Source organism: Rhinoraja longicauda, chromosome 5 (assembly GCF_053455715.1).
Source record: "Rhinoraja longicauda isolate Sanriku21f chromosome 5, sRhiLon1.1, whole genome shotgun sequence".
NCBI classification, from domain to species: Eukaryota; Metazoa; Chordata; class Chondrichthyes; order Rajiformes; family Arhynchobatidae; genus Rhinoraja; species Rhinoraja longicauda.
The window spans coordinates 10601404-10673492 of NC_135957.1; the positions used below are offsets into that span (position 1 = coordinate 10601404).

Genomic DNA, 72089 nt, shown 5'->3' on the forward strand with positions numbered 1-72089 from the left:
TCATATATTGAAAGACTGGAGCGACTAGGCTTGTATACACTGGAATTTAGAAGGATGTGAGGGAATCTTATCGAAACGTATAAGATTATTAAGGGGTTGGACACATTAGAGGCAGGAAACATGTTCCCAATGTTGGGGGAGTCCAGAACAAGGGGCCACAGTTTAAGAATAAGGGGTAGGCCATTTAGAACGGAGATGAGGAAAAACTTTTTCAGTCAGAGAGTTGTGAATCTGTGGAATTCTCTGCCTCAGAAGGCAGTGGAGGCAAATTCTCTGAATGCATTCAAGAGAGAGCTAGATAGAGCTCTTAAGGATAGCAGAGTCAGGGGGTATGGGGAGAAGGCAGGAACGGGGTACTGATTGAGAATGATCAGCCATGATCACATTGAATGGCGGTGCTGGCTCGAAGGGCCAAATGGCCTACTCCTGCACCTATTGTCTATTGTCTTTTGTCTATCTCACAAGGATGTGGGTTGAAATCACACACATCACAAATGTTGCGGCACAGAAGCATTGCAAGAATGCAGTTTTACAAAATGGGATCAATTGCAAAACTGAAGCCTCACATTTCCTTAGAGGCAAGTGGAAATATATATATATATATATATTTAAAAAAAAATTTTTTTAAAGCATATGTACAAATAATAATAAATGACAAACTGGTTATAGAATTCTTACATAGCTTCAGTTTTTAAATTTTTAAAGAAAAAATAAAGATGAAAAGAAACTGAAAAAAAGACTAAACTAATAGAGAGCAAGCAAAGAAAAAAGAGAATTACAAATATAAAGATTATGGGGATAGATCCGGGAGTTAATGAATATAGTTGTACATCCAACCCTAAACTCAAGTTTTAACTTTAGTTTTAAATTTTAGTTTTGTGACAAACCCATTTACTTTTTTAAAAATTCAATAAATGGAGACCATATTTAAAAAAAATAGATCTGGTTTGCAAATTAAGGCAAACCTTATTTTTTCCAAATGCAAGGTCTCGGTTATTTCCGTAATCCACATTTTAATTGTGGGGTTACTGTTTTTTCCCAAAATTTAAGTATTAATTTTTTCGCAGTTATTAAACTGTAGTCAAGAAAGCGTCTCTGACTTAGCGTAAAGTTTGTAATGTGTTCTGATTATCCTAAAATTATTAATTTTGGATCTAAATCCAGTTGGTTATCGATAACTTTGGAAATGATTTTTAAAATATCGATCCAAAAATCTTGCATATTTGTACAAATCACAAAAGTGTGAGTTAAATTGGCTTCTTGAAATTGACATTTATCACAAATAGGGGAGATACTTGGGAAGATCCTGTTTAATTTTGTCTTCGAATAATGTAGTCTGTGTAATATTTTAAATTGTATTAATGAGTGTCTAGTGTTTAACGAGCATTGATGTATGTGTTGTAAACTTTCGTCCCATATGTCTTGCGTTGTGGGTTGAGCCAATTCGTCCTCCCATGCTATATGATTCTGATGACGGAATGTCGGTATCTAAGAGTATTATAAATATAAGATATTAATTTATTTCTATTGTAGTGACGGTTCAAGCATTCATCAAGAATTCCTGGGCCTCTAAATCTATATTCTTGTGTATGTGATTTTACATAATCTCTGAGTTGTAAATATCTAAAAAAATTATTAGCATGTAATCCATACTTCTGTTGTAATTCCTGAAAAGAGAGAAAAGTTCCCTTATGATAGAGGTCTCCCACCATTTTAATTCCATAACTTTTCCATTGAATGAATCCTCTATCTGAGACAGACGGTTTGAAAGAAGGGTTATTTGCAATGGGTAGGAAGAAAGATAAATGACTCAATTTTAAAGTGAGTTTTAATTGTTTCCAAATACGGATAACACTATGTATAATCGGGTTTCCTCCATATGTTTTTTTATTCAAAGTTATTGGGGCGAATAAGATCGCACCAATGTCAAATGGTAAGCAATGCTCCTTCTCCAACTTTAACCAATCTGGTTGCCGATCAATGTCGTCCAGCCAGAAGGTTATATTTTTAATATTAACCGCCCAGTAATAAAATAGGAAGTTTGGTAAAGCGGAAATATTTTGACGATTCTATTTGAGAATCGGAGAACTTTATTGCAATGTGTGGGCAAAAAATTATTCTGCAGCCAGCTACAAACCAGATTGTTTTTTCTGGGTCTGCAAATTGGTTATCACGCTTCTTGCATTAGAACGACGATTCCAAAAAAATTCTCATTAATAGTAAAATAGTTTGGGACAACCTCCGAAAGGGATTGGAAAAACTCAAGCCTTTTAGACTTCCTCAAATTAATTCGACCATCTGCCTGAACGTTGGTGAGGAAGATTGTCTGAGGCGCCACCTTGTGGACGAAGTGTTAAACTCCTGCTGAAGATAGACACAAAGTGCTGGAGTAACTTGACGGGTCTGGCAGCATCTTTGGAGAAATAGGATGGGTGACATTTAGGGACTGAACCCTTCTGTGGACTGAAAGTAGAAGGGAGGGAACTAGAGATAGAAAAAGGCCAGAACAAATCAGGGCCTGCCACTGATGGCCAAGGAAGTGTGGAGCCCATAATGGCCCAATGTTGGCTGGGGAAGAGGCGATAACGAAGGGATACAAGGATATGAACAGTGGAACTAGTAGGATAACTAAGGTGGGGGGAGAAGGAATGCAGGGATTACTTGAAAATAGAGAAATCAAAATTTCATACCACTGGGTTGTAAGCTGCCCAAGCGAAACATGAGATACTGTTCCTCCAATTTACATGTGGCCTCACTCAGTCAGTGGAGGCGGCCCAGGACAGAAAGGTCAGTATGGGAATGGGAAGGGGAGTGAGAATTGTAATCGAGAGATCACATTGGCCTGGGAAGACTGAGTGCAAATGTTCAGCGAAACAATCGCCCAGTCTGCACTTGGTCTCGCCAACATATCGTAGCCTACACTGAGAACAACGGTTACAGTAGATGAGGTTGGAGGAGGTGCAAGTGAACCTGAATTTTATCCAGAGATCTTTTTAGTCAGAGGTTTCTGAAGTTACCTCAGGGCATGAACGGCCAAGACTGTCTAATCAGCCTGGAAAAGTGTTTTTAATACCAAGAGATGGACCTGATAAGTTTGAGAAAGAACATCCATTGCTTGCCTTGGAATCAACTCTCTGGAAAACTAGCAGTATTTAGATAAGAAGTAAAAAGAGTGAGTTCCCAAAACGAGGAGGCTGATGTGTGATTGTAGCCTTTCCTTTAGACTTTAGAGATAGTGTGGAAACAGGTCCTTTGGCCCACCGAGTCCACACCGACCTGCGTTCCCCATACACTAGCACTATCCTAAACACTAGGGACAATTTACAATTTTACTGAAGCCAATTAACCAACAAACCTGTATGCCTTTTGAGTGTGGGAGGAAACCGGAGCATCCATAGAAAACCCATGTCGTCACAGGGAAACATGCAAACTCCGTACAGACAGCACGTGTAGTCAGGATCGAACCCGGGTTTCTGGTGCTGTAAAGCAGCATCTCTACCATTGTTCCGCTCCGCTGCCTCTGTGCTGTAATTCAGCAACAAAGAAATAGGTGGATGTAATAAATGAAATGAAACTTAAGAGTTTTCCAACCTCTTGTGCACACCCAAAGAACTTGTGGGCAGCACAGTGACACAGATGGTAGAGCTGTTGTCTCACAGCGCCAGAGATCCCAGTTCAAACATGACGTTGGGTATTGTCTGCGTGGTTATCACATTCTTCCTGCGACCACATGCGTTTCATCCGTGAGCTCCGGTTTCCCCCCACATCCCAAGACACGTCGGCTTGTAGGTGAATTGGCCCCTGAAAATTGTCTCTAGTTTATAGGGAAATGGATGAGAAAGTGGGATAACATAGAGCTAGTGTGGACAAGTGATCAATGGTGGGCATGGAATCATTGGGCCAAAGGGCCTATTTCCATGCTGTATCTTTCATTCAATCAACACGGACATATGAGGCCCAAGTTCCACGTCAGTACGGAGTTTGTACGCTCTCCCTGTGACCGCGTGGGTTTTCTCCGGGTGTCCTCCCGCACTCCAAAGACATACAGGTCTGTAGGCTAATTTGCTTCTGTAAATTGTCCTTAGCATGTAGGATAGTGTTTGTGCACGGGGTGATCGCTTGTCAGCGTGGACTCAGTGAGCCAAACGGCCTGTTTCCAATACTGTGTCTCTAAGGTCTAAAGTAAAAGTGTGAATGCCTGAGGCTTTTTGCCAGCTACCAGGGCAGTGAAATGGATACAAATCTTTTATAATACATTCACTACAATGACAGGCTAACAATTATTTTGCTTCAACATGACAGACTTACTTTTCATTTGAAATTCAACACTAACAGGAATTGTCTTCATAGCCCAATTCTTAATTATGTGGTAATACAAAACCCTGCAATAGAAGGAAACACATCTAAAAATAACAGGTGAAGAAAGGGAGTAGCTATTCTCTGTACCTCAGCTTATTTTTCAAACAGCATAAACCTATAATTATGGCCAGATAATTAAATTGCAACAGCTTTCTCATCTCAGTGCAAATTGGTCATGGTATTTTTTTTTACCTGCCACACATGTAGATATTTATTTGTAAATTCACCTCAAAAAAAGCATTCCATTGGTTGTAGACTTGGGAAGGGCGGCACAATGACACAGCATTGCTGCCTCACGGCGCCAGAGACCCAGGTTCGATCCAGAGCTCGGGTGCCATCCGTGTGGAGTTTGCATGTTCTCTGAGTGCTCACGTGGGTTTCGCCCGGGTGCTCCGGTTTCCTCCCACATCCCAACGGCATGTGGGTTTGCAGGTTAATTAGCCTCTGAAAATTATCCCTAGTGGGTGAGAGAGTGGGATAACGTACAAATGATGCAAATGGGTGATTGACGGCATGGACTGACTCGTTGAACAGAAGGGCCTGTTTCCATACTGCATCTTTCAATCAAAACAAATCAGTACTATACAAATAAGTATCTCACATTTCTCTCCATCAAGAGAAACGTAGTTCATGGAATATTGCATTGGGTCTAGCTCAAAACTAAAACAGAAACTCCATAACACTGCCATAAAAAAGCACTGCTCATCACTTAGGAAAGAAGACGATTATAATAGGTATTCAATAAAAACACAGCTGTAGACACTTAACATTTTAAAAAGATCCCTGAGTGCAATGAGAGTATGACTTTGAGATTATGGCATGAGATTTAGTTCAGTTTAGAGATACAGCATAGAAACTGGCCTCTGGTCCCAGACTCCCACTAGTGAAAATAATCAATCACTACATGACTTAATAGCACTGATGAGCCTAATGCAAGGCAATGATTTGCAAGGTTATTTCAGAAGGTGGAGATTTTTGGATATTAGGGTGATATGGTGAATGCTTAATTACCAAGTCAAACTATTCGGCAGCCACTAAATATGTCCAGGAATAACACTCCTGGTTTTATCAATTTAGAGACAAAAAGAATGTGATGACCTCCCAAAATCCAACATCTTGAATTACCTTGATCCCAAATAGTTTCCACTTGTTCCCATTCCTCCCCCACTCCATGTCTCATGAACCCCCCAGGTCTCTCCCCCCCCCCCCCCCCCTCCCCCCCCAAGAAATGAATGGACAAGGGAAAAGGCACTACCCTTTTTTGATGAATCAAGTTTGCAGTCTGTTCATCATTATAAATACCTCGAAGAACTAGAAGGATACTTTAAGGTGAATCTGAACAAGGGTACAAAAGGACACAAAGTGCTGTAGTGCTGAGTTTAGAAGTTGGGAGGTCATGTTGCAGTTATACAAAATGTTGGTGAGGTCCCATTTAGAGTAGTGTACTTTGTTCTGGGCACCATGTCAGAGGAAAGATGTTGTCAAGCTGGAAAGGGTACAGAGAAGATTTATGAGGATGCTGCCAGGACTCGGAGGGCCTAAGCAAGAGGGAGCCTAGGACTCTATTGCTTGGAGTGTGGGCGGATGAAGGTGATCTTATAGAGGTGTACAAAATCGTAAGAGGATTAGATCTGGAAGACATAGAGTCTCTTGCTCAGAGGAGGGGAATCAAGAACCAAATGACATGGGTTTAAGGTGATGGGAGAAAGATTTAACAGGAACATGAGGGGTAACTTTTTCACACAAAGGATGGAGGGTGTATGGAACGAGCAGCCATACGACGTAGTTGAGGCAGGTACCATCACAACGATTAAGAAATATTTAAGATGAGGTGCTGTCTGTGCGGAGTTTGTATGTTCTCCCCATGGGTTTTCTCCAGGTGCTCTGGTTTCCTCCAACAAAAATGACGTGCGGGTTTGTAGGTTAATTGGCTTCTGTAAATTGTCCCGGGGTGGGGAGTGGGAAAGTGAGGTAACATGGAACTTACGTGAACAGGTAATCGATGGTCAGCATTGACTTAATGGGCCAAAGGGCCTGTTTCCAAGCTGTATCTCTAAACTAAACGTTTAAGAAATATTTAGACTCGTACATGGATAGGACAGGGTTAGAGGAATATGGGCCAAATGCAGGCAGGTGGGACTAGTGCAGATGGAACATGTTGGTCAGTGTGGGCAAGTTGGGCTGAAGGGCCTGTTTCCACACTGTGTGACTCAGTGGGTCAGGCAGAATCTCTGAAGATGGAGGGTATAGTCATCCAATGATTAAATAAAGATTAGAGCAGGACGTCATTTGCCTATTGGGGGAAGTCTTGATCAACATAAAGTATTGTATGCTGCAGAAAGCTAGATCTCCTCCACTGAAAACCAAAACTCAACTGAAAACTACTTCTGACATAACCTCAAAGAACTTTGTTCATTAATAAGTCATTAATAAGTTGCACTCACATTCACGTTCTTCCTTTTGCATTCATTGATTGTATTTGCTACTTCAATTAAATTGCATTTCTCTTCGTGGGAACAATTCATCCTCAATCCTGAAGGACTGCCTTGGAAGAAGAAAAAGTTTCTTTATACAACCCAATTAAAAACAAGTTCAACTGACAGTAATTTCAAGCTGGATGCAATACACTAAGGCAAAATTATTTTTTATGAAAGCATATTTTAATCAGAAATAACAGTAATCCTAGCTTGTGGCAATAGGAATGTAACTGTAAAGGCTTGGAGATGTTGAGCTGGTCAAATCTCCATCGAAGGAGGGAAGATGGGTTAAGATTCGGCTGTAGAAGGTCCAGACGTGTACATGGGGTGGTGAGCATTCTTGCTACGTCATTGAAAGAAGAGGCCAATAATGCCTTGAATACTGCACAGCTTAGAATGCAGAAACAAAGAACTGCAGATGCTGAGTTACACAGACCTCCCATCATTTGATTTTACAAATACACAATTTTGTATTCCAAAATTCAGAATTTTACATCAAAATTCATAATATGGCGCGTAATGCAACTTTTCAGCAAAAAAAAGTATGCACGCCAAATGCGCATACGCGTTGCGCTACATTCATGTGTGAAAAACGACTATTATTTCCAACAGTCTGCAGTTCTTGGACAACATGTACAATGTCAGGCGAATCATGGGTATATTCTGCTATTTATAGAAAGGTTATTGAACAGAGATACTTTTTGCAACACAAAGAAAATATTGTTTTGTTTTTGTTTTTTCTAGTTTGCTTTTTCCTCGCGAAACCCCTAGCGGCCTCGAGCAGCCTAATTGACAAATTGCAATTGCCGACTGTTTTGCGGAAAAATGTGAGGCGAAATTGGAATGGCGGAAATGAAGTAAGAAAGTGGAAACTTTTCGCCAAATTCGGTAGGGTTGGGAGGAGTGTTTACACCAAAGATAGGCACAAAGTGCTAGTTACTCCAGCCTGACCCAGTCCAGACCCAAAACACCACCCGTCCTTTTTCTCTAGAGATGCTGCCTGAACCGGAGTTACTCCAGCACTTTGTGTGTCTTTAGAGGAACAAAAAATTATTATAAAAAGACTGTAATGCCACATGCATAATATCTAATAAGCGACTAGTGTTTTTAAACAATGTTACACTAATGCGTAGGAATGAATTGCAGACGCTGCTTTACACCGTAGACACAAAATGCTAGAGCAACTCGTCGGTCAGGCAGCATCTCTGGAGAAAAGGATTAAGTGACATTTCGGGTTGAGACCCTACTTCAGACCGAGTGCCCAGGGAGATGGAAACTGGCCTGACTCCCTCCCTGACACACACGCACAGATGCTGAAGTTTTTATGGGGTTGAGGCAGCTGTATTACCTGCTGTGCCGTTTACAGAGATATTTCACATCAGTTCATTGCCTTGGCAGTCAAGGTCATAAAGACATAAGTGATAGGAGCAAAATTGGGCCATTCAGCCCATCAAATCTACACCATTCAATCATGGCTGATCTATCTCTTCCTCCTAACCCCATGCTCCCATCTTCTCCCCATGACCCCTGACACCCGCACTAATCAATTCACTTTGCATTGTGAATTGTCATGAGGTCAATTTGAATGTTTTGGGGCTGGAGAAAAGAGACACATGGGCGCAGAAAAAGTGAAAATTGTGAAAACAGGAGGTTGGAAAGTAAGACAAACTGGTACAATATAGGTGAAAAACAGGTGGGCAGGTACAAAGAGGGGAAAGTGAGAGTGCGAACAAGCAGAAGATGGGGAGTCTATATTCAGATAGAGACAAGCTGGGTGAGAAATAATACCTACAATGCAAAGGAATGAAACAGGAAAGGAATGAAATCATGTCATGGCAGATTTGGTAAGCCATTCCCAATGAAACGGAAATAACATCTCAGCCATGTTATACATCTGCTCAGACAGATTTCACTTTGCGCTCTGAAACATTATATATTCTCAGAATCATTATTTTTATGTCAAAACATGATGCTTAGGATCATGCCTTCCCTGCAGGGCTGATAATCGATTACAAAGAGAACATTGTTTCATTCAAGAAATGTAGCACAATGTCACCAAGTGTCATACCGAATGAAAATAGGCCCTTTGGCCCAACGTTCATGCTAAAGAAGGTGCCCCATCCAAGCTCGTCCCATCTGCTTCCGTTCGGAACATATCACTCCCAACCTTTACTATCCATGTTCCTGTCCACCAATCTTTAAAACTCAAGACAGATTTCAGGATTTGAATGGGTTAATTTAATAACATAAATTATATTATGTGTTTCCAAATATTTCATAATCTTTTTAAACTGATTAGTCCAACCTGCAGTTTGTGGCATCGTGGTCTTCAGTTGTGGGGAAGAAATATATTTTACAAGTAATAAAAATATGACGTACTCCATGAAAACAAAATGACGGGAACTGTTAAAATCATGTGTTTATTTTTGATTATTTGTACATTCACTTTGATCATCATGCAATTCACAAATGTAAAATTCACATTCAAATTTCACATTCAGGGAGTTGTTTACCTGCAACAACAGAGAGCAATTCTTCCCAGATCAAAAGTTATCAATCTGACTAATTTATATTAGATATATTCTCCCTACTGTTCCACTTCCTACCCACCTATAGCTGTTAAGTGTCTGTTTTACACCTTTCCATTCAATCTTCCATGAACAATGTGATTTTGAATTATAATACATTATAATCCCACATTTACAAAATTGTTAAAACATTTCCCCCTTCCACCTATAAAAGCTCAGTCTCTACTTCCTGTACGAGGCGCGGAGGAAGAGCGTAGAACAAAGCTGACGATGCGGATGGAAGCCACAAAGAGGATGATCAAGGGGCAAATGATGCTTAACATAGACAAATGCTGGAGGAACTCAGCGGGTCAGGCGGTATCTCTGAAGAGAAGGAATAGGTGACGTTTCTGGTCAGAGCCCTTCTTCAGAAGTCTGAAGAAGGAGTTCAACCCAAAACATCACCTATTCTTTTTCTCCAGAGATGCTGCCTGACCCGCTGAGTTACTCCGGCATTTTGTGTCTATCTTCGGTGTAAATCAGCATCTGCAGTTCCTTCCTACACGGCAAACGATGCTTGGCAGATATGGATGAAGGATACAATTTAAATGTATTGCTATTACACTACAATAACGAGCAAATAATACCAAAATTCTGTTTTTTTAAAAAAAGAATTCAAACTGGCTTGAAAGTTTTAACAAAATACATTGTGCATTGCCTCTTGGTATCTCTGATGGAGAAGGAATGTGTTGAACCACAGAGGTGACATGTACCCAAATACTTCACAGGGATCTCTGTTGGAAGGTGTTTAGTTAAGCACCAGGCCAAGTGGTTTGCATTTCACTGAGCTGGCCTTTCGAGAAAAGTTACATTTTATGAGAGTAACTCAGTGGGTCGGGCAGCATCCACGGAGAACATGGATAGGTACTGTTATCCAGTGATGCTGTCTGACCCTGCTGAGTTACTCCAGAACTCTGTTAGTTACTTGTAAACCAGCGTCTGCAGTTTTTTTCCCCACTAAATTTTACTTTTTTTTGTCAAGTTCATAGGATGGTTGCAGCACAGGCAAGTCTATCCTTAATAACTCCTGCAATGATTAGCTTGCCTGACTATTTCAGAGAACAGTCAAATATTAAGTGCATTGGTAGATCTGGTTATAAACAGGTCAGATGAAACAAGGATAGCAAATCTCATGTGAACACAAGGAACTGCAGATGCTGATTTACCGTCAAATTTAATTCTCTGAAGGACATTAGCGATCAAGAAGAGTTTTTACACCACAACATTGGCTTAATGTCCATCTTTCCTGGTGCTCGTTTTTTTTGTTCTAGCATATTGAATTACGTGGCATTCGGCTTTCTCAGCTGCCAAGATGGAACTTAAATTTGTCCTCCGATCAATGATTCAGGCATCAGGATAGCAGTCAAGTTAATCACAATGTTAGCATTAAGTGTTGTAAAATCCCTGAACAGAATTAATCAACATCAACAAAAGAGCACAGAAAAAGGCAAAAGACTTCTCAGCAGAAAAAAAAGGTGAAAACAATTATGGTTGAGGTAGGAACTGAGAAAATTCCGATACTGCCACCCTAAGCATGTCTGACTAAATAAGCTGTCAAGCTTGTTTTATGCTTAGCTCCGTAGTGTTGCACCAGAGCATTGAGCTAATTTTCAATTGCTTTCCTCATCGGAAGGAAACTTTCAATTTTGGATTCCTGTTGAGAATTCTGGAGTATTCCACAAATCATTTTCACTGCTAAAGATATCTCTAAATATAAAACAAACACTTAAAATATTGAATGGCAACTCTTTTTTAAAATTTTGGTCCTGGAATTTAAAAATGTCACATATTGGAACTTTTCTAGCTCAAGACATTGTGCAGCAAAAACAAAAGGTGATGGAAGAACTCTGGAGGAAAGTGGACAGGCGACATTTTTTGTGTCAGGCCCTTTACCTGGACTGAGAGGGTAGAGGGAAGGTGACACACATGCTGCCTGACCAGCTGAGTTCCTCCAGTAGTTTGTTCTTCGCTTCAGATTCCAGCATCTGCAGTCTCTTGTTTACATTATATAGATAATTCCCTCGCTGCCCCACCCCCTCCTCCCAAAGCAATCCTATGATCAGACTGTTATCGTCCAGTTCAAACAATCCCCCCAGCTTGGTAACAGATTTAACTCTTAATGGGATAAAGAATCATCTTTATTGCCTTGAGAGAAGTAGAATCAAACCAGATCACATACTTTGGCTGGGTCCACTCTGAGGGTAGCCATCCAATCCCTGTCAACGTTTTGCAATTTTAAGATGTCTTTGTCCAAATTGTCCTCTTGATGGCACTCCACTTCTCCTTTCTCGTTCTCTCTCTCATTTGTTTGATTGCTGGGTAAAAGCACGGAAATTGCAGAAAAGGCTTGCGTTTCATGGTGTAAAGTTGGTGGTTTTAAGCCAGAGTGTTTAGGAAGGCAAGTCACAGTAGAGTTACCCAGAAGCAAGTCCGGACTTTTCTCTTCACGATGTTGGCACAGCTCTTTTCTCTCAGGAACGTCGTTTGCAAGTGCACCCGATACATCAAGAAAATATTTAAATAGTTCTTTTATGTGAGATTTCCTCCTCTTTTGAGCTTCAGCAGCACCTGGCTGTAGTGCTACATTTTCGCCAGTCAATGGAGCTGCATTCACATGTTGGCTACAAGAACCAGCTTGCTCTTCAAAACTGACATTTGTCGCACTTCTCGCCTTTTTAGTTCTACCTGCAGAATTTTGTGGATTGGTTTCTTGCAATTTTCTCTTCCGCTTACCACTCCCAAAAATAATGCCGGGAGGACTCGGCGATTTTGGTGGAAGCACGCCAAATGAACATCTTGGATTGTTTTTGCCATTCAGGTTAACTGGAGAAAAGTAGTCCTCGTACACCAGCAGGTCCTCTTTGAAGGGGCAAGCATCCTTTTCATCAGGGATGGTGTTCGCTTCTGATGGATTGTTTCTCGGTGATTTAAAACAAATAAAATCGTCCTTCCATAACTTAACTTTTTTTTTTGAGCTCAACTGATTCTTGGCTCCAGTGGAAACATTTGATTTCAGGGGTGAAGCATAATTTTTGTAACTTTCGTTAGATGCAACATCACTTTGCCTGAGATTGTGGTCCTCTTCAGAGGCTGCTGACTCGATCGGGAGAGGTAACTGTATGATCTTGTTGTTTTGCGTACCACAAAGCCTCAGATCCGCTGCTGCACAGTTCAAAGCTTCCACATTTCCCTCAAAATAACTGCAGCTCACTTTCTTACTACATGAGCCGACTGACGTTTCATCGCCATGGAGTGCAGTTTGGGCAATTAGCCTCTTCGAAAACGGAGGTTTTGCTTTAGAAATAGACTTCCTCACTCTTCGCAGTAAGATTTTTCCGTTTTCATCCTGTGTTGATTTCACCAAATGCATTCCCTGTGTAAAAGACTCTTGCTTGGAATGGTGACCCGTTTGCCCTTCATGAGCTTCTGCTGAAAGTGGAGCCTTGCTTTCATGAGTATGTTTGCCGGAGGTTTTATTGATTGATGCACCTCCGGAATCAATTTCATATTCTTCTGTAACAAAATAAAGAACTTAATTCTTACATGCACTATAAAGCCATAAAAATACAATAGGATTAGGAAAATGGAAAACAATTACACTAACAAAATAAAAGCCAAAACCAAAGGAAATCAGGCGAAATAGAACTACTAGAATGCAAAGTGGTGTCCTTTGTCATTCATCCAGTGAAATACCACCATAAATAGTTTTGAACAACTATCACTGAAAATAGTTTAACCATTGAACAGAGAACAATGCAACACGAGAACAGGCTCTTTGGCAGACAATGTCTGAGCCAAACATTATGCCAAGTTAGATCACCGGCATGTGATGCATATGCCTCCATTCCACGCATATCCATGTGTTTATTTCAAATGCCATAAGTATATCTGCCTCCATCACCACCCCGGCAGTGCGTTCCAGGCATCCACTACCTTTTGCATAAAAAACTTGCCCCACTCATCTCCTTTAAACTTTGCCCCTCTCACCTTAAAGCTATGCCCTCTAGTCCAGGACATTTCCACCCTGGAAATGAATGCCCATCTGTGCCTCTCATAATGTAATACACTCCATCAGGTCTGCCCTCAGCCTCTGAAATTCCAGAGAAAACGATACATGTTTGTCCAACCTCCCGAAGTGGAGCTTCCGAAGTTGACACGAAAGAATGAAGTTAGCGACTTGGTCCATACAAAAGGTAAACAAGAGACAGTGTGTTGCCAAACTGGATTGGCTCAGTTTCTTAATTTTGATGACCGATTTATGCCCCAATAATTGTTTTTTATTGACTTTAAAAAGTCAGAAAATTTATCATAAATGGTCGTTGTGTTTTTGACACCAATGTTTTTGATATATTAAAATTGAATATAAGAAAAAATAATTAACACCCCAAAATCACTACTACCATAGGATTCCTCGTTGGGGTTTGTGAAAAGCAGTAGAGGTTTGGAGCCTCCGTGGTTCAACTTACGGAGGTACCGACCCCGATAATGTGGCAGAGTTTTCATGTCACATTTTTGGTGTTCAAAATGGTGGTAAAACGATGAAAATTTGTCTGTCATGAAAAAAGTTTTTGACTTTCGGTCTTGACGTTATCTAATTTGTATCTGTTATTTATAAGGTTTCACATGATGGGTAGACTTTTGTTAAGAACAGTGTATTGGTGTAAAAACCTGAATAATAATGTTCCTCAAAATCTCTCCAGTATTGTAAAAATACACATATAGTCTCTAATCCAGGCAGCATTCTGTTAAATCTCTTCTGCACCCCACCACATCTTCCTGTGTATGCGTGGGGCAAATGAGAACCGTCATAATGGTCCGAATGCAGCCTAACCAAAGTCCTATAAAGCTGTATCATGACTTCTGAACTCTTGTACTCAATGCCGACTGATGAAGGCAAGCATACCACATGCCTTTTTTTACCACTGTCTACTTGTGTTGCCACGTTCTTCATCCCCAGGCTCTACTATTTGCGACACCCGCTTGTGCTCGACTTGTTCCTATCTTACAGTACCTCATGCGTTTGGCTAAACTTAAAAAAGTCGCCCAGCTGGTGACAATGCATTCAACCCGACTTTAATCTCTGGAGATAGACACCAAGTGCTGGAGTAGCAGAATGGGTCAAGCAGCAGGATGGAGAAAAAGGATGGGTGACATTTCGGGTCTTCAGACTGAAAGTGGGGGGCAGGAATCTGGAGGTAAGAAAAGGCCAGATCAAAGCAGGGCTGGCAACAGATGGTCAAGCAAGGGTAGAGCTCATAATGGCCCATTGCTGGCTGTGGAAGAGGTGGCAACATAGAAACATAGAAGTCCAGAGGTGTTGCCTGATCCACGGAGTTACTCCAGCACTGTGTGCCTATCTTCGGTATAAACCAGCATTGGCAGTTCCTTTTGACACACTTTAATCTCTTTGAAATAGTTTCTTGTACATCTGGACCATTAAATAGCCAATAGACCATGAAAATGTTGCAGAGTAAAATCTAAAAAGGTTATCCATTTTCTGTTTCTGTTTTCTACTGCACAACCGCCAACAGCTGGGCTATCTCGAGCAGGTTTCACTCGCGTGGGTACCGGTTGCAAAAAGGTCATTTAGATTTTTATGTGGACAAGTTTGGTGAGATGATCCATGTCCAAGCTGTCGAGCTGTGACGTGAAGAGTGACAAGATTGGTGCACATCTGGTGGTGTCAGGAAGGTTGTTCCACTCTGGGATTGTCCATGGATATAGTGACCGTAGGTAGCTATTTTTGTTTGCTCTTTTAATAGAACGAACAGAAAAACAAAACGATTTGAAGTACTAAAAGACTAATGACTGGTTTTAGAGTCGGAGGGAAATACGGAAACTGATCCTGGGGCCATTTGGCCAATCAATCTATTAACCAGTACCTTTGGGATATGGGAAGAAACCAGAGCACCCAGAGGAAATTCATGGAGGAACAAGTGAATTAGTGAATTAGTGAATTCAGAGAGCATCAAGGGCGGCACAGTGGCACAGCAGTAGAGTTGCTACCTGACAGAGCCAGACCTGGGCTAGATCTTGATTAAGGGTGCTGTCTCTGCGGAGTTTGTACATTCACCCGTGACCTGCGGGGGTTTTCTCTGGGAGCTTCGGTTTCCTCCACACTCCAAAGATGTGCAGGTTTGTCAGCTAACTGACTTCTGTAAAATTGTAAATTGTCCCTAGTGCGTGAAGGATATTGTATTGGACTGGCTGTGATCTGGGCCAACCAATCACGGGGTCCGGGGGCGGGCCATCGTGTGTGGGCGGAGAAAAAAGAAATTGCCGTTAGAATTTAAACTCGGGGATGCGCGCGTGAGCAACGTGGCTGTATCGGTTAATGATTAAAAGGAGTGTTTACACAAAGCATGGACCTCTACAGTGGTGACCCCGACAATCCAAAACGGCCTATTTTGGATTGTATCATGTCTGCAGCCGACAACCCAGACCAACAGAATGCAGTTTCGATCAAACTGCCCGCTTTCTGGACGGACACATGACCTGCCTCCTGTTCGAATAGGTTTTCCTCGAGCAGATGCCCGACGGTGCCTTGGCAGGTCAATACCGCACCACCATCGCAGGCGAGTTGTTGGAGGACGTGCGATTCGGGCTCGCTGACACCACGCTCCTTTACGACGTGTCTACCGGACCGTCATAAACCATCATCCCTGCGGCCTGGCCCCGCCAGATTTTTGACAAGGTTCATGGTTTGGCTCACCCTTCCATCCGGGGAACAACGGCACTGATGGCATCCAAGTTCATGTGGCACGGGTTGCCAAACAGGTCGGCAACTGGGCCACGGCATGCATCCCGTCAAACCTCAAAGATTCAGTGACACATCAAAGCGCCGCTGAAGAATTTCTAAGCTGAACCACACTACGGCCTACCACCTGCAAGCAAATGGCCTAGTGGAGCATTTTCACCGGCACCTGAAGGCATCCCTAAAGGCCCGGACTGGATGGATGAGTTGCCGTGGGTCATGCTGGGTATAAGCACTGCCTAAAGGAGGACCTGGCAACTTCCTCGGCCGAGCTGGTGAACGTCGTCCCGCTTACGGTCCCGGGGGACTTCATCCCGGCGGCGCGTGGACATCAGGAACCGCCCACGACCATGCTGACATGCCTTCGTGAGAAGGTGGGCACGCTCTCTCCAGTCCCGACATCCCGCCATGGACTCACCACCATGTAAGTCCCACCCGCCCTCCAGGACTGCCAGTACGTTTTCCTGCGCCGCGATTCCCACGGTACGTCACTGCAAAGGCCTTACGAGGGACCCTTCAAGGTACTGCAACACGGTGCCACTTTTTTGTCATCAACATGGGCATCAGGCACAAGACTGTCTCCGTGGACCGTCTTAAGGCGGCACACTTTAACATTGACCAACCAGTGCAGGTGGCACAACCCTGCCGCAGAGGGCGTCCACCGTCACGACCGCACCCGCCTTCAACTCTGCCAGCCGCGACCCCAGACACAGAAGACACGTACATGACATCAGGCGCCTCACTCGTTAGCCTAACCGCCTCCATTACTCCGGTTCTGGGGGCGGGTCTTGTGGTGGGCTGAGTCATTTTGTTTTTTTACTCGGGGAAGCGCGCGTGAACGACGGGGCTGTATCGGTTAATGATTAACGGAGTGTTGACACAATGCTTGGACCTCTACAGTACGTCCACTGAAGACTGAGATGGGGAGGAATTTCCTTTGAGGATTTTGAATCTTAGTAATTCTCTATGCAAGAAGGTGAATTTTGAGTCATGAATTACACAAGACTGAGATAGATCTACAGATAGCAAAGGATGCAAGAGTTACTGTCTGACTGGACTTTGGCTCAACAATCAGATGAGTCACTATGTTAATCAATGGTGGAGCAGGCCTTCAGACTGCATAACCAACTCCTGCTTTGCCTTATGTTCTTGCATAACACTGCCTTGGAAATACTGTTGTCAGTCTCTATAGAGACAGCTTCGATTCTGAGGTTGCAGAGATTGCTCATTTATTTGCACCCGGGTCTCTGGTGCTGTAATCAATGATTCAATGGTGCTTTATTCGTCACTTGTGCAACTGCACAGTGAAATTCTTTTTGCATATTTACACATGCAGGCGCCAACTCCACTGTGCCACCCGACAGTCAAAAATGTGAAGAAAGAAAAAAGGTCTGGGAAGAGAACGGGAGGGTTGCTCACACTTAGAGAATGGGAACTCAGAGGTTGTCAAGAGAACCAGCAAAAGGTTAAAATGGATCAAATGGTCCCCAGCCTGTCTGCATCATTACGCAGTTCCATTTGCAACAATATCTTGTCTGCAGATCTCATAATTTCAACCTTTTTTCAGATCAGTTTTACTGAAAATAAATACACCCCCCTCCCCCCCCCCCATCACAGGTACACAAGATGAACAATCGTTGGCATTTTTAATTACAGATCATGAAAATTTAAGAAGTTCAGCTGCTATATCTTTTATTCCACTTGCCTGCAAACAATGCTTTTGCTATCGCTGATGGAGATTCCCCAAGAGCTGGTTGGCAACGAGAGAGGGCAGAAGCTGATAATGTCAACAGAGACTTCTGAGAAGCTGAAAGACAAGAAAGATGCATAATTTTATCAGACCCAATGATGATGAGTAAATTTGGATACTCCAGTTAACGCAAACCCAATATACTGTCTACTGTGGTGCAGCAGTAGAGTTGCTATCTTACAGTGCCAGAAACCCGATATCGATCCTGAGCTCGGTTGCTGTCTCTACGGAATCTGTACTTTCTCCCTGTGACAGTGTGGGTTTTCTCCGGATGCACCAGTTTCCTCCCACATTCCAAAGACACGCAGGTTTGTGAGTTAATTGGCTTCTGTAAATTGTCCTTAGTGGGTAGAATAGTGCTAGTGTGCGGGTGATCGCTGGTCGGTATGGACTAGGCACTGAAGGGCCTGTTTCCCCACTGTATCTCTAAACTAAACAGGTTCATAAAGAGAAAGCAGAACGGCCAATCGAATAAAAATAGCACAGAGCCAAGTTAGAGCGTTTCAAAGTATTTTGACTCCAGAAATGAGGAGTTGAAGATAGATACACATGCAATTTAACTCCTTGAGCATGACTTGTTTCTTTTAAATCAATACAACTGTATTGGATCAATTATCCCTCAATATCTTGCTCGATGAAAATCCATCTTACGCAAAAAACAATCCATTTATGCAGAAATTTTTCACATTCCTACAGCCCATTACAACTTAATGGGTGCAAAAAACAATACATTTTTGTACAGTTGAACAAAGGAAGAAATATTAGTTGCATCATGTACTTCAGTGTGAGAGATAAAACGGCAGCAGTGTTGTGCAGTAGCATGGCTGCAATGCTGATGAAAGCAAGATCCAATGCAAGATTAGAATTACAGGCAATGTCAGGCAGAGATAGAACAGGGAATTCACGGTATAAAAGGAATTACGTTCGATTTTTCTTTCTAAGGATATCAACAATAAATTCCCGACTGCACATCAGGAGCTCCTGACGACGGCTTAGTTTTAGTTTAGAGATACAGCGTGGAAACATGGGCGCCAAATCGCAATTACCTGTACACTTGTTCCATCCTGCACACTAGAGACAATTTGCAGAAGCCAATTAACCTACAAAGCTGCACGTCTTTGGAATGTGGAAAGAAATCGGAGCACCCGGAGAAAACCCATACGAGCATATGAGTAGGTGACGTTTCGGGTCTGAAGAAGCGTCTCCACCCGAAACATCAAATATCCATGTTCTCCAGGAATGCTGCCTGACCCGCTGAGTTACGCCAGCACTTTGTGTCCTTTTGTAAAAATGAAAACAAAAACGCAAGAATTTACTTGAAATATTAAACCATAACTCAATTCAAGGGAATGTAAATTAACGTGCACCTTTCTCCATTACTGCCTTTCCTCTCTATTGAAATAAATAAGCTCACTATTCCGGCATTAGATCTAGCCAGGTACAGATCCAGCAAGCAGGTATGTCAGAATGTATGCTGAACAAAGTTCTCATCTACCTGTAGAGGTCTATGAAAATTCCATTATCAAACATTACCGATCTCCTGTTTGGAACATCCAGCAAGTTTGGAAAGTTAACATTTGCAAGGGAATCCTGAACTTAGTGGCACATAAAGAGTGATGTCATTAGCGTGGCACAAAACCACCAGTGTTGCCAGTTGATTCAGGCTACAAAGTATCAGAAAATAGAAAAAACAGAATCACCCACGAAGGGTACAGAAGACGTCTCCATTCTCATGCAATGGTTAAACAGGCTTTTAGCCAAAATTGAGTTGTCTACTAACAGTTCCCATGTCAAGCAAGCAGATTAGCTTAAGAAAATAACTAAGTGTTGACAAAAAATAATCTTGCTGTCTTGAAAGAGCTGGTTATAGCTACAAAGTCATATAGTCAGAAGACAAAACAGACTTTTCTTCCCAAAGGCATCTGGGATTAGCTCCATTTCTGATATAATAATTAATCCCTGTTCCCCCCCCCTCCCCCACCAAGGATACCATGTTTTAAACACATCGTTTACTGCTGTTTACATTGCAGAGAATAGTAGATGCAGCCCAGTCCATCTCACAAACCAACCTCCCTTCCATTAACTCCATGTACACTTCACGCTGCCTTGGCAGGGCCATCACCATAATCAAGGACCAGTCTCACCCCAGACACTTCCGCTTCTCCCCTCTCCCATCAGACAAGAAGTGTGAAAACACACATCTCCAGATTCAGGGACAGTTTCTTCCCAACTGTTATCAGGCAACTGAACCATCCTCTCATCAACTAGAGAGTAGTCCTAACCTACCATCTACCTCATTGGAGACCCTTGAACTATCTTCAATTGGACTTCATCTTGCACTAAACGTTATTTCCTATATCCTGTATCTGTACACAGTGGACAGCTTGATTGTAATTATGTAGTCTTTCCAATGACTGGATGCATGCAACAAAAAAGATTTTCACTGTACCTCAGTACACATGACAATAAAGTAAGCTTGATTAGGGAAGAAATGCAGGCTTATTGAGAATATCCCTTCAGAAAATGGAACAGTGCCAGGACCCTCAAACTCTTCAGACCAAGCGACACAGCAGTAAAGTTGCTACCTAACAGCGTCAGAGACCTGGGTTTGATCCCAACTATGTGTACTGCATGAACAGTTTGCACATTCTCCCTGTGACCGGGTTAGTTTTCTCCAGGTGCTCCAGTTTCCTCCCACACTCCAAACACATGCAGGTTTGTAGGTTAAATGGCTTCTGTAAATTGTGTAGGATAGAACTAATGTACTGGCGATCGCTGGTCGGCACAGACTTGGTGGGCCGAAGGGCCTGTTTCCACCCCGAATCTCCAAACTAAAACTAAGCCATCATCAGGAGTTCCTGACGTGCATTTGAAGGGCATGTGAGACTCATTATTTTGCTTATTATTTTAATGTTTATTTTTTAATCTTATATGATTGAGATGTTCTTTCTTTATCATTGATCCAAATCCTCAAATATTTGAATCAATACACCTACATGCTCACAGCAACCTGAGTTAATAAAGAACCAATTTGCAATTTCCTATTGCGTGCAAGAAATCAAAGGATGCTGGTGTCAATACTGCATGGAAAATTCTATTATTGGCAGATTCATTTGTGAATTTTTGTTGTTTGAATTGTATTTGTCTTTCAAACAGCCTCAGTTAATTGCATATAAAGACAAGGCTAACTTGTATCCTCAGAGCACTTGGAGCACTGCTGAGACACCATTTTGGGGATTCAGAAGGATCATTCCGAATACAGCATTCATTAGATGAGTTTACAGCCTCAAAATAGTTTCCTAAATTGAACTATTGCTTCACAGAACTCAACAAATATCAGGAGAAAAGAAAAAGTATTTCCTTACAGCATTTCATTTACAGCCTACTGACATTAAATCATCATGGTTATCATTGTGGCGGCACGGTGGCACAGCAGTAAAAGTTGCTGCCTTACAACGACAGAGTCCCGGGTTCGATCCTGACTATGGGTGTTGTCTGTATGCTTTCTCTCTGTGACCTGCGTGGGTTCCTCCGGGTGCTCCGGTTTCCACCCACACCAAAGACGTACAGCTTTGTAAGTTAATTAGCTTCAGTAAATTGTCCCTAGTGTGTAGGATAGTGCTAGTGTACTTGTCGGCGTGGTGGGCTGAAGGGCCTTTTTCCACAGTCTCAAAACAACTGGACTAAAAGTTGACTTTCCCCCCCCCCCCCCCCCCAAGTAAACCCACACAAAAATTCATGCTGTTTAATAATCAGCATGTGTCCAATTACCATTTTATCAGTAAATAATACAAATTGAAGACATGCTCACTTAAATAAGAACAAAGTAATATCCTCAAGTCCTGAAATTGTTTGCAAGAACTCACCGGTAGGGAATGGCTTTTCTCTTTTTTCTTTCATTTCCTTCAATCTCTTTTCCATTCCACAGGAACGATTGAGAGGAACAGATTCAACATTGTCGTTAATAAGATCTGCAGCTTCCTCTTCAAGTGAGAGCAAATTCAGATCAGCTCCTTTGAAAATAAAAAATGCAATTTAAATTGGTACTGAGAAAATAATAGATGAAATTCCACATTCCAAACCAAGATCCTCTCCTTGTCTTGGTGAATTTTTTTTAATGACGCACAAAAGATTCAAGAATCAGTTAGTATATTTTACGTGGAATATTTGGTTACATTTATTTACAGCAGTGATAAGTCACTGATCTCGATTCAGGTTCTTTGGAAGACAAATGCAAACTAAACCCAATGTTGTACGTTCTCTTGAATCTTCCTCTGCTTCAATTATTTATTCAAATCATTCTCATTGATTATTTCCTATGATTACATTTTCAAAGGTTACATCAATATCCAGAGGGTGATCTCCTCCCCCCTCAACACTTGCAAGTCAATGGGAAAGTTACTGACCCTCCCCTTCTCTATCCTACCCCCCCCCCCCCCCCCCAAACCAATATTACTCAATTTACCATTAAAAACTGTCATCATTTTTGAAGTAACCGAATAAATAGGATTTCAAATCTCCTCCTAAATTTGACTTTGTATTCTTTGGAGCACTCAAGTGAAAAATGGACAATGACTGTCAATACAACTTAAACTGTTCTTTTACTAATGGATTAAGTTGAAGAATTTCTTTAAGTAAAAAAAAAACTCGTATATCTTTGAAACTTTCTAATTTTTTCCTGTGAAGTTACTTGATGTCCCTAAGCAAGATTTTTAATTTGTACTAATTGTTGAATAGGTCGTCTCAGGCAATTCAAAATAAGCATTGACAAGCTCTTGTCAAGTTAACTGGACTCCTTGTACTTGTAGATTTAGTTGAGTTGAGTTTATGTTTGTCATGTGTACTGAGGTGCAGTGAAAAAGCTTTTTGTTGTGCTCTGTCCAGTCAGTGAAAAGACCAGACATGAATTACAATCAAGACGTCCACAGTGTACAGGTACAAGATAAAGCGAATAACTATTGTAGCTGCAAGGTATTTCCATGCGAGATGTTATGTAAAGTTGCTAAAAAGGTGAAGAGAATAAACACAATAAAACTGTTAAGATTCCCTGCTGTTACAGGCTCCGGCCATTCAGTGTCACTATAGTGCAGCATGTTGATACAGTGTAAATGTTAGCGTTTAATTGTAAATCAAATTACAACTAAATATTTACATGGCTCTCAGCAGCATATCTTAACCATGCCTGTACTTTTCCTACATAATGTTCCCTGCAACCCTCATAATGATGGCCACTCCTCACTAAGCTATTTAGATACCAGTTCTTTTGCAATTGCCAGGTTATCTAAAGACTTCAGAGATACAGTGTGGAAATAGGCCCTTTGGCCCACTGAATCCAGTGATCATCCTGTACACCAGCACAATCTGACACATTAAGGGCAATTTGCAATTTACAGAAGCCAATAAATCTAGAAATCAGCATGTCTGGAATGTGGGAGGAAACCGGAGCACCCCGAAAATACCCACGCAGTCACAGGAAGAACGCAAAAACTCTGTAGAGGGGACTCGTAGTCAGGATCGAACCCGGATTTCTGGTGCTATAAGGCAATGAAGAAAGCTAATGACATGTTGGCCTTCATAACGAGAGGATTTGAGTATCGGAGCAAAGAGGTCCTTCTGCAGTTATACAGGGCCCCGGTGAGACCACACCTGGAGTATTGTGGAGAGAAGGAATGGGTGACAATTCACGTCGAGACCCTTCTTCAGACTGGAAACGTCACCCATTCCTTCTCTCCAGAGTTGCTGCCTGTCCCTCAAAGTTACTCCATTTTGTGTCTACCTTCGATTTAAAAGGAGGTAGTGATCATAATATGATAAGTTTTAATCTACAATTTGAGAGGGAGAATGGAAAATCGGAAGTGTCAGTATTGCAGTTGAGCAAGGGGGACTATGGAGGCATGAGGGAGGAGCTGGCCAGAGTTGACTGGAAAGAGACTCTAGCAGGGAAGACGGTGGAACAACAATGGCAGGTATTTCTGGGAATAATACAGAAGGTGCAGGATCAGTTCATTCCAAAGAGGAAGAAAGATTCTAAGGGGAGTAAGAGGCGACCGTGGCAGACAAGGGAAGTTAAGGACAGTATAAAAATAAAAGAGAAGTATAACATAATAAAGATGAGCGGGAAGCCAGAGGATTGGGACTCTTTTAAAGAGCAACAGAAGATAACTAAAAAGGCAATACAGGGAGAAAAGATGAGGTACGAAGGTAAGCCAGCCAAGAATATAAAGGATAGTAAAAGCTTCTTTAGGTATGTGAAGAGGAAAAGAATCGTTAAGACAAATGCGGGTCCCTTGAAGACAGAAGCAGGCGAATTTATTATGGGGAACAAGGAAATGGCAGACGAGTTGAATAGGTATTTTGGATCTGTCTTCACTAAGGAAGACACAAACAATCTCCCAGATGTACTAGTGGTCAGAGGTCCTAGGGTGACGGAGGAACTGAAGAAAATTCACATTAGGCAGGAAATGGTGTTGAATAGACTGAAGGGACTGAAGGCTGATAAATCCCCAGGGCCTGATGGTCTACATCCCAGGGTACTCAAGGAAGTGGCTCTAGAAATCGTGGACGCATTGGTGAGCATTTTCCAATGTTTATAGATTGAAGATTAGTTCCCGTGGATTGGAGGGTAGCTAATGTTATCCCACGTTTTAAGAAAGGAGGGAGAGAGAAAAAGGAAAATTATAGACCAGTTAGCCTGACATAATTGGTGGGAAAGAAGCTGGAGTCAATTATAAAATAAATTGCGGAACATTTGGATAGCAGCAACAGGATCGTTCCGAGTCAGCATGGATTTACGATGGGGAAATCATGCTTGACAAATCTTCTGGAATTCTTTGAGGATGTAACTAGGAAAATGGACAAGGGAGAGCCCGTGGATGTAGTGTACCTGGACTTTCAGAAAGCCTTTGATAAGGTCCCACATAGGAGATTAGTGGGCAAAATTAGAGCACATGGTATTGGGGGTAGGGTACTGACATGGATAGAAAATTGGTTGGCAGACAGGAAACAAAGAGTAGGGATTAACGGGTCCATTTCAGAATGGCAGGCAGTGACCAGTGGGGTACCATAAGGTTCGGTGCTGGGACCGCAGCTATATACAATATACATTAATGACTTAGATGAAGGGATTAAAAGTAACCATTAGTAAATTTGCAGATGACATAAAGCTGGGTAGCAGTGTGAACTGTGAGGAGGATGCTATGAGGATGCAGAGTGACTTGGACAGGTTGTGTGAGTGGGCAGATGCATGGCAAATGCAGTTTAATGTGGATAAATGTGAGGTTATCCACTTTGGTGGTAAGAATAGGGAGGCAGATTATTATCTGAATGGTGTCAAGTTAGGAAAAGTGGAAAAGAGATCTGGGTGTCTTTGTTCATCAGTCACTGAAAGTAAGCATGCAGGTACAGCAGGCAGTGAAGAAAGCTAATGGCATGTCGGCCTTTATGGCAAGAGGAGTTGAGTACAGGAGCAAAGAGGTCCTTCTGCAGTTGTACAGGGCCCTAGTGAGACCACACCTGGAGTACTGTGTGTAGTTTTGGTCTCCAAATTTGAAGAAGGACATTCTTGCTATTGAGGGAGTGCAGCGTAGGTTCACTAGGTTAATTCCTGGAATGGCGGGACTGTCGTATGTTGAAAGACTGGAGCGATTGGGCTTGTGTACACTGGAATTTAGAAGGATGAGAGGGGATCTTATTGAAACATAAAAGATTATTAAGGGATTGGACATGCTAGAGGCAGGAAACATGTTCCCGATGTTGGGGGAGTCCACAACCAGAGACAACAGTTTAAGAATAAGGGGTACGCCATTTAACCGGAGATGAGGAAAAACTTTTTCACTCAGAGAGTTGTAAATCTGTGGAAATCGCTGCCTCAGAAGGCAGTGGAGGCCAATTCTCTGGATGCATTCAAAAGCGAGATAGATAGAGCTCTTAGGGCTAGCGGAATCAAAGGATATGGGGAGAAGGCAGGAATGGGGTACTGATTACCGCTGCGTCGCTGTGCAGCACACTGTTTATTACAAGGTGTGAAATCTGCTGACATTATCTCCTCCCAAAGTCCAATGGTGCACCAGACATCAGTTGTCTATTCTCCTCCCCCAATACATATCAAGGGAGTCAAGTACTTTGGTCACGGGTACTTAACAAAACTGCTCTCTTCTCTCATTTGCCCTGGCCTCGGCCAATCTCAATTCCAACTGAAATTGAATCACTCCCTCACTCTAACACCTATTACCAGCTGACCATCAAATGCATAAAAATCACCCTTCAGCGATTTTGTCAGCAGCTTCCCGTCAGAAATAATAATCTTCCTGCTCGCTTATCAAATAACTATTGCGATTTCAAGAAACCCCACACACCATCATTTAACATTAAATGATAATGAAACCAAGCGTCACCAGGGCAATGCCTATAAAGCAAATGATACCAACTTGTTCAATGACATACTGGAAATTTACCCCCATTCCTGGTTAAAGCAACTCCCCTCATCTCAGAACAATCCATCCTTTCTATTCTCCTGTAGGTTCCCACTCAATTACAAACTACCTTCTGGAGTTTCAATAGTGTGCCCTGTTATCCTTCATAAATCAATGCTCGGCCCACTCCTCCACAATCCGCATCTGTGATCACTAAATCAAAGTACCTCCAAAAACCATTCCACATTTACTGCAGGTTGGCCAGCTTTCCCTGCCTTTTGCACAGCTTCCACCCATGCAGTTTTAATTCGCTCTCCCCCTCCACTGCAATCAGCAATTTTTGTCCTTGTCACACTTGCCTGAAGGAGCAAATGCTGATGGCTCCTCACCTGCCTTTATAAAACTTCAGACATGAAAAACAAAATACATCCCCACATCTTTCAATCTTTCCCGTGTACTCATTTTCTCTCCTTTTTGTCTGTTCAACATCACTCCTCTTCGTCTAGTGTGTTGTTGTTCCCATCCTCCTACAACCCTTCATCTTTCTTCACCATGTGTTTCTCAGTTCCTTCTACCTTGATTGATTCCTCATTTTTTCTTCCTTACTCTCCATCCTCATTTTGGACTTTAGAAATACAGTGTGGAAACAGGCCCTTCAGCCCACCGAGTCAGCGCCGACCAGCAATCACCCCGTACACTAGCACTATCCTACACACTAGCGACAATTTACAGAATCAAATTAAACTACAAATCTGTACGTCATTGAAGTGAGAAAAGAAAGTGGAGCACCCAGAGAAAACCCACACGGTCACAGGGAGAATGTGCATACTTTGTACAGACACCCCTCCCCCCCCAGTCAGGATAGAACCTGGGTCTCTGTGCGCTGTAAGGCTATCTCTCATGCCACCTGCTCTTGCCCTGTACCTGATTATCCCTGCCGGCTTGACCCAGTTCAACCCAAAAACTACTCAGTCGCTACCCACCAGCCTCCCATAAACTTATTCAATTGTTTTTTTCCATTGAAAACTCACCATCAGTTCTTTTTAAATCTAGGTCCCGAATCATTTGATCTAATTTCTTCTGCAGCCTCTTGTTGTTTTCTGCCGTCTTTTCGATGAACGCTTTGGGTTTCATACATCTATGCTGAAAAGTTTACATCAAGTAACAATTTAATTAAGTCATTATTTTTAAAAACATTTAAGTTCCATTATAAAGCATATTTAAATATTTACATTCTTTTAAAATATTTCAAAGTTAGAGAATATTTTTTGAGGAAATTACGCAGCCCAAAGACAAGAGACAAAAAGATTGGTGTGGCACGGTGGCGCAGCAGTAGAGTTGCTGCCTTACAGCGCTTGTAATGCCTGAAACTCGGGTTCGATCCCGACCACGGGTGCTGTCTGTACGGAGTTTGTACGTTCTCCCCGTGACTGCGTGGGTTTTCTCCGAGATCTTCGGTTTCCTCCCACACTCCACTCCAAAGGCGTACAGGTTTGTAGGTTAAGTAACTTGGTATAAATGTAAATTGTCCCTAATGGGCTAATTAATAAACAAATGGTACTTGACAATGTGAAATACTTGCTGTGAAGTTCAGAGAACTTGGTATTAAAAATAAAACATTATAATAAAACAAAAATAAAACATGAAGAGGTAGGCTATGGGATGGTTGAATCTTAAACAGATCAATGCATGTGCAAACTAGGGGCAATCTCAATACAAACAACTTAAAACATGTGCTTGGATGCAGTATTCAAAATCTCCAGGTAATAAAATTGGAGAAAGGCCAAGTTATCAAGAAAATCACAGACAAATTACTGGAGGAACTAAGCGGGTCGTGCGGCATTTGTCAAGGGAATAGACAGTCGGTTTTCAGACTGAAGGGTAAGGACCCTAAAACATCATCTCTCCATTGCCTCCACAAATTAATTAGCTAACGTTGTATTATGCAGTACTTCCAAATTTACTGTGACCATAAATCAAAATAGAATTTAAGTTCAAACATTTTGATATTCACAATTATCACTTTTCATTTATGTGCCTTTCCTGTGAAGTTTATCCCCGCAATATGTTCACATTTTAAAAGGAAAACAGACTAATCAAACAATATACATTGAAGATGGAGATGGGAAGTGCAGAGAGGCAAGTTTCCTGCTGACAGATTGTGGTGCCATGCCTTTCCCCCAGCAGCAAGCCTGGCTTGCCCGTCGCGAAGCCGGGAAACCCGTCCACAAGAGGCAAGCAGCCCAGCCCAGCCCTGCTCATTCCCGAGGAGGGCTCGGGTTGCGGGACGCAGTGCAGTGTACCTCAATGGTGGAGTGGGCCGCTGTGAGGCCATGCAGCAGCCTGGGACTCTGATGGACTGGGCATCGCTCCAAGAAACTGAGCGCGTGGTCTGAGCAGTGGACGATACCAATGGCTATGCTTGGCCAGGCCGACCTTGCTATGCCACCAGGACAACGGCCTTTTACGGCTAGGTTAAGAATTCTACACCTATAACTTGGACTTGAAAATTGTGCCAAACCTGGCAACTCTTGTATACAGTCTCAGTGTACTATTCCTATAAACATGTACTGAATCGAAGATGTGCTTATGTACAATTATACTTTTACTGAACTGCACGCTAAAAGTAATTTCATTGTACCTCTGTACATGTGACAATAAATCATTGAACCATTGATAATTTTTACTACCAGAATACAAAAGATTTCAAAACCAAATATGGGTTCACCACCATTTTCTAGCATCCTTGAATCTACAGGCTTGCCGGATTATCTGTTTTGCTAGAACAATAGAGATCACGGCCTCAGAAGGCAGTTGAACAATACCAGAACGGTCCACCTAGGCCGCCAGGGGGCTGAGACACTGCCCCACAAAGTTGGCCTGGGAAGTCGTCAATGGGAACGGATCTACCCGCTCTGGCTGGGCGAGAGTTCCAGAGCCCCGGTCGCAGAGGGGAGATTCAACCCGCCGATTGGAAGTCCCGATGAGGTTGAGATCGGCCGCCTCATCCAGTCTAAGCACCACATTTCATGTGCACTCTCGCAATTTTGTCCAGAGTAAAGGAGATGCCGGACCATCAGTTACCTCTGAACAAAAATGGTGGTGTACCTGATCTGATATTAAAATGGAGATTAAAGGATATCTACATGCTAAGTCCAATCATTCAAACTTCTTCGCTTACTTTTAATTCATCCCCACACAAGAAGAAAACATGTGACTGTGCATTTGTCTGAAACATTTTGTCTGACTGCAACAGAAACATTTTGGCTTTCATCTGCCTTTGACCATGGCTGCTCAACACAGACATGTATGGGGTTAGATACCATTCTGTTTTTTTCCATTTTCAAAAGTAAACAATGCATGTAATTTCGGTCGGTGCCTTGCACACAAATAGAAAAATTCTTACATCATCCTTATATTTTTTTAACACAAATTGCACTTTGTAAATGAACTTTATGAATCATTCCATGCACTGTACTTACTGTCCTCTTCTTTTCAGGTAAATGTTTACTCTCATTGATCGCAGGAAATAAGGATTCGTCAACATGGGTATGTGTCGTTAAACACCTTTAAAATAAGTTAAACATTAACACTTGGCAAAAGATGAACTTGTTCTCATGCATTAGTCAAATATTGATCTAAATATTTATTTCCTTATAATATTTATAAATAGTACATATTAAACAATGTAAGCTTAATTAATGATTCAACCTTCCATTGATTACACTTTATAGTTTGTTAAATCTCAATACTAATAAACATGGCAGGAAATCATTCCAACACTCAATAGCTTCAAGTCAAGTTTAAGCATATCAAGACTGCTTTGAAATGCACAAGCAGACATTTTAATTGTCATCTGTTGCTAATTTATATATTTTTTCCCTCTTCATTGCAATAGCCTACTGCAATCAAGCACAATTACAAAGACAAGCCACAAAAATGATCACTGGGCTTCTCACTGGTGGTTTGGCAGATGTTGTTAAATAAAAGTGTACTTGTGCACATTAACTATTGTAAGATTGGCTTTATGTTTTGTAAAGGGCGAGTTAAAAAAAAAACTTGCATTCAATCGTTAAAATGCGTCCATGCAATTGAAACTGAGAAGGTATAAAGGAACATGACCACCTAGAGTGCGTGCAAACATCCCTCCAAGTTGCACACCATTTTGGAAGGGTAATGTATCACTGGCCCTTGATCATTACTGGGTTTGTATCCTGTGTCACCAACTCAATAACACTGGAGACTACCTACACAGGAAGGACAACAGTTCAAGGCAGTAGCGCATCACCACCTTCAGGGCAAGTCAGGATACCAACAGTACACAAATTGCAAAATTGATTTAAAAATAAGTTAATGACAATATTTGCTGAGTCCTACAATAAACCCCATAGCCCAAAAATCCAGGAAAGATTTGAAAATGTTTTTACACATACAACTTGGAAGAATCATAGGCAAATCGAACACGATGCCTTGGTAATGCAGTTTAATTGCCTTTCTTGAAAACTTATTTTTGTTATAATCAATTATAACCATAGAGCAAAACATCACAGAGCAACAGTAGAAATACAAAAAAAACTATGAATTAAGAACGACCTAAAAACTAATTAGTTGAAGAACTCAGTTTATCATGCTCCTGTGCCGAAATGCAGAATATTTAATATTGTACACTGTCAAATGATTTTCCTCCAAGTAAAATATTGATTTCAAGGGAAATTCACATTCCAAGTAATCTCAAAAATCCATTTAGCATCTTGCTTTAAAATAAGCTTAAATTTAAAGCAATAATTTTTCAGAAATTGGGTTATCGAATTGCTCATACCTTTCCACCCAAAGTACAGACACTAATTTCACACCAGTTTTCTGGGCCTTCTTCCACACACTTTCATGTCCATCCTTGAATACCACATGGGTCACCTGTTTATTGAAGTACTTTAAAACCTGCAAACACATTGAGAGTTTAAAAAATGTTGACTGAATTCAGTTTTATTTAAAAACGGAAAATCCAATCACAAAACTCAATAAGTTTGGGCGCAGGCCAGATGAAGAATCATGACCCGAAACATCAACTATTGTTTTACTATTTGGATACAAATGATTAATTGAAAGATACAGCGTGGAAAACAGGCCCACCGAGTCTATGTCGACCATTGATCACCTATTGACACTAGTTCTATGTAATCCCTTTTCCCCCATCCACTCCTTGCACACAAGGGGCAATTTACAGAGGCACAATTAACCTACAAACATGCACGCCTTTGGGATATGGGAGGAAACCGGAGCACCCGGAGAAAACCCACACTTATAACAAGGATAGGTTTGAGAAGTGACCGAGAAGAACTCTGGTATTCAGACTTGAGTCTGAAGGGTCATGTCCTGAAACATCACCCATTCCTTCTCTCCATGGTGGCTGCCTGTCCTGCTGAGTTACTCCAGCATTTTGTGTCTATCTTTTGTGTAAACCAGCATCTGCAGTTACTTCCTACATACTCCAAAATCGCAGATAGCTGCTTCTGTGGCAATGTATATTTGCCGTATTGTGCTCAGAATTTTGTTCAAGTTACATTGAATGGTCTTTTAAATAACTTGTATGAGAAGATTAACATTAGAGTAATATTATCAAAGTTAAAATTTTAGATTTGAATTTTTCTGGAGAAATATGTTCACGTTTGTGCCAAAACGAGGAAAACTTTATTTTATTCTGAAATGACAAAACTTGAATTTAAGGAACAGAAAGTGGAGAAACAAGGGACAGCAGATGGAGGAACAGGACAAGGCCAGGCTGGTCATACAGGTGAAGGGGAGTTTTGATAGGCAGATAATTGGACAAAGGCCAGAGATAAAAAGACCGAAGGTATGAGATGAAAGGATTGAAGAGTTGTGAATTGTGAAGCTAGAAGGAATGCCAGTGGAAGGGGAGGGGCGAAATAAGTGCAAGTCAACTTTTCTCACAATCAACTGTGCAACTCAATGACTTTGTCAACAGGTTGAGAGCTACAGATATTACTTGCCACTACACTTCTCCATGCATTGCCAAAGAGGACAGCTTATGTGACTAAGGTAATAAGTGCTCATAATGTCCAATGTAATTGTTTGAGTGCAATATTTTTCTGCAATGTTCGATGTAATTGTTTGAGTGCATTGTTTTTCGACTGAAGAGATAATTTCAACACAATTGAACACTTGAATTTTTTTTCATAAAGTTTCATTGGCTTGAGATTGTTTCCAATGAGAGATAACATTTACCTTTTGACAGTTGTTGCCAGGTCAGGCAGCATTACTTCATCTATAAAAAGCTCTCATCGCAACTGTTTTTTAATGTGGGTATTATTTTGGCTCTGATAAACACAAAGTGCTGGTATAACTCAGCATCTCTGGAGAAAAAGGATGGGTGATGTTTTGGCTCAGGACTGTTCTTCAGACTTTGTTTTGGCTCAATCTCAATATGCAACAATCACACAACAGCATGCCAGTTTTCATCCTCAAGTTCAAACTGTTCCGATTTCCTCTTTTATTTTCAGAAATACTTCACAAGTCAACCAGATGCGCACCACAAACTCTAACCCAATTGAGTATTACCAAATAACAAGTCATTTTCAAATTTCACATGCAGCAGTAGACATCTTAAACATCGCATTGAAAGCAATGCTTACCCTGGCACCCATGTCAACCAAGTCTTCTACAAACGAGTTTGAATAATTTTCAGTCTTATTTGAAGACCACACGTCCACAAATGCCACAACATCTGAAAAGGAATGACAAATTAATTATAACCTGATATGAATTTTATCGGGATGCATCATGGCATGGTTTGGGAACAGCTTCATCCAAGACCGCCGGAAAATGCAGAAAGTTGTATACACAACCCAGAACCATCACACAAACCAACCTCCCTTCCATTGACAGACACAAAAAGCTGGAGTAACTTAGCGGGTCAGGTAGCATCTATGGAGAAAAGGATGGGTGACGTTTCGGAATGAGACCCTTATTCAGACTGAAAGTCAGGGGAAAGGGGAACGAGAGATATGGATGGTAGTTAGGACAAATGAATGGAAGATATGCAAAAAAGTAACCACAATCAAGGAGCCCACAATGGTCCATTGTTGCCTGTGGAATAGGTGATAACAAGTTATGCAGATCGTGGAACGCACCAGAACGACAGTAAAATTAGTACGACGACTAGGGTGGGGGAAAGACAAAGAGAGGGGGGATGCAAGGGTTACTTGACGTTATATAAATCAATTATCATACCACTGGGTTGTAAGCTACCCAAGTGAAATAGGAGGTGCTTTTCCTCCAGTTTACATTTGGCTTCACTCTTTCAATGGAGGAGGCCCAGGACAGAAAGTTCATATGGGATGGGAAGGGGAGTTAAAGTATCTGGCAACCAGGAGATCCCTTCCATTGACTCCATTTACACCTCACACTGCTCGTTAAGGCCACCAGCATAATCAAGGATCTGTCGTACCCCGGTCACTCCCTTCTCCCCTCTCCTATCGGGCAAAAGGTATAGAAGTGTGAAAACACACCTCCAGATTCAGGGACAGTTTCTTCCCAACTGTTATCAGGCCACTGAACCATCCCACCAACAACTAGAGAGCAGTCCTGAGCTACTGTCCACCTCATTAGAAACCCTCAGATTATCTTTGATCGGACTTCACCTTGCAGTAAACGTTAATCACGTTAGTCCCTTTAACATGTATCTGTACACTGTGGATTGCTCGATTGTAATCATGTATTGTCGTTCCGCGGACTGGTTAGCATGCAACAAAAAGCTTTTCACTGTACCTCACTACATGTGACAATAAACTAAACTAAACTACATGCAATGATCAAACCACCATTTAAAAATCAAGATCTTTGACCTACTGAAGAGATAATTTAAAATAATTGAAGTCAAGAATGTTTAATTGTTACATGTACCAAAATGGAACAATGATATTCTTACTTGCAACAGCATAACAGGTTCACAGGAGAATAGTAAACATAGTACTCAATCGATCACAATAAAATAAAAGAAAACAAAGTTGTTGATTTTCTCCACCACTGATTTGGAGACGAAGACAGGCCTTCTTCTTCAACGGTTGTCAACAGTTGTCAACAGACGATTGATTTCCTCCTCTTCCCCCCCACCCCAACCTCTCTCTCATCATTACACACAATTCGTCCAACAACAGTGGCGTTATGAGCGGATTTGAAGATGGAGTTAAGACTGTGCCCGGCTACAGTCATGGGTATAGAGTGAGTAGAGCAGGGGGCTGAGCACACAACCTTGAGGAGTCCCTGGGTTGATGGTTATCAAGGTTATCAATGGTTGCCAATTCATACCAATTGTGCAACTGGATCCTCTACTTCCTCAGGCCACAATTGGTATGAATTGGCATCAAGCTGCAGTCAATGAACAACAGCCTGAAGCATCCATAAATATATTTAAATTTGTATCAAAACAAGCTGTAACTCAACATGCATCTACAGTTTAAAATATTGAACATTTTCACTTCAAACCCTCTTGAAAAACAAATCACTTTTTTTCTGCACATTATCCTTCCAATTCTATTTATTAACAAGAGCTGAAATGAAATCAACAGCTGATCAAATCATGACAGTTATTTGAAGCTACAATCAAAGAACTCCTCAAAGGGAGATGAAAAGGCCATTCTTTACCAGAGATACAGCATAGAAACAGGCACGCTGATGAAGTGCTGAGGTTGGTTATGTTGCATATTAACTCCTGCCTCAACAATAACCTCGACCCACTAGTTTGCCTACTGCCACGACAGGTCAACGAAGGATGAGATCTCACTGGCTCTCCACTCTGTACTGGACCACTTGGACAATAAAAACCTACGTCAGGCTGTTGTTTATAGACTACAGCTCGGCGTTCAATACTATCATCCCCTCCCAGCTGGTTACCAAGCTCATGGAACTGGGTCTCTGCACATCTCTCTGTAACTGGATCCTCGACTTCCTCATCAACAGTCTGTTCGAATTGGCAGCAACACTTCTTCCTCAATAACAATCAGTAAGGGAGCACCTCAAGGCTGTGTGCTCAGTCGCCTGCTCTACCTACTCTATACTCACGACTGTGTAGCCGGACACAGTACAAACTCCATCTTCAAGTTCGCCGACGACAACACCGTTGTTGGATGAATTACAGATGATGAATCAGAGTTTACAAGTGAGATTAATCAATTGACCAAATGGTGCCAGCCCAACAACCTGGCTCTCAAGGTCAGTAATATAAATATGATCTCTCTATATATATATATATTTGTGATATGTGTACATATACACACAGACACTGAACTTTTTTTTTGCTCTCATTTATTATCTTGTTTACAGTGTATTATATTTAGAAAATCTGTTGTGCTGCTGCAAGAAATAATTTCATTGTTCGATCTGGGACATATGACAATAAAACACTCTTGACTCTCGAGTCTGCACTGATCAGCGATCACCCTGTCCACTAGCACTACCCTACACACAAGGGACAAATTATATTTACAGAAGCCAATTAACCTACAAACCTATTCATCTTTGGAGTGTTGGACGGAACCAGAATACCCGTAAAAAACCCATATGGTCACGGGGAGAATGTACAATCTCCGTACAGGCAGCACCGGTCGTCAGGATTAAACCGGGTCTCTGGCGTGGTAGCAACTCTAACACTGCACCACTGAGAATCAAGTTGCACAGGGATATGAGGAGACCGACATAGTTCCCTGAGCTGGTAACAAGTTTGGAGGGGATGAGGGTGTTGAACACCAAGCTGCAGTCAATGAACAGCTTGAAGCAGACACAAATATATTTAAATTTGTGCAGAAAGGATCTATACAACTTAACATGCATCTAGTTTAAAATATTGACCATTTTCCACTTCAAACCGTCTTGAAAACCATATCAATTGTTTCCACACATTATTCTTCCAACTCTATCTATTAACACGAGGTTAAATTAAATCAACAAGTTTATCACTCTGAAAATGAGTTATTTGAAGCCACAATCGAAGAACGCAAAGTGAGTGTTCTTGACTGCATACTGCACTCGAAGCAGCCCGACAAGGAGATGAAAAGGCCGAACCTTACTTTAGAGATACAGCATGGCACAGGCCCATTCATGAACAAGGTTTAGATTTATTATTGTCATGTGTACCAAGGTTCAGTGAAATATACAACTTTTACTCATTTCCACAACAAAAGTAATCACACTGCCGTACAACATTCTATTCCATTACTGAGAAGATATACATCTCCTGGCACATATTTACAGTTACATTGTGTAAGTTATTGGGGCAAATCCTCCAAAATTATGGAAGAACTCGGGGATAAGGACCTGGACATTTTTTTAAAACAGACATGCTGGCTGCAAAAACACAACCCCCCCCCCCAAGGGATCACAAAGGAAGAACAAATTCAAAGCCTGTCTGTGGGCTTGAGCAGCCACATTGTCCAGAGGATCAGCTGGGAGTTTTCAGGGGAGAAGCTCTCAGGTAGAAAAAGGGGAGCAGGCAAGCAAGAGAGGAAGCCCCTTCTTGGTTTTCGGCTGCTCTGTTGGACGGCTCCTGACCCTGCATCAATCTAGCTGTAAGTACCCCAGATGACCTGGTGAAGTTCCCGAAACAGGATAGAGGTTGAGAGAAGGAGAGGGGAGGGGAGGTGTGTATTTGTAATTAAATTGTGTAAAGTAAGTTTTTACAACATGCCCGATAATTTACTTTCCATAGTCTTAGTTTAAAGCATAAGTTTTGTCACGTGTTATGTAGTATTGGTGAGATTTGATTTTCCATTTGTTTAATAAAGCCTGTAAATTTTAGACTCACTTTGAGTCCGTCTGGGTTTCTGTTTTCTCTCATCAGCACGCTCTGGTCAAGTCAACCTTTTATCATATCCCACCATAATTCCGAGGTCTAGAACCCAGGGGAATCCGGGCGCCTCGAAACGCCCACTCTCCCTTGTGTATTCTCTCTTGGGAAGCGCTCGAGTGGACCGACAAGGGAGAGAATCACTCGGGCAGTTGGGCCCGAAGTGGAGCAAAGGGAACGAAACCCCTACAATAGTTATAAACCAAAAATCCTTCTCACTTGTAACCACTATCATTTGCCAGGCTTTGTTCCACTCCCACCTTTCTTCCAACTTCACTCTGCAGATTAGTTTAATAACCCCTGCTTTGAATATTTGCTGAATTAATCATTTTGTAATTCAGTCAAAATATCGTTACCAGACTTTGTCAACCAATATACACCTTTTACTCATTACCACAACAAAAAGTGATCACACTGCAGTACAACATTCTATTCCATGACCAAGATACAGGGTATGCATTTCCCGGCACATATTTATATCTGCAGCACTGTATTTGAAATACAATTAGAGAGGAAAAAATAATGCAAATAAGTTAATTTCAACAACTGTAAAATAAAAAGCCACATTGCAATCTCTAAAACCAAGATAAGTTTAATATAGACAATAAACAATAGGTGCAGGAGTAGGCCATTCGGCCCTTCGAGCCAGGACCGCCATTCAATGTGATTATGGCTGATCATTCTCAATCAGTACCCTGTTCCTGCTTTCTCCCCATACCCCCTGACTCCGCTATCCTTAAGAGCTCTATCTAGCTCTCTCTTGAATGTATTCAGAGAATTGGCCTCCACTGCCCTCTGAGGCCATATAGTGCAGGAAGGAACTGCAGATTTACGAGGGTGTTGCCAGGACCAGACGGTGTGAGCTTATAGGGAGAGGTTGAGTCAGCTGGGTCTCTATTCCTTGGAGCGCAAGATGATGAGGGGTGATCTTATGGAGGTGTACAAAATCATGAGAGGAATAGAGCGGGTAGATGCAGTCTCTTGCCCAAAGTTGCAGAATCTAGGACCAGAGGACATGGGTTCAAGGTGAAGGGAATAGATTTAATAGGAATCCGAGGGGTAACTTTTTCACACAAAGGGTGGTGGGTGCATGGAACAAGCTGCCAGATGAGGTAGTTGAGGCTGGGACTATCCCAACGTTTAAGAAACAGTTAGACAGGTACATGGATAGGACAGGTTTGGAGGGACATCGACCAAGTGCAGGCAGGTGGCACGAGTGTAGCTGGGACATGTTGGAACGTGTGAGCAAGTTGGGCCAAAGAGCCTGTTCCCACACTGTATCACTTTATGACTCTGTGCAGATGTTGGTATACATCGAAGAAAGACACAAAATGCTGGAGTAACAGCTGACGGGCAGCATCTCTGGACAGAAGGAATGGGTGAGGTTTCGGGTTAAGACCCTGAAAAGGGTCGAGACGGGTCGAGTCTGAAGAAGGGTCTCGACCCGAAACCTCACCCATTTCTTCTATCCAGTGATACTGCCTGTCCACTGAGTTACTCCAGCATTTTGTGTTTATCTTAAGTTTAAGAGAGTGTCGAATTAAATCCATTTTGAATATAAGCTCCATTATGTCACCATCAATTTCACAATATGTGTTTGTTTCGTACCTTGGAGAATGGATTTTTTACTGCAGTCACCGTTCATTCTGCAATAATGATCCTGTATAAATACACTTTGTCCCAATCTGGAAAACAATTATTGTACAAGATTGAGGGGGAAGAACCAGGACCGCAAGGAGGGTGAATCTGAGTCCCACAGGGGGGAGAAAGAGGAGGGGGGTGGGGAAAGAGGAGGGGTGGGGAAAGAGGAAGGGGGGGGAAAGAGGGAGGGAGGAGGAGGGGAAGAGGGGGGGGGAAAGAGGGAGGGAGAAAGAAAGATGGAGGGGGGAGAAAGAGAGAGAGGGGGGAGAGGGGTGGGGGGGGAGAGAGAGGAGGGGGAGAGAGGAGGGGGGAGAGAGAGGGGGGGAGAGAGGAGGGGGAGAGAGGAGGGGGAGAGAGAGAGGGGGGAGAGGGTGGGGGGAGAGAGAGGGGGGGAGAGAGAGGGGGGGAGAGAGAGGGGGGGAGAGAGAGGGGGGGAGAGAGAGGGGGGGAGAGAGAGGGGGGGAGAGAGAGGGGGGGAGAGGGGTGGGGGGGGAGAGAGAGATCGGTGAGTGGGGATTCAAGCTACGGTGTAGCTGGGAGGTGGTGGCCGTTACCTCTGCGGCCGGCCTGGTGGTTGGGTTGGGTGAGTGGGTGGATGGGGTGGGGTTGCTGGGGTGGACTGGCCGCGGCCGGTGCCGGGTCGGCGCGGGTCCGTCTGCTGTCCGTTACCGGTAAGGCAGCGCGTGATGCGACAGCGGTTTGAAATGGACGCGCGGAGGCCGCCGGGAGGAGGACAACTGTCCGCGCTGGAGGCGGGGCCTCGGCTGCGCTGGGGGCGGGGCCTCGTTCAGCGCTAGGGGGCGGGGCATCGGCCAGCGCTGTGGGCGGGACCTGTCAACGTTGGATGCGGGGCCTCGTTCAGCGCTGGGGGCGGGGCCTAGGTCAGCGCTGGGGGCGGGGCCTCGGTCAGCGCTGGGGGGCGAGGCCTCGGTCAGCGCTGGGGCGGGGCCTCGGTTGGCGCTGGTGGGCGGGGCCTCGGTCAGCGCTGGGGGCGGGGCCTCGGTCAGCGCTGGGTCAGGGATGGAGAACAGGAGCTTGCATGTGGTTGCTGTTCCAGTGGTGCCAGGCACCCATCTCATCTTACATAGAAACATATGATGAGCTTTTGACTGGACTGGCTTGAGTTTAGAAACATTGAAACATAGAAAATAGGTGCAGGTGGAGGCCATTTGGCCCTTCGAGCCAGCACCGCCATTCATTGACATTGTGATCATGGCTGATCATCCACAATCAGTAACCTGTGCCTGCCTTCTCCCCATATCCCTTGATTCCACTGGCCTCTAGAGCTCTATCTAACTCTTTTTAAATCATCCAGTGAATTGACCTCCACTGCCTTCTGTGGCAGAGAATTCCACAAATTCGCCACTCTCTGGGTGAAAACGTTTCTTCTCACCTCAGTTTTAAATGGCCTCCCCTCTATTCTTAGACTGTGTCCCCTGGTTCTGGACTCCCCCAACATTGGGAACATTTTTCCTGCATCTAGCTTGTCCAGTCTTTTTATAATTTTATACATCTCTATAAGATCCCCTCTCATCGTTCCAAACTCCAGTGAATACAAGCTTAGTCTTTCCAATCTTTCCTCATATGACAGTCCCTCCTTCCCAGGGATTAACCTCGTGATCCTACCCTGCACTGCCTCAATATCAAGGATGTCCTTCCTCAAATTAGGAGACCAAAACTGCACACAATACTCCAGATGTGGTCTCACCAGGGCCCAATACAACTGCAGAAGGATTTCTTTACTCCTGTACTCAAATCCTCTCGTTATGAAGGCCAACATGCCATTAGCTTTCTTCGCAGCCTGCTGTCCCTGCATGCTTCAAACCAAAGATAATAGAGAACCACTCCATTGAAATCACCTATACTGTAGTTCGCAAAGGAGCGGAACGTCCGCGATTTTAGTAGGCAAAACCTGGCGTCCGTTATGCAGTGTAATCAGTGTAGTGGGGGAACAGTATGTGTGAAGATACCATTATAAATGCAGAAAATATCTCATCTATCTACTCACATTTTTTTGTTATTTTTATTTTTAAATGTTTTCCACCTGCTTAATTTCTCTGATTTTATTATTTCTTACTGTTTCTGCCCATTTCCCTCCCATCCTACCTCCCCAGCCCCTCTTTTGTGCAGTTTCCCTTGTATTGCTCAAACACACACTGCACAAATTTAACATATATATATATAAATAAATGTGTGTGTGCGCGCGTTTGTGTGTGAGAGGCAAGATAGAGATAAATAGATCTCAAAGTTCCTTCTCATAGATCAGAAGCAACTTTGATTTAAAGCAATGCTCTATTTCTCTCTTCATCTTATTTTTCACATGATGTACATAAACCATAAAGTTTCTCTCTCTCTCTCTCTCTCTCTCTCTCTCTCTCTCTCTCTCTCTCTCTCTCTCTCTCTCTCTCTCTCTCTCTCTCTCTCTCTCTCTCTCTCTCTCTCTCTCTCTCTCTCTCTCTCTCTCTCTCTCTCTCTCTCTCTCTCTCTCTCTCTCTCTCTCTCTCTCTCTCTCTCTCTCTCTCTCTCTCTCTCTCTCTCTCTCTCTCTCTCTCTCTCTCTCATATTTCATTTGGGCCTACCCATACACAATCAGTGACATCCTAATATTGTGAATAAAATAAATATGAACACATGTTAAGATATTTTTTCATTCTTTTCATTCTATATTAGTGTAATAAAATGTAATGTATACATACCTACACTGATACAGAAGTGCTAGCTTTAGACATGAATAATGTACATTGCTACCATAGTTTAGTTTTGAATTTAACATATAATTGAGGGGGTCGGTGCAATATAGTGCTAACCCTCACTTTTGTGAAAAATGAGTTACTTGCATTAAAACGATCCTTACCCACTACCCTACAATCTGTAAAAATCTCATATTTAAATTCAACCGATAAGTTGGTCAAATAACATAGGCATCTTCTTGTTTTTTTTGTGATTTATGGATTTTTCAAATGTGGATATCTCATAATGACACATTTGTGGGTTAGTAGTATATTGCACCAACCGCCTTCAATTTTACATCATTCAAAAATGAACTTCAAAAACAAGGATAATACTTTATTTCTGTCATTCATGGTAAGATTTACATTATTTTCTGTGAGAGATATACAGGGTTGCACTGTTTCGCATATCGGCTAACCAATGAAAAGATCAGGTCCTGATTTATACCAGCTCTTCACCTTCCCCCCACCTTGTCTGAAGAAGGGTCCTAACCTGAAACATCACTCATCCTTTTTCTCCAGAGATGCTGCCTGACCCGGTGATTTACTCCACCACTGTGCTTATTTGAATTGGATTCATGCTTCTGTACTACGTCAGGCAGCATTGGTCATTTTAGTGGCTGCCAAGGGTATTTAACTAATCAATTCACCAATTCAGATTTTCTTGGCTCTAAGTATTAAGTTAAATGTCTTTTCAATTATATTGTGGATATAGTAGAGTTCTATTGTTTGCAAATGTTTAATCTCTGCTCTCATGACTTTTTAAAATAAAAAACAAAAAGAAATACAGCTCATGGAGGTGAAATTAAAATTAACAGAGAAAGAACAAGGAAGAACAGTTCATTAAATATGATCAATTGGCCAGATATATACAGAGTGGATCTCTAGTGCAAATATTCAATCAGTAACATCCAAAGTTTAAAGATTACAAAGCAGCAACTCTTCAAGAAATAGTTATAAGTGTCAACTATCAACTTATCCAAGAAGTTGAACAAAAATAATTGTTTGCAAACATTTTATATCAGAAGAAATCGCAGAGAATTGTGAACACTGCCCAGTCTAGCACACAGAATCTGCTTACTAAAATGGCGCTGAAATTTACCCATGCCCTACTACGGTTTTTAGAGTCGAGTGGTCTATCTTGCTCCTCTAGGATCTTCGCTTCAAACTAACCTTCACCTGTCTGTGCCGAGTCTGCACCTTCTCCCAATGACCGTGTGGGGTTTCCCCTGGTACTCCGGTTTCCTCCCACACTCCAAAAACGTGCAGGTTTGTAGGTTAATTGGCTTGGTAAATGTAAAAATTGTCCCTAGTGGGTGTAGGATGGTGTTAATGTGCATGGATCGCTGGTCGGCACGGACTCGGTGCGCCGAAGGGCTTGTTTCCACGCTGTATCTCTAAACTAAACTAAACTAAACTAAACCGACGTCCTTTTGGATCAGTCTGAAGAAGGGTCTCGACCCGAAACGTCGCCCATTCCATCTCTCCAGAGATGCTGCCTGTCCCGCTGAGTTACCTACTCCAGCTTTTTGTGTCTATCTCCAGATATCTTCTGTCATGTGACATTTTTGTGATCAGAGTCCTGGCAGAGTAATGCGTTCAACGTCAAGCGACGTGACTCAAAAATACAGGGAGAAAAGGGGATAAAGAACGGCAGGCTGGTTACCAAGAGTTATGCAAATGGCTGAGTGGCGCATCAGTAAAGTTGCTGCCTCACATCGCCAGAGACCCAGGTTCAATCCTGACCACCGGTGCTGCCTGTACGGAGTTTGTCCGCTCTTCCTGTGACCGTGTGTGTTTTCATCGGGTGCTCCGGTTTCCTCCCACACTCCAAAGATGTACAGGTTGATTAACCCTCTGTAAAATTGGCCCTAAATGTGTGTAGGGTGTGGATGATAAAGTGGGAAATTTTAATTCGACGCCGATCGATGGTTGGCATGGACTAGATGGGCTGAAGGTCCTGTTTCCATGCTGTATCTCAAAACTAAAGTAAACTAAATTAGTGTCAACAGGTGATTGATGGTCAGCGTGGATTTGTAGTGTTGAGGTGCCTGGGATTATCCCACCCAATGAGAGAATCCCCCACCCTGTGAGGGAACAGCTTGACTAACAGTGGCGCAGCGGTAGAGTTACTGCCTCACAACGCCAGAGACCTGGGTTGGATCCTGACTACGGGTGCTGTCTGGTCGGAGTTTGCACCACGTGGGTTTTCTCCAGGTGTTCTGGTTTAGACAATAGACAATAGACAATAGACAATAGGTGCAGGAGTAGGCCATTCAGCCCTTCGAGCCAGCACCGCCATTCAATGCGATCATGGCTGATCACTATCAATCAGTACCCCGTTCCTGCCTTCTCCCCATACCCCCTCACTCCGCTATCCTTAAGAGCTCTATCCAGCTCTCTCTTGAAAGCATCCAACGAACTGGCCTCCACTGCCTTCTGAGGCAGAGAATTCCACACCTTCACCACCCTCTGACTGAAAAAGTTCTTCCTCATCTCCGTTCTAAATGGCCTACCCCTTATTCTCAAACTGTGGCCCCTTGTTCTGGACTCCCCCAACATTGGGAACATGTTATCTGCCTCTAATGTGTCCAATCCCCTAATTATCTTATATGTTTCAATAAGATCCCCCCTCATCCTTCTAAATTCCAGTGTATACAAGCCCAATCGCTCCAGCCTTTCAACATACGACAGTCCCGCCATTCCGGGAATTAATCTAGTGAACCTACGCTGCACGCCCTCCATAGCAAGAATATCCTTCCTCAAATTTGGAGACCAAAACTGCACACAGTACTCCAGGTGCGGTCTCACCAGGGCCCGGTACAACTGTAGAAGGACCTCTTTGCTCCTATACTCAACTCCTCTTGTTACGAAGGCCAACATTCCATTGGCTTTCTTCACTGCCTGCTGAACCTGCATGCTTCCTTTCATTGACTGATGCACTAGGACACCCAGATCTCGTTGAACTCCCCCTCCTCCTAACTTGACACCATTCAGATAATAATCTGCCTTTCTATTCTTACTTCCAAAGTGAATAACCTCACACTTATCTACATTAAACTGCATCTGCCATGTATCCGCCCACTCACACAACCTGTCCAGGTCACCCTGCAGCCTTATTGCATCTTCCTCACAATTCACACTACCCCCCAACTTAGTATCATCTGCAAATTTGCTAATGGTACTTTTAATCCCTCCGTCTAAGTCATTAATGTATATCGTAAATAGCTGGGGTCCCAGCACCGAACCTTGTGGTACCCCACTGGTCACTGCCTGCCATTCCGAAAGGGACCCATTTATCCCCACTCTTTGCTTTCTGTCTGTTAACCAATTTTCTATCCATGTCAGTACCCTACCCCCAATACCATGTGCCCTAATTTTGCCCACTACTCTCCTATGTGGGACCTTGTCGAAGGCTTTCTGAAAGTCGAGGTACACCACATCCACTGACTCTCCCTTGTCAATTTTCCTAGTTACATCCTCAAAAAATTCCAGTAGATTTGTCAAGCATGATTTCCCCTTCGTAAATCCATGCTGACTCGGAACGATCCCGTTACTGCTATCCAAATGCTCAGCAATTTCGTCTTTTATAATTGACTCCAGCATTTTCCCCACCACTGATGTCAGACTAACTGGTCTATAATTACCCGTTTTCTCTCTCCCTCCTTTCTTAAAAAGTGGGATAACATTTGCTATCCTCCAATCCACAGGAACTGATCCTGAATCTATAGAACATTGAAAAATGATCTCCAATGCTTCCACTATTTCTAGAGCCACCTCCTTAAGTACTCTGGGATGCAGACCATCAGGCCCTGGGGATTTATCAGCCTTCAGTCCCATCAGTCTACCCAAAACCATTTCCTGCCTAATGTGGATTTCCTTCAGTTCCTCCATCACCCTAGGTTCTCCAGCCCCTAGAACATTTGGGAGATTGTGTGTATCTTCCTCAGTGAAGACAGATCCAAAGTAACGGTTTAACTCGTCTGCCATTTCTTTGTTCCCCATAATAAATTCCCCTGCTTCTGTCTTCAAGGGACCCACATTTGCCTTGACTATTTTTTTCCTCTTCACGTACCTAAAAAAACTTTTGCTATCCTCCTTTATATTATTGGCTAGTTTACCCTCGTACCTCATCTTTTCTCCTCGTATTGCCTTTTTAGTTAACTTTTGTTGCTCTTTAAAAGAGTCCCAATCCTCTGTCTTCCCACTCTTCTTTGCTATGTTATACTTCCTCTCCTTAATTTTTATGCTGTCCCTGACTTCCCTTGTCAGCCACAGGTGTCTCTTACTCCCCTTAGAGTCTTTCCACCTCTTTGGAATAAATTGATCCTGCAACCTCTGCATTATTCCCAGGAATACCTGCCATTGCTGTTCTACCGTCTTCCCTGCTAGGGCCTCCTTCCAATCAATTTTGGCCAGCTCCCGCCTCATGCCTCTGTAATCCCCTTTGCTATACTGTAATACCGACACTTCCGATTTTCCCTTCTGCCTTTCCATTTGCAGAGTAAAACTTATCATGTTGTGATCAGTAAAACTTATCATGTTTCCTCCCACTTCCCAAAGACCGGCAGGTTTGCAGATGAATTGGCTTCAGTAAAAATTGTAAATTCTGCCTAGTGTGTGATGTGCTAGAATAATGTGGATCGCTGGTCAGCGCAGACTTGGTGGGCAGAAGGGCCTGTTTCTGTGCTGTATCTCTGAACTAAACTAAACCAAAATGTACAAGCGCTCCATCCCTGACTCTAGCTGCGCACAATCCCGACACCAGCTCCAGCAGTACACTGATTGTTGTAATTTCTCTGCTTGCCAGCACAAGATATCAAATGCGATCCATTTGCATCATAACCAGGATTCATTTGACACCACAGGACAGGGCTCTGGACACTTCCCACCACCCACTGGAAGAAAATTATTTTCCTCGTCTCTCTCCAAGTTCCACCGACATCGATGGCGCCAGAGTGTGGTGACTGCACGCTGGTGCCAGGAATGGATCTGCCACCATCCATTACAATCTTTCCACATTTTAAAATATTTATTTCAACAGCTGCATTTCTGATACTAACTCTGCTCTCCTTAATCTTTCAGCACTAAATGTTGTACCTTGATCCTTCATAGTCTCGTTTTTAGTTTAGTTTAGAGATTCAGCGTGGAAACAGGCCCTTGATCCCAACGTGTCCACCCCAATGTGGCGCAGTGGTAGAATTCATCCATCCACGTTCTCCAGATATGCTCCCTGACCCGCTGAGTTATTCCAGAACATTGTGCCTTTCTTTTGCAAAATAACATGTTGACTACATCATTAGCAATGTCTTCATCGACTCTCCTTATTAATTCTACAATCAATTCAGTCCGACAGGATCGCAAATTCACTCTGACTGATCCTGATTAATCTGCCCTTTCCTTAGAATACATTCCAATAACTCCCCTCCACTGAAGTGTAAGTAAACGATCTGTAAGAAGTTGCTTTCTCACTTCCTACCTTCTTAAATGAAAGTTTGACATTAGCCGTCCACTCTGGCATCCTCTTGCATCATTCATGCAGTCAGGGAAGACTGAAAACAAATTGGAGTCAGAGCCTGAACATGTTCCTCCCTTCCTTTAACGGTCTGGGATATCATCAGAGACTGGTCAGTAGTAGCATAATCAAGGATGAGTGTCACTCCCTCTTCTCCCCTCTCCTCTCAGGCAAGACTTACAGAAGTGTGAAAATGTACACCTCCAGTTTCATGGACAATTTCTTCCCACCTGTTATCAGGCAACTGAACCGTCCTATCTCCAACCATAAAGCAGATATGACCTCCAATCTATCTCTTTGGAGAACCTCGGACTATCTTTAATTGGTCTTTACTGGACTATATCTCGCTCTAAATGTTGTTCCTTTTATCCTAGATAAGAAGGGTCTCGACACAAAACGTCACCTATTCCTTTTCTCCAGAGATGCTGCCTGACCCGCTGAGTTACTCCAGCCTTTTGTGTCTGTACACGGTGGACGGCTTGATTGCATCACGGATAGTCTTTCTGCTGACTGGATAGCACGCAACAAAAAAGCTTTTCACTGTGTCTCACAATGTACTAAACTAAATGACTAATCCATCATCGCTCGGTTTAACCACATTAAATGCGTCCCTTTTTACAATGTTTATCCTATCCAAATTTTCACACTTCTCCTAAATGGCAGCATTGTTCTCTTCGAAGTCGGTGTAGTGGGCCGCTGGAGTAGTGGGCCGCTGGAGTAGTGGGCCGCTGGAGTAGTGGGCCGCTGGAGTAGTGGGCCGCTGGAGTAGTGGGCCGCTGGAGTAGTGGGCCGCTGGGGTAGTGGGCCGCTGGGGTAGTGGGCCGCTGGTGTAATGGGCCGCTGGAGTAGTGGGCCGCTGGAGTAGTGGGCCGCTGGTGTAGTGGGCCGCTGGTGTAGTGGGCCGCTGGAGTAGTGGGCCGCTGGTGTAGTGGGCCGCTGGTGTAGTGGGCCGCTGGTGTAGTGGGCCGCTGGTGTAGTGGGCCGCTGGGGTAGTGGGCCGCTGAGGTAGTGGGCCGCTGGAGTAGTGGGCCGCTGGTGTAGTGTGCCGCTGGGGTAGTGGGCCGCTGGGGTAGTGGGCCGCTGGTGTAGTGGGCCGCTGGTGTGGTGGGCCGCTGGTGTGGTGGGCCGCTGGGGTGGTGGGCCGCTGGAGTGGTGGGCCGCTGGTGTGGTGGGCCGCTGGAGTGGTGGGCCGCTGGAGTGGTGGGCCGCTGGAGTGGTGGGCCGCTGGAGTGGTGGGCCGCTGGAGTGGTGGGCCGCTGGAGTGGTGGGCCGCTGGAGTGGTGGGCCGCTGGAGTGGTGGGCCGCTGGGGTGTTGGGCCGCTGGGTTGGTGGGCCACTGGTGTAGTGGGCCGCTGGTGTGGTGGACCGCTGGTGTAGTGGGCCGCTGGGGTAGTGGGTCGCTGGTGTGGTGGGCCGCTGGAGTGGTGGGCCGCTGGAGTGGTGGGCCGCTGGTGTGGTGGGCCACTGGAGTGGTGGGCCGCTGGAGTGGTGGGCCACTGGTGTAGTGGGCCGCTGGTGTGGTGGACCGCTGGTGTAGTGGGCCGCTGGTGTAGTGGGCCGCTGGTGTGGTGGGCCGCTGGAGTGGTGGGTCGCTGGAGTAGTGGGCCGCTGGAGTATTGGGCCGCTGGTGTGGTGGGCCGCTGGTGTGGTGGGCCGTTGGAGTAGTTGGCCGCTGGAGTGGTGGGCCGCTGGTGTGGTGGGCCGCTGGTGTGTTGGGCCGCTGGTGTGTTGGGCCGCTGGTGTGTTGGGCCGCTGGTGTGGTGGGCCGCTGGTGTGGTGGGCCGTTGGAGTAGTTGGCCGCTGGAGTGGTGGGCCGCTGGTGTGGTGGGCCGCTGGTGTGTTGGGCCGCTGGTGTGTTGGGCCGCTGGAGTGGTGGGCCGCTGGAGTGGTGGGACGCTGGAGTGGTGGGCCGCTGGAGTAGTGGGCCGTTGGTGTAGTGGGCCGCTGGAGTAGTGGGCCGCTGGGGTAATGGGCCGCTGGGGTAGTGGGCCGCTGGTGTAGTGGGCCGCTGGAGTAGTGGGCCGCTGGTGTAGTGGGCCGCTGGGGTAGTGGGCCGCTGGTGTTGTGGGCCGCTGGAGTGGTGGGCCGCTGGAGTAGTGGGCCGCTGGGGTAGTGGGCCGCTGGAGTAGTGGGCCGCTGGAGTGGTGGGCCGCTGGAGTGGTGGGCCGCTGGTGTGGTGGGCCGCTGGTGTGTTGGGCCGCTGGTGTGTTGGGCCGCTGGAGTGGTGGGCCGCTGGAGTGGTGGGCCGCTGGAGTGGTGGGACGCTGGAGTGGTGGGCCGCTGGAGTAGTGGGCCGTTGGTGTAGTGGGCCGCTGGAGTAGTGGGCCGCTGGGGTAGTGGGCCGCTGGGGTAATGGGCCGCTGGTGTAGTGGGCCGCTGGGGTAGTGGGCCGCTGGTGTAGTGGGCCGTTGGTGTAGTGGGCCGCTGGAGTAGTGGGCCGCTGGAGGCCCTGCAGCAGCTGCCGTAGGATAGCATGGATCAGACGTGCGAGCGGATCATCAGCGACATCGCCAGGACAGGCCGACCCCTGCAACTCCGACCCAGTGCTGCTACCAGGACAACGGGCCTTTAAGGCCAAGATAAGCCTCGTTATTTTTAAGAACTTTGAAACTTTAAGGGTATAAGATGGCACCGGAAACATGCCAACTCTTTGTGTACTGCCTCAGTGAAATCAATGACATGGTGACGCAGCGGTAGAGTTGTTGCCTTCCAGCGCTTACAGCGCCAGAGACCAGGGCTCCATCCTGACTACAGGTGGGTTTTCTCCCAGATCTTCCGTTTCCTCCCACGCTCCAAAGACTTACAGGTATGTAGGTAAATTGGCTTGGTATAAGTGTAAATTGTCCCTAATGTGTGTACAGACAAGCACCCGTAGTCGGGATTGAACCCGGGTCTCTGGTGCTGTAAATCAGCAACTCTACTGTTGTGCTGCCCACTTACTATCTTTGCCTTCTGAAATTACCTTTCAAATTCTCTTCCCCACTGTCTATAATCATCTGGGCTTTTTGTTGTATTAAGCTCTCAGCATCTCACATCAGCTTTCCTTCTTTGCCTTATCTTACTCTCTATGTGTTTTGTCATCCAACGTCCTTGGTTTGGCAGTCCAATCATTTTACTTTGCTGTAGCCTGTTAAACCTGAAGCCCTTGAGACTCTTTCTTAAATGCTTATGTCGTGAAGTGCAAGTAGTTTACCGTGACTGCAGATGTAGTGAAGTGCAAGTAGTTTACCATGATAATTGGCTGGATTAGGGGGGTATTAGCTAAAAGGAGAGACTGGACATATTTATAAATCCATAATTTCCACAAGTAGGCCATTCGGCCCATCAAGGCTACTCTGCCATTCAATCATGGCTGATCTATCTTTTCCCCACAACCCCATTCTCCTGCCTTCACCCCATAACCCCTGACACCCGTACTAATGAAGAATCTATCAATCTTCACTTTAACAATAACTTGGCCTCCACAGCCGTGTGCGGCAATGAATTCCACAGATTCACCACCCTCTGACTAAAGAAATGCCACCTCATCTCCTTTCCAAAGGTAGGTCCTTTTATTCTGAGGCTATGCCTCTCCCACTAATGGAAACATCCTCTCCACATCCACTCTATTCAGGACTTTCACTATTCGGTAAGTTTCAATGTCCCTCCTCATCCTTCTAAACTCCAGCGAGTGCAGGCCCAGTGCCGTCAAATGCTTATGATATGATAACCTAATCATTCCCAGGATCATTCTTGAAAACCTTTCATTAAGCAGGGGCACATACATCATGGGCTGGAAGGCCTGTCCCTGTGCTGTTCTGCTCTATGTTCTACATGTTCTAAGACAGCACAACGGCGTGGGTGGAAATGCAGCTGACTCATAGCTCCAGCAACAGCCAAGTTCAATCCAGATCTTAACTAACTAACCGGCCAAAAGACTACTTCAAGAGCACCTCTGACATCCAATGGTTTCTCCTGTCTGGAACGACAAGGACAACAAAGGCTTGCGAGCTCCCCTCCAAGTATCCCTTCATCACCACCAGGCGGCACCACTGGAGCAGCCCATCCAACAGCAGAGTAAAAGAACCACCGTCACATGGGCACCAGGGGTTCAACAAGCCAACTCAACACCACCCACACAATGGGGATCATACATGGAAAATTAAAAAATGGCCTTGATAGCAATGTTCATGTCTTTTTAGATTTTTGAGATACAGCGCAGAAACAGGCCCTTCGGCCCATCGAGTCCATGCTGACCAGCAATCACCCGTAAACTAGTTCTTTGTTATCCCAATTTCGACACACTAGGGGCAATTTAGAGAAGACAATTTACCTACAAACCTGCATGTCTTTGCAGTGTGGGGAGGAGCACCCGGAGAAAACCCACCCGGTTACAGGGAGAATGTGCAAACTCCACATAGACAGCAGTGTAGTGAGGATCGAACCTAGCTTGGTTATTCCTTCCTGCCTCTGCAGAATTCCTTGGGGACAATTTTGCTTTCCATTACTCTCTGTCTGTAAACCATTTTATGGCGCTCTGGGGCAGCAACTCAACCGCTGCGCTACTGTGCCATTGTCCTCTAAATGAATTCAAAACATGGATCAGCAAAGAAGTTCTTTGGTTTTGTTCTTGCCATCCATCAGATGGAGAGTTCAACACATCAGACATTACAATTAACCAGCAGCAATCAACTCCAAGGGATCATTTTGGCAGAAAGTGATTATCCATCAAATTGATATTTTAACCTTCCATGATTGAGTCTGCATTTGGTCTCGCTGATATATAGGAGCCCACACCGGGAGCACCGGATACAGTAGATGAGGATGGAGGAGGTACAAGTGAACCTCTGCCTCGCCTGAAAGGGCTTCCAATGTCCCTGGATGAAGCTGAGGAAGGAGGTATAAGGACTGGTGTTGCATCTCCTGCGGTTGCAGGGGAAAGTATCTGGGGAGGGTAATGGTTTGGGGTGGAAGGATTAACCAGGGAGTTCCAATCCAATCCAAAAAAAAACAGAACCAATTCCTAATTCCTGCAGTTTACTATAAACCAGATGGGAATACATTCACTACAAAGACTTCACGTGCTGAAGAAGATGACTTGCTATCTCCAACTGAAGGTCAGCTGGGGATGGCTAAGAAATGCTGGCCTTGCCAATGATTCCCCCACCCTGTAAAAGTATAATAAAAATAATTGTTATCAGTAAATTAGCTTGGTTATTCCTTCCTGCCTCTGCATAATTCCTTGGGGACAATTTTGCTTTCCATTACTCTCTGTCTGTAAACCATTTTGTGCGGTGTAATGGAGTGGAGAAGTTGAAGGAGAGATGTCCTACTAGATTTCCTCTGACTTTGTGCTGTGCATGCATTTGTCCATATCCCAATTTGAAGCAGTTTTCCAAAATCTGCAATGTACCAGGCTGTATAAGAATCCAAATACAATAAGATTCAATGGACTTTGTTGCTGTCATTTCCTTGCCAATCGACCCTCTTATTATTTTTCACAGTTCTGGGAAGCTTCATGTTAATTGATTTGTTGTTTATTTTTTTAAACACCTTTTTTTTTAATGTAAGGAATTCCATGGATAATCTTCCCCTGCATGAGGTTTGAGAGGAGAGAGGAGTGAGGAGAAAAGGATGGGGAAATAGAAGGGGTACAATGGGAATGGAGGAATGCTTAACAACTGACACACGAGTACTGTGCCTATTTAATTTTAGGTTTAGCTTTATTATTGTCACCGAGAAACTGTGAAAAGCTATTTTGCATGCTATCTTAGCAGATCAGATATACCATACATAAATAGACAATAGACAATAGGTGCAGGAGGAGGCCATTCGGCCCTTCGAGCCAGCACCACCATTCAATGTGATCATGGCTGATCATTCTCAATCAGTACCCGTTCCTGCCTTCTCCCCATACCCCCTGACTCCGCTATCCTTAAGAGCTCTATCTAGCTCTCTCTTGAATGCATTCAGAGACTTGGCCTCCACTGCCTTCTGAATACAATCAGTTCAAACTAAAGTAAAATAGGTAGAGCAAAGGGGAAGGTTCAGAGTGTAGAATATAGTTCTCAGCATTGTAGTGCATCAGTTCCAGAGGCAAAATGCAATGTTCACGATGAGGTGAATCGGACAGTAACCCAGGACCATTCAGAAGCCTGATAACAGAGGGGAAGAAGCTGCTCCCAAGTCCGATGGTGTACACTTTCAAACTCTGTGCCCTCTGCAGGATGGGAGCAGGGAAAAGAAGGAAGGACTGGGATGAGACTAGTCTATGATTATGTTGGCTGCTTCTCCAAGGCAGTGTGAAGTGTAGATGGAGGCAATGGAAGGCAGTCTGGTCTGTGTGATAGGGCCACAACTATGTTGTGATCTACAACTTTTTGCAATTTCTTGCGGTCTTGCGCAGATCTGTTGGCAAATCAAGCTGTGATGCAACCCGACAGTATGCTTTTTATGGTCCATCTGTAGAACTTTGTATGAGTCACTGGAGACATGCTGAATTTCATCGCTTTCCTCAGGAAGTAGAGGTGTTGGTGTGCCTTCTTGGCTGCCACATCAACGTGGTTGGTCCACGACAGATTATTGGTATTATTAACACCAAGGAATTTGAAAGAAATATCAATGATTTCCACTTCAGGGGGACAGTCAGACTGGTTGGTGAACTAGGAAGGGGAGGGATGGAGAGGGTGGGAAAGCAAGGGAAGTTAGAGAACACTGGGGTGTAAGCTGCCCATGCAAAATACGAGGTGCTGCTCCTCCAATTTGTCCCCCAAATTTAATTTTATCTCTGAATGCTTCGTTGTCACATTCTCCTAGCTAAAAGTGATCTATTCTACATTATCCTTGATCTCCATCCCCTTTGATGTCTCATTTTTGCACCTTGCACTTCCTTATCTCTGTGAGAAAACATTTCTTCACACAGAGAGTGGTGAGTCTGTGGAATTCTCTGCCACAGAAGGTAGTTGAGGCCAGTTCATTGGCTATATTTAAGAGGGAGTTAGATGTGTCCCTTGTGGCTAAAGGGATCAGGGGGTATGGAGAGAAGGCAGATACAGGTTACTGAGCTGGATGATCAGCCATGATCATATTGCATGACGGTGCAGGCTCGAAGGGCCGAATGGCCTACTCCTGCACCTATTTTCTATGTTTCTATGTCTCCCTCTCCCCTAACTCACTGAAGAAGGGTCTCGACCCGAAACATCACCAATTCCTTCTGTCCAGAGATGCTGCCTGTCCTGCTGAGTTGCTCCTGCAATGTGTCTATCATTGAGGGGGAGATTATTGTCCTGGCACCATGTCACAAGGTGATGTTTCAGGTTGAGACCCTTCTTCAGATATAATATTCTTCATTTGGGAAACAATATAGTTGCATGCTGATATTATTTCCAAATGTTTACTTTTGAGATCTTCATGCATTCGGCGCACATTCCTGTGAACTTACTATGTTTTTGTATTCTCCTTGATTCCCGATTCTTGAAGAATATTTCATAAGTATGTTTGTTTTTTCTCCCACTCTGGTTCACACATGCTCTTGGAAACTCCCCAAGGTCTGAGTGCCCGATGACTTCATTGAGAATTATTCTATGTGTAGACTACAGATGGGACAATGCAAATTCTCATCCAAAAGGATCTGACTTACCTGGATATAAAATTATTTCCTGAGCAAAATAAGTCTGACAATGACCTAAAAACTTGGATACTGGCAAAAACAGTTTGTTTTCCCTGGAATGCTGGATGTTGGGAGAGGTTGAGCGACAGGCAGAGGGTGCTCAGACATAGAAACATAGAAAATAGGTGCAGGAGGAGGCCATTTGGCCCTTCGAGCCAGCACCACCATTCATTGTGATCCTGGCTGATCATCTACAATCAGTAACCCGTGCCTGCCTTCTCCCCATATCCATTGATTCCACTAGCCCCGAGAGCTCTATCTAACTCTCTTTTAAATTCATCCAGTGAATTGGCCTCCACTGCCTTCCGTGGCAGAGATTTCCACAATTTGACAACTCTCTGGGCAAAAAAGTTTCTTCTCACCTCAGTTTTAAATGGCCTCCCCTTTATTCTTAGACTGTGTCCCCTGGTTCTGGACTCCCCCAACATTGGGAACATTTTTCCTGCATGTAGCTAGTCTAGTCCTTTTATAATTTTATACATCTCTATAAGATCCCCTCTCATCCTTCTAACCTCCAGTGAATACAAGCCTAGTATTTCCATTCTTTCCTCATATGACAGTCCCTCCATCCCAGGGATTAACCTTGTGAACCTACGCTGCACTGCCTCAATAGCAAGGACGTCCTTCCTTAAATTAGGAGATCAAAACTGCACACAATACTCCAGATGTGGTCTCACCAGGGCCCTATACAGCTGCAGAAGGATTTCTTTGCTCCTGTACTCAAATCCTCTTGTCATGAAGGCCAACATGCCATTAGCTTTCTTCACTGCCTGCTGTACCTGCACACTTTCTTTCAGTGACTAGTGTACAAGGACACCAAGGTCCTGTTGCACTTCCCCTTTACCTAATTTGATACCATTGAGATAATAATCTGCCTCCTTATTTTTGCCACCAAAGTGGATAACCTCACATTTATCTACATTATACTGCATCTGCTATGCATCTGCCCACTCACTCAACCTGTCCAGGTCACCCTGCAACCTCCTAATATCCTCTTCGCAGTTCACACTGCCACCCAGCTTTGTGTCATCCACAAACTTGCTAGTGTTACTTCTAATTCCATCATCCAAATCATTAATATATATTGTAAATAGTTGCAGCCCCAGCACCGAGCCTTACGGCACTCCACTCTCCATTGCCTGCCATTCTGAAAAGGACCCGTTTATTCCTACTCTTTGCTTCCTGTCTGCCAACCAATTCTCTATCCATGTCAACACCCTACCCTCAATACCATGTGCTCTAATTTTGCTCACCAACCTCCAGTGTGGTACCTTGTCAAAGGCTTTCTGAAAGTCTAGATACACTACATCCACTGGCTCTCCTTCATCCATTTTACTTGTCACATCCTCAAACAATTCCAGAAAATTAGTCAAGCAGGATTTCCCCTTCATAAATCCATGCTGACTTGGATCAATCCTTTTACCGCTATCCAAATGCGCCATTATTACCACTTTAATAATTGACTCCAGCATCTTCCCCACCACCGATGTCAGGCTAACTGGTCTATAATTCCCCGTTTTCTCTCTCGCTCCTTTCCTGAAAAGTGTGATAACATTAGCTACCCTCCAATCCACAGGAACTGATCCTGAATCTATTGAACATTGGAAAATGATCACTGATGTGTCCACGATTTCTTGAGCCACCTCCTTGAGTAACCTGGGATGCAGACCATCAGGCATTGGGGAATTTATCAGCCTCCAGTCCCATCAGTCTACCCAATACTATTTCTTGCCTAATGCTAATTTCTTTCAGTTCCTCTGTCTCCCTTGATCCTCGGTCCACTTGTACATTTGGGAGATTTTTTGTGTCTTCCTTGGTGAAGACAGATCTGAAGTACCTGTTCAACTCTTCCGCCATTTCCTTGTTACCCATAATAATTTCATCCATTTCTGCCATCAAGGGACTCACATTTATCTTTACTAATTTTTTTTTCTTAATATACCTAAAGAAGCTTTTACTGTCCTTCTTTATATTCTTGGCCAGCTTCGCTTCATACCTCATCTTGTCAGCCCGTATTGTCCTTTTTGCTATCTTCTGTTGTCCTTTGAAAGTTGCCCAATCCTCTGGCTTCCCGCTACTCTTTGTTATCTTATACATCTTTTCTTTTAGTTTTATTCCATTTTTAACTTCCCTTGTCAGCCACAGTTGCCTCTTACTCCCCTTAGAATCTTTCCTCCTCTTTGGAATGAAATGATCCTGCATCTTCTGGATCATGCCCAGAAATTCCTGCCATTGCTGTTCCACCGTCATTCCTGCTAGGATCCCTTCACATTCGACCTTGGCCAGCTCCTCTCTCATGCCTTCATAGTCCCCTTTGTTCAACTGCAACACTGACATTCCTGGTTTAACCTTCTCCCTCTCAAATTGCAGATTAAAACTAATCATATTATGGTCACTACCTCCAAGTGGTTCCTTTACCTTGAGTTTCCTTATTAAACCTTTTGATTATTTTCATTAGAATGCCAGAGGTTGAGGGGAAACCTGATAGAATTATATATAATTATGAGAGGCATAGATAGAGTAGACAGTCAGAACCTTTTTCCCCAGAGAGTGTCAAAGACTTGAGGGAATACCTTAGAAGTGTGGAGGACAAAGTTTAAAGGAGATGCATGGAGCAATTTAATTTTGTTTTGTTTTCTTTTTTTAAATGTAGAGGGTGGTGAGTGCCAGGGGTGATGGTGGAGGCAGATTCGTTAGTGGTGTTTAAGAGACGTTTAGATAGGCACATGGCTGTGCAGGGAATGTGGAGATATGGATCACGTGCAGGCAGAGGACATTAGTTTAACTTGCCGTTATGTTCAGAATGGACATGTGGGCCAAAGGGCCTGTTTCTGTGTATATATGTTCTATTGGGGAGAGGTAGCTAAAGCATTAGTTAGATTCTAGAAACATAGAAAATAAGTGACTGAGTAGGTCATTTGGCCCCTCGAGCCAGCACCGCCATTCAATATGATCATGGCTGATCATCCAAAATCAAAACCCGACCCTGCTTTCTCCCCATATCCATTGATTCAATTTGCCCTAAGAGCTAAATCTCTCTCTTGAATACATCCAGTGAATTGGCCTCCACTGCCATCTGTGGCAGAATTCCACAGATTCACAACTGTATGGGTGAAAAAGTTTTTCCTCATCTCAGTCCTAAATGGCCAACCCCTTATTCTTAACCTGTGACCCCTGGTTTTGGACACCCCCAACATCGGGAACATTTTTCTTGCATCTAGCCCGTCCAATCCCTTCAGAATTTTATATGTTTCTATAAGATTCCCTCTCATCCTTCTAAATTCCAGTGAATATAAGCCCAGTCGACCCATTCTTTCATCAACGGATGACGAAGAGATGCTCGGAGATAAAGAGATGAAAAGCATTAGAGAATAAACTCCAGAGCTTGTGATAAAGGCAGGTGAATTCACAACCAGCTGAGGTGCAGCCCCCAAAAAATTAGTTTAGTTTAGTTTTGAGATGCAGCATAGAAACAGGTCATTTGGTCCACTGAGTCTGCGCTGATCATCGATCACCCATTCACTAGTTCAATCCTACAAACTGGGGACGATTTACACAAGCCAATTAACCTAAAAACCTGCATGTCTTTGGAATGTGGAAGGAGACCGGAGCATCCTGAGAAAACCCATGGGGAGAACGTACAAACTCACAGCACCCGTTGTCAGGATTGAAGTGGACCAAGGATCAAGGGAGACAGAGGAACTGAAAGAAATTAGCATTGGGCAAGAAATAGTATTGGGTAGACTGATGGGACTGGTGTATATGACAGCAAACTAATCTGCTGTAAGGCAACAGCTCCGCCACTGAGCCACTAAAGGTGGGCAGGGAGAGGAGGGCAGGGTGCATAAGCTGCTAAATTTGGACTTGAGGGTTACAGACAGCGGTGAAGGTTGCATCACCAAAGAACAATAAAGAGTGAGGATGGGGGTGAGCCCTTGAGGAATACAAAAGGAGAATTCAAGATCATGACGTTATGGACCAGAAACCAGAACGAAGGTGAACGTCTTCAGACATCTCTCTGACCAAATGGGTTTTCACCGGGTGTTCGGTTCCTTCCACACCCCCAAGATGTGTAAATTCGTAGGTTAATTGGCTCATGTAAATTGCCCTTAGTGCACAGGATAGAACTAGTGTACGGGGTGATCGCTGGTCGGCGTGGACTCGGTGGGCCGATGGGCCTGTTTCCGCGCTGTAACTCAAGTCTAAAGTCAGCTTTATTTACCTGCCCCCCTAAAATCAGTCTGAAGAAAGGTCCTGACCAGAAACGTCACATATCCAGGTCAGCCAGAGATGATGCCTGACCCGCAGAGTTACTCCAACACTGTGCCCTTTTCTAGACAAGACTGACCCTACTATCATGAAGCATCAGAGGAGAGAAAAGTCAATATTCTTCAGTCAGACTGGAAAAGGTGAGAGAGAACGGATTTGTTTCCATTCTCCCAATTATTCCACCTGTGCAATACTAATTTGGTAAGGTCGCCAAACGTTCCAGTGATTCCAATATTTCCCAAATGCAAGACAGGCGAGAAACATGCAAGACAATGCAGCCTTCTTGATTGGCAACATTAAGACGCATTCTCATACACTCTGGGATGCCGAAACTGCAATATTTTCCAGCTCCAAGATCCGTGACTCTGACAGGCAATGGAACACCACTACCTGCAGATTCCCCACAAGCAACAACCATCCTGACTTGGCCATTCATTCTTCTATTGTTTAGTTTTGAGATACAGGACGGAAACAGGCCCTTCAGCCCACCAGGTCCATGCCGACCAGCGATCCCCGCACACTAACACGATACTACACACACTCGGGACAATTTACAATTTCACCCAAGCCAATTAACCAACAAACCTGTTCGGCTTTGGAGTGTGGGAGGAAACTGGAACACCCAAAGAAAACCCATGTGGGTCATGGGAAGTTCAGTTTCAGTTTAGTTTATTGTCATGTGTACCGAGGTACAGTGAAAGGCTTGTGTTGCGTGTTAGCCAGTCAGCGGAAAGACAATACATGGTTACAATTGTGCGATTCACAGTGTATAGATACATGATAAAGGGAATAGCGTTTAGTGCAAGATAAAGCGAGTAAAGTCCAATCAAAGATAGTCTGAGGGTCACAAAATGAGGTAGATAGTAATTAATGACTGCTCTCTTGTTGTGGGAGGATGATTCAGTTGCCTGATAACAACTGGAAAGAAACTGTTTCTGAATCTGGAAGTTTGCATTTTCTATACCTGCAAACGTACAACGGACAAACTCCGTACAGACAGCACCCGTCATCAGAATCAAACCTGGACAGCAGCAACTCTACCACTGAACCACCTAGGATCTAATTCCTGGAGCACAGAAGAGAATCACGGGGAATATCTTCATGAGAAATAATGGGTGCAGTTCTGTCAGCTGCCTCACCACTATTTCCTCCAGGGAAGTCCAAAGAATAAAAAGCTGACCAATTCTAAAAGTCCTATCACAGAAATAATTCATGACAAAAAATAGTAACAATTGGATAGCTCATTAAGGATTCAACTCAAAGTGTGGAAAAGTATTTAGTGGAATTATTTATTCATAACTGTAGGCTTCCTGCTCTGCTCTGAATTGTAAACGATTGCAGTTATAAAGCATCCTTCTCAATGAAGTGCTTTCAAGCCAACATAGTCGTTGGTGCAACAAAGTGCAAAAAGGGTCCCATCCAGAAAGGTTGCCAGTCCATGTTCTCCAGAGATGCTGCCTGATCCGCTGAGTTACTCCTGTACTTAGCGTCTATTTTTGTAAACAAGCATCTGCAGTTCCTTTTTTCGACAGTCAAAGTGCAAGCACTGTCACAACGTTGAAAGTTGGCACTCAGCTTATTCACAGCAGGAAGAGGCCTTCCAGCTTTTCATTAATAGAGGGGCAGCACAGTGGCGCAGCGATAAAGTTGCTGCCCTGCAGCGCCAGAGACCCGGGTTCGATCCTCTCCATGGGTGCTGTCTGAATGGAGTTTGTACGTTCACCCCGTGACCGGTTTCCTCCCGCACTCCAAAGTCAGGATCAAACCTGGGTCTCTAGCAATGTGAGGCAACATATTTACTGCTGTGCCACTCTGCCACCCTTGCACTGTCCAAGATTTTAAGGAGAGATTTAAGGAGGAGGTCATTTTAAAAGAAGGGAATTCCATAGCTTAGTGGCCAACAGTTTCTCAGCTCTGGGAATAATTTAAATTGTGCATGTGCGAGGATGGAGACTCATTTCAGAGGTTGTAGTGCAGGTGGTAGCAAAGGCAGGGAGGGGAAAAGGCCAGATTCAGATTAATTTGTTGTCATGTACACCAGGATGCAAAGACATTTCTTGTCCACATGAAGCTCACAGTTCTGCCTTGCACCACCAGACACTTATGGAGTTTGCACGTTCTCCCCGTTACCCTGTTTCTCCGGGTGCTCCGGTTTCCTCCCACATCCCAAAGACGTGCGGGTTTGTAGATTAATTGGTCCTCTGTAAATTGTCCCTAGTGTGTAGGAGGTGAATGAAAAGGTGGAATAACATCAAACTAGTGTGACTGGGTAATCGTTGGTCGGTGTGGACTCCATGGGCTGAAGGGCCCGTTTCCACGCTGTATCTCTAAACTAAACCATATACGTTCAATAATGATAAATACAACAATAAACACAGTGACAAATACAAATGTGGATGTGGAGAGGGTGTTTCCAGTAGCAGGAAGGTAGAGGACCATAGGCACAGATGCCTTCTCCCCAAGACCTTTGACACCCATACTAATCAAGAATCTGTCAATCTCCGCCTTAAAAATATCCATTGACTTGGCCTCCACAGCCGTCTGTGGCAATGATTTTCCACAGATTCACCATCCTCCGACTAAAGAAATTCCTCCTCCTCCCCTTACCAAAGGTTCGTACTTTTATTCTCAGGCTGTGCCCTCTGGTGCTGGACTCTCCCACTAGAGCTCCCACTTTCATATGAAGAAAGACTGGATAGACTCGGCTTGTACTCGCTGGAATTTAGAAGATTGAGGGGGGATCTTATAGAAACTTACAAAATTCTTACAGGGTTGGACAGGCCAGATGCAGGAAGATTGTTCCCGATGTTGGGGAAGTCCAGAACAAGGGGTCACAGTTTAAGGATAAGGGGGAAGTCTTTTAGGACCGAGATGAGAAAGTTTTTTTTCACACAGAGTGGTGAATCTGTGGAATTCTCTGCCACAGAAGGCAGTTGAGGCCAGTTCATTGGCTATATTTAAGAGGGAGTTAGATGTGGCCCTTGTGGCTAAAGGGATCAGGGGGTATGGAGAGAAGGCAGGTATGGGATGCTGAGTTGGATGATCAGCCATGATCATATTGAATGGCGGTGCAGGCTCGAGGGGCCGAATGGCCTACTCCTGCACCTATTTTCTATGTTTCTAGAGGAACCATCCTCTCCACATCCACTCTATCCAGGCCTTTCACCATTCGGTAAGTTCCATTGAGGTCCCCCCCTTCATCCTTCTAAACTCCAGCGAGTACAGGCCCAGTGCCTTCAGACGCTCATCATACCCAATCATTCCTAAGATCATTCTTGTTTGCAAACTAACAAGTACTTGGACACATAATTAGAGAGTCCATTAACCAAATGCAATTGCCAATTCAAATAACTTTCCATTCAGCATCTCTGCAGCTACTCTGTCGATGAGGCCGAGTTTGTGTTCACCCCCCTTACTTCCACAGCTCAACAAACAACTCTCTTCACTGCATCCGAGGAGCAATTTTAAGGTAAGGATGAGAAATGTTGAGACGGAGACGTTGCCAACGACTGTCGGTGAAAGGAAGGAATTGATGCGTTCTGAGATATTGCGTCAGCAAGCGATATCAGTGAATAAATCTGCTGAGCGATAATAAATTCTGATCTAACTAAAATCATCCATTGCCTTGTCTGACTAGGATCAGCTATTCCCTTCTGGTTTGTCTGACGGATCGATCGTAACTCTGTCTGCGAGCCTGTCTCTTAGCTTAGTTTATCACGGAGGAAAATAAGGCAGTCTTAACCTTTTGGCTATGGGAAAATGTTATTTTTGAAAGCCCCATAAAATTTGACGAGCATCAGAGGCGAAGTTGTGCAAAACTTACTGCACTCCGAATAAACTAGTAAAGCAGAAAGATCAGAATCATTTTCTTTCTGAGGCAGCGAGAACAGGATCAGGGGCAGAATTTTGATCACCAACACTGACGTCATTTGCGAAAGAAGATGAAAATAACGATTCTTTGGATTGCAACCCATCCTGACCAAAACATTTGCGGTAATACATTTGGCAGTGGCGTTTATATAGTCAGCAGCTGTAAATTCTGAGCATAATTACAATCACAAAAATGATGTCTTGACATATTGATATACCAATTTCATGATTAAGATGCAAGTGCTATGCAGCAAAGCAGCATGATGTCGATACAAGTAAAAAGAATATTAGATATTGAGGACAAGGATATGAACAGGACTAATGGATATGATGTTAAATTCATTGGGAATAATGACAGTATTAACACTTTCCTTCAGGCAAGAGGTACAGAAGTGTGACAACACACACCTCCAGATTCAGGGACAGTTCCTTCCCAGCTGTTGTCAGGCAACTGAACAACTAGGGGGCGGCCCTGAGTTCCTATCGACCTCATTGAAGAGCTTCGGAATATCTTCAGTTTGAAGAAGGATCCCGATCGGATACATCACCTTCTGCAGTCTGAAGAAGGGTCCCGACCCAAAATGTCACCTATTCATACATGGACCCCAAATGCTGGAGTAATCAGCGGGCCAGGCAGCATCCCTGGAGAACATGGATAGGTGACATCCTGAAGAAGGGTCCTGACCTAAAAGATCCATTTTCCTCAGAGATGCTGCCTGACCTGCTGAGTTACTCCAGCATTTTTGGTCTATGTATGCATCTGTGATATTTTAGACAATAGACAATAGGTGCAGGAGGAGGCCATTTGGCCCTTCGAGCCAGCACCGCCATTCAATGCGATCATGGCTGATCATATTTTCAGACTGCAGAAGGTGCGGTTTCGGGGCGGGACCAGAAATGTCGCCCATCCATGTTCTCCAGAGATGCTGCCTGACCCGCTGAGTTACTCCAGCACTTTGTGGCTTTGTTTTGTAAACTAGCATCTGCAGTTCCCCGTTTTTACATTTCAATTCTGCCTTTTTCGTTACTGGATTCTGGTTACCCTGCATCAGGTTAGTGTTGGCTTCGTGTCCGTAAATGCTTTAATGTTGCGAAGACAAATAACAGAGGTACAGTCTGACCCCCGGTTATGAACCTAGAGACACCTCCACACAAAGCATTATATTATATTATTCCATTCAAAAGTCTGACCTACGAACATATATTGGCTCCTATCAGCAGCAGAACTTGTTTCCTCTCCAATTTCAGTCATTGTTTCGTTCCTTTTGTTTCATTTAGTTTATTATTATTGGCACATGAACCAAGATAGAGTAAAAAAGACTCCACAGATACAGGATAAAGGGAATAACATTAGGTGCAAGATAAAGTCTAGTAAAGTGCGATTAAAGATAGTCTGAGTGTCTCCAATGAGGTAGATGGGAGGTCAGGACCGCTCTCTAGTTGGTGAAGGGATGGTTCAGTTGCCTGATAACAGCTGTAAAGAAACTGTCCCTGAACCTTGTTCGTGTGCGTTTTCACACTTCTGTACCTCTTGTCTGATGGGAGAGGGGAGAAGAGGGAATGACAAGGGTAAGACTCATCCTTGCTTATGCTTCAGTCTTATGTGCTTTTCATGCCACTCATTACAATACTTTGGAGGCAGAACTGATTGAGAATGATCAGCCATGATCACATTGAATGGTGGTGCTGGCTTGAAGGGCCGAATGGCCTACTCCTGCACCTATTGTCTATTGTCTAACTACCATATTGAATAACTTGTATATTTGCCCAACTTACAGACAAAATCATCATGTGCACCATTTGTAAAAAACGGGACCCGTTTGTTACCCTTGGGCAGCCTGTAAAATGACCAACTGAAGGTCCTTAATGGTAGTGTTGGTTCAACAATGTTTCTAGACACTAGGGCGACACAATGGCACAGCTGGTCGAGCTGTTGCCTCGCTGCGTCAGAGGCCGGGGTTCGATCCTGACCTCGGCTCCTGTCTGTGTGGAGTTTGCACCTTATCCCTGTGACTGCGTGGGTTTTTTTTCCGGGGGCTCCAATTTCCTCCCACATTCCAAAGACGTGCGTGATTGTTGGTTAATTGGCTGTTACCTCTAGTGTGAGGGACGAGGAACACATACAACTAATTTGAACGGGTGATCAATTATCAGCGTGGACTCAGTGGGCCAAAGGGCCTATTCCCCTGCACTAAAGGTCATGCCAGATGACTCATTCAGTTCTTAAAGCTTATTTTAATCATGCAAATGCAACAAAACCAGGTTCAGCATTTTAAACTACGGTTTCATCTTCCCCTTTCACTTTGCCTGTGTTTTATCCAACACAGGCTTTGCCTTTTGTTCTTCCTTCTAAAGCGTCCTTTGCTTCACGTTAAAACTCGAGTTATCTCACCCAGGTTTCCAATTAGAACGTAGGAAAACACAGCAGAGGGACAGGCCCTTCGGCCTAGCATGTCTTTGCTTGACGTGATGCCAAGCTAAACCAATCTCTGAAGAAGGGGTCCCAGCCCAAAACGTCACCAATATCATTGGAACTAGAGTGCGGACCGGACTTTGAAAATGGCACCAAAACATGGCACCTCTTGCACGGTGGCTCAGCAGACTATTTCTGCGCACCTGCTGATCGAAGATATGCTTAGGTATGGCAATACTCCTACTGGCTGTAAGCAAGGAAAAGAATTTGACTGTGCATCTGCACGTGGCAGTAAAAGCACCAATGAACCATTGATCCATGTTTTCCAGCGACGCAGCCTGACCTACTGAGTCATTCCAGCACATTTGTGTCGATCTTTAATCGCATCTCATTTGATTTGATCTGCACGTGATCCATCCCCTGCATATCCATGTGCCTATCTAGCAGTGTCTTAACCGCCACTATCGTACCTGCCAGCATCACAACCCCCGGCAGTGTGTTCCAGGCACACGCCACCCTCTGGGGGTGTAAAATACTTCCTCTGCACACTTCCTTCCAACTGTGCCAATTTACCTTAGATTTATGCCCTCGGGAATAAGGAATAAGGTAACGTGCTAGGCCAAGGGCCTGAAAACTGTAATGCCCAGGTTCTGCAGTAGCTTCTTCATCTACAGCCAATCGGCCACAAAACACTTCAACCAGCAAATAAGCTCCAAACTACATATTCTGATGAACAGGCATTTACCCGAAACATTAACTTGGTTTCTCCTCTCGTAGACGCTGGCTGTAATTCTGTTTCCCCCTTCCCACACGATGAAACCTCACACCTGTCTCTCTCGCTTCTATCAGAAGCTCGAGGTTAATGCAGTACTTTATAGTTTGCATTTCCCTGCTACCTCAGCAGGGTCAACTACCCCAAGCTTCATTCAATTTCCTTTTGAGCTCCTAATTCAATCAGTTGTTAAGATAATCAGCCCCCTTGTGCTCTGCTGATTTAATCAATAGTTGAAGTGATCATGGCCTTTGTCTCTGTGGCTAATTGAATCGTGTGTATTCTCATATGTCCCATCTGTCCTTTCTGACCATCTTCAATTAATTCCTTCCTTCGCATGACTCAACGTGCCTGACTATTTTTAATGCAGTGGCAGCACAGTGGCGCAGCAATAGAGTTGCTGCCTCACAGAGCCAGAGACCCGGCTTCCATCCAGACTATGGGTGCTGCCTGCGACCACCTACGTTTATTCCAGGTGCTCGCGTTTCCTCCCACACTCCAAAGACGTGCAGGTTTCGGTAGAAAATTGTAAATTATCCCTAGTGTGTCGAATAGTGTTAGTGTATGGGATCGCTGGGTTGGCACAGACTCAGTGGGCTAAAGGGCCTGTTTCCATTCTGTATCTTTAACCAAAACTAAATGAAAGACAAAATTGCTGCTCATCAAACATCAATGAAATTGGGTAACCCCTGTGCGGCATTAGTCATGACACGAGATCAATGACGGACAGACACCAACACGGACACGGATAACTCACCTGGTGGGCTTTAATTCTAGAAACAAACAAGAGGGTGTAGAATCATCCCCACAGCTTCCTCTCTCCCTTCCCCTCTGGGCTTCAGGGTTTACAAGAGGTTGGTCTGTAGGATCAGGTTCATTGGGCCAATGGACTTAATTGGACTTGGCTGTGGCTTGTTTGAAGTGGCCGGGAGAAGAGTGGACCTTAAAGGAGATGTGTCGTCCCGACTGTAACTGCTTTTCTAAAATTCCCAAACTCTATATTGATAATTAATTTAGAGATACAGCGCAGAAACAGGCCCTACGGCCCAATGAATTCATTCCAACCAGTGATCCCTGTACACTAGCACTAAAACCGAGACACTAGGGACGATTTACAATTTACAGAAACTGATTAACCTGTCAACCTGTACATCTTTGGATTGTGGGAGGAAACCGGAGAAAAACCGTGCGGCCACAGGGAGAACGTACAAACTCTTTAGTCAGGATCGAACCCGGGTTTCTGGCGCTGTGGTGCAGCAACTTTACTGCTGAGCCACCGCGCTGCCTGAATATATTTAGTAAATGCAATGTACTGCTTCCCGACATTCTTTCTGGCATCAATTCAGTACACCCTCTCACAGTCTGTCAGTGCCACTGATGTTCCGTGGTGAAGACTGCACGGGATTGTTACACAGGACCTAACCTCTCTGTGCCCATCAGCAACTGGATCCTGGACTGCTGACCCTTCTCACAGGCCCGTGTAGTGACGGCACCAAAAGGTCACAGCGTGCCTGGCGTAAGGGCAGCACGATGGCGCAGTGCCAGACACGGGTTCGATCCTGACTTCGAGTGCTGTCTGTGTGGAGTTTGCACATTCGCCTTGTGACCGTGTGGGTTCTCTCCGGGTGCTCCAGTCACCCCCCACACTCCAAAGTCATACTGGTTTGTAGGTTAATTGGCTTCTGTAAATTGTCCCTGGTGTGTAGGATAGTGCTAGTGAATGGGGATCGCTGGTCGGCACGGACTCGGTGGGCTGAAGGTTGTTTCCACGCAGTATCTCTGAATTAAACTAAACTAAACTAAACTAAACTCAGGCAGCATCTCTGGAGAACATGGTTAGGTGACGTTTTGGGTCGGGACCCAAAATTCAGGCACTGCTGTGACCGTGCCGAGCTGCAGTTATTGTGACATCACAGTCCGAAGGCGTTTCGCTGCATTTCATGCATTAGCGCAGTAACGATGCTGCACTGCAGTGCATTGGTGGATGCATATGGATTCATAAGTGCATAAGTTCTCTCAACAGAATTAGGCCATTCGGTCCATCAAGTCTACTCCGCCATCCAATCATGGCTGATCTATCTTTCCTTCACAACTCCATTCTCCTGCCTTCTCCCCAAAACCCCTGAGACCCTATGTGCAGGCAGATAAAATTTAGTCTTGGCGTCACGTTCAGCACAGACGTTGTGGGCCGAAGGGCCTGTTGCTGTGCTGTACTGTTCTATATTAAATCACACCATCGTCACATTCCAGTTCTAACTCCAACATATCGAACGACCCTGCTCTGCTTACAATGGAAGTTGCTTTTGGGTTTAAGAATTGCAGTTTAGGAAATCTTCGTTATAATGGACCATAGGGAGGGATTACCGAATGCCTGTTATAACCAAGTAAGGTGATTATCATTATTTAAATCACAGAAACAAACAACTCCAATTGCTGATTAATACACAAAAGCACACAAAGTGCTGGAGTAACTCAGCGGGTCAGGCAGCACCTCGCTTGGGCAGCTTACAATTCAGCGGTATGAGTATAATTTATCTTATAACTTCAAGTAACCCTCTCTCTCTCTCTCCGTCCTTCCTCCACCCTAGTCGTTATGCAAGTTTTACTGTTATCCTGTGAGTTTCACTGTTTGTATAACTCGTTATCTCCTTTCTCACAGCCAACAATGGACCATTGTGGGCTCCACCTTTCCTTGATCATCCTTGCTTTCTGCATATCTTTCATTAGTTTGTTCTATGAACCTTCTATATCTCTCGTTTAGAAGGATGAGAGGAGATCTTATCGAAACGTATAAGATTATTAAGGGGTTGGACACGTTAGAGGCAGGAAACATGATCCCAATGTTGTGGGAGTCCAGAACAAGGGGCCACAGTTTAAGAATAAGGGGTAGGCCATTTAGAACTGAGATGAGGAAAAAAAAATTCAGTCAGAGAGTTGTGAATCTGTGGAATTCTCTGCCTCAGAAGGCAGTGGAGGCCAATTCTCTGAATGCATTCAAGAGAGAGCTAGATAGAGCTCTTAAGGATATCGGAGTCAAGGGGTATGGGGAGAAGGCAGGAATGGGGTACTGATTGAGAATGATCAGCCATGATCACATTGAATGGCGGTGCTGACTCGAAGGGCCGAATGGCCTCCTCCTGCACCTATTGTCTATTGTTTCCTCTCCCCTGAATCTCAGTCTCAACCCAAAACCACACCTATTCCTTTTCTCCAGAGATGCTGCCTGACCCGCTGAGTGACTCTGGCTTTTTGTGTCTGTCTTCTCAGAAACAGAACCCTTACATAATCTGGGGACTGCCTCCATGGCACAAGGTTCGGCAGATGCCACTTCTTCAGGTCAGTAGGGTTTTGATTTGCAAAACCATCCAATTTACATTTGTTCACACAGCCTCAAGTGGATCTTAAACAGACGTTGGACATCCAAAAAATGGTGCTGCTGAAGTCTTTGACTCAGAATCCATGCCAACTCACTTGTTTGTTTGCCAAGACTAAGTTATTGAACTGTCACGGCCCAGCTGTCATCTGTTATTTGTAGTGGGCACTGACTTGAGGAACACATTAACATTTAGCAAAAAGTAATTGTTCTTTTAGGACATGGTTTGGCCTTGACATGAAACAGAAGTAGTTTGCAAACTAGAGTCATAAAGTCATAGAGTCGCATGGCGTGGAAACAGGCCCTTCGGCCCAACTTGTCCGCACCAACAACTACTTTGGTCCCACCTGCCCGAGTCTGGCCCATTTCCCTCTCAATCTAACTCCAACGGGATCCCACTACTGGCCACATCTTCCCATCTCCTCCCCTTTCTGCGTTCCGCAGAGACCGTTCCCTCCGAAACTCCCTGGTCCACTCGTCCCTTCCCACCCAAACCACTCCCTCCCCAGGCACTTTCCCCTGCAACCACAGGAGATGCAAGACCTCTCCCTTTACCTCCCCCCTCGACTCCATCCAAGGACCCAAACAGTCTTTCCAGGTGAGGCAGAGGTTCACCTGCACCTCCTCCAACCTCATTGATTGTATCCGCTGTTCCAGATGTCAACTTCTCTACATCGTCGAGACCAAACGCAAGCTGGGCGATCGTTTCGCTGAACACCTCTGCTCAGTCCCACTCAACCAACCTGATCTCCCGGTGGCTCAGCACTTCAACTCCCCCTCCCACTCCCAATCTGACGTTTCTGTCCTGGGCCTCCTCCATTGTCAGAGTGAGGCCCACCGCAAATTGGAGAAACAGCATCTCATATTTTGCTTGGGCAGTTTACACCCCAGTGGTATGAACATTGACTTCTCTAACTTCAGGTAGTCCCTGCTTCCACTCTCCATATCCTCCCCCTTCCCAGTTCTCCCACTAGTCTTCCTGTCTCTGACTACATCCTATCTTTATCCCGCCCCCTCCCCTGACATCAGTCTGAAGAAGGGTCTCGATCTGAAACATCACCCATTCCTTCTGTCCCGAGATGCTGCCTGACCCACTGAATTACTCCAGCATTTTGTGTCTTCCCTCTCAAACTATCCTATCCATGTCCCTGTCTAAATGCTTCTCAAACATTGCGATAGTATCTGCTAAGCATGGTTTCTGGTTGGTGTATGGAACAAGCTGCCAGGGAGAGATTGAGCAGGTTAGGACTTTATTCTTTGGAGCGCAGGAGGATGGGGGTAATCTTATAGAGGTGTATAATATCATGAGGGGAATAGATAGGATAAATACACAGTCTTTTACCCAGAGTAGGGGAAATCAAGAACCACGGTGAGAGGGGAAAGATTAAATAGGAACCTGAGGGGCAACCTTTTCCCACAGAGTGTAGTGGGTATCTGGAACGAGCTGCCAGAGGAGATTGTTGAGGCAGGTAAGACATTTGGACAGGTACATGGATAGGAAAGGCTTAGGAGGATGTGCACCAAATGTGGACAGATGGAACGAGTGTAGATGGGGCATCTTGGTCTGCGTGGGAAAGTTGGGCGGATAGGGCCTGTTTCCGTGCTGTGTGATTCTCGGACCCTAAACCTAAGTGACATCATTGTAATTATTCATCCTTCCTGTAATGAGATGACAAAACCTGCACGCAATGCTTGTTGTTAGATTTGTGCAGAATGCAGTTTCTCTCTGCCTTTCACTATTTCCACCAGGTGGCCATTGCACATTCATCTATATCCTCCTGTGAACTCAAAATAACGAGCTTGGACTAACATAGCACACCTTTATGTGTGTAATAGTGTGTGGCACTATTAGAAGGTAGCCTTTTAAATACCACTATCAATTGTGCCTCCACCACCCCTCCTTGCAGCACCTTCCAGGCACTCTACGAGTAGAAACTTGCCCCACACATATCCTTTAAATTTTGCCCTTCTCACCTTAAAACTTTACCTTTGACATTTCCGCCTTGGGAAAAAGGTTCTGACTGTCTACCTTATCTATGCCGATGCTCCAGAGAAAATAATCCAAGTTTATCCAACAGATAGAATGCTATAGATGATTATAGTATGCTAATTATTTCAATAGGTGGCATTAAAACACAATTTTGATTTATGGTGCTCAATTTTATAACATTTTTGATGAGCTTGCTTTGGACTTTAGGGTTGCAGCACAGAAACGGGCCCTGTGGCTCACCGTGTCTGCACCGACCAGTGATCACCCTGTTCACTAACAACATCCTGGATAGGCACATGGATATGCAGGGAATGGAGAGGTGTGGATCGCGTGCCGGCAGAAGAGATTATTCTTTACTTGGCATTGTGTTTGGTATGGATATTGTGGGCTCAAGGGCCTGTTCCTGTGCTGTACTGTTCTATATTCTGATAGTACCACACACAGTTAGATTAATTTATTCACAAAATGCTGGAGTAACTCAGCAGGTCAGGCAGCATCTCGGGAGAGAAGGAATGGGTGACGTTTCGACCCGAAACGTCACCCATTCCTTCTCTCCCGAGATGCTGCCTGACCTGCTGAGTTTCTCCAGCATTTTGTGAATAAATCGATTTGTACCAGCATCTGCAGTTATTTTCTGATAACAGTTAGATTAATTGTACACTTGGAAATTGGTACCTCAAAATTGCATCAGAT

The 72089-nt window shown here is 44.1% G+C and overlaps 1 protein-coding gene across 1 annotated transcript; it reads right to left on the bottom strand.

Annotated features, from left to right (window-relative positions):
• Positions 1-6813: 6813 nt before the first annotated feature.
• On the bottom strand, positions 6814-39498 carry LOC144593400 (uncharacterized). The gene is made up of 10 exons (XM_078398904.1): positions 39372-39498; positions 38785-38861; positions 32969-33060; positions 31138-31256; positions 29801-29885; positions 27350-27461; positions 21774-21920; positions 17863-17964; positions 11583-12913; positions 6814-6904 (listed from the first exon to the last, which is right to left on the bottom strand). The coding sequence occupies exons 2-10, from the start codon at positions 38819-38821 to the stop codon at positions 6887-6889; spliced, it is 2043 nt and encodes a 680-aa protein (XP_078255030.1). The 5' UTR covers positions 38822-38861; positions 39372-39498; the 3' UTR covers positions 6814-6886.
• Positions 39499-72089: the final 32591 nt, after the last annotated feature.

What these genes read in the sequence shown, in the direction of transcription:
- LOC144593400 (XM_078398904.1), bottom strand. Translation starts at nt 38,821, where the DNA reads ATGAACGGTGACTGCAGTAAAAAATCCATTCTCCAAG. An exon ending in TCTGTACTTTGGGTGGAAAG is followed by an intron (nt 29,886 to 31,137) that starts GTATGAGCAATT and finishes CTTATTTTAAAG; the next exon opens with GTGTTTAACGACACATACCC. An exon ending in TACCTGAAAAGAAGAGGACA is followed by an intron (nt 27,462 to 29,800) that starts GTAAGTACAGTG and finishes TAAACTTTTCAG; the next exon opens with CATAGATGTATGAAACCCAA.